Source organism: Miniopterus natalensis, chromosome 2, assembly GCF_054644295.1.
Source record: "Miniopterus natalensis isolate mMinNat1 chromosome 2, mMinNat1.hap1, whole genome shotgun sequence".
Classification (NCBI taxonomy): Eukaryota; Metazoa; Chordata; class Mammalia; order Chiroptera; family Miniopteridae; genus Miniopterus; species Miniopterus natalensis.
Genome location: NC_142082.1, coordinates 140,941,325 through 141,005,836, shown reverse-complemented (window position 1 = coordinate 141,005,836; position 64,512 = coordinate 140,941,325). Strand labels below are relative to the sequence as shown.

Below are 64,512 nucleotides of genomic sequence, written 5' to 3'. Positions count from 1 at the left end.
GCGCCCGCGTGGGTGAGCTCCCCGGTGCTACTGTTTTGCAGGTACTGTCCCCTGAAAACCACACCTCGAAGGAGCTCTCCGTGTCCTCACTCAGAGGCGGCTTGGACCTGCCTGCCTGAATTCCCTGTTCTCAATTCCCTCTTCAAATGGGGTCCCCACCTTGCCTAGAGTATACAGAAAGGGTACCCCAATTCCTTTTACCACGGAGGTCCTCCCCTACTCCCTGCACTCGGCCTCGTGCCTGGAGCATGTGTACGTGGAGCCCAAACAGCAGCGCATGCCTTTGCCAGAACACCTCTCAGACAAGCTTTGGGGAAGTGAGGACATTCCTGGGACCCCACAAAGGCAGCCTTTCTCTTCCCCCTGTGCCTGCCAGATCCTGGTTCTTACATCCCCACTTGATGTCCACACTATGGTTGGAAAGCAGGCAGAAGGGCAGTAGGAAAACTGCAGAAAAGGAGTTACAAGAAGTCTGGCTGGGATCTGGGAAAGGAGAATTGGCTCACTGCCTTCCAGGGTTAGAAGAGTTCTCGGGAGGTCACGCTGTCCAGGGCCCTGTCTCCACATGGAGCTTCACAGAACCTGCCTGCCTCTGAAAGAAAGAAAATGCGTTGATTTCTTTGCAGCTTTGCCCTGCTTTCCCGGGAGTCCCAGGTTCCAATTTTCTCACCTCTACAAAGAGGGAGAGGTTCATCTGTGTGGACACTTGCTAAGGGATGAGTGCTAAGGGATAACATGCCCAAGTGGGGGTGAAGGTGGTCCCCGGGGCGTGAACTTTGATGTTGAAGAACACCCCCCCACCACCCGCCATGGGACCCAGGCCTCAAGGACAGATTTTTGTACCCTCCTAGTCACCATTCTCCCTCCGTCCTGCCTCACCTGCCTCACATCAGCCTTCAAGGAGGATGTTCTGCCTCCATATCCTTACTCGCATCAAGATTAATAGACCACGAGATAGCAAAGTCCTCAAGCCTAAAGGACCCAGCCCTGGGAGTGGAGTGGAGGGGTGCACGTCGACCTGAGTCCAGCCTCCCAGGGCTGGGACTGATGCTAGCTGTGCAGTTGTCACTCCGGGTGGGCGACTCTTGGAACAAGATGCTTCCATCAGGGCCACATTCAGTTTGCTAGAAATAGACATAGGGCTTCTTGACTTTGCATATGATTTGCATAATGTCATAGACACAGTCTATTTTCAGGCAGTTTTCAGGTTAAAGTGTTGTCACTGCTGCCCTGCAGGGTGTCACGTCTGCATGAGTCTCTTCTCAGTTCTTTCTCACCCACCCACTCTTACTGACCTAGATCTCCAGCTGCAGGAGCAAGTGGTGTGGTGTGGGGAGAGTGGGGTTGTCCAGGGAAACAAGGGGACAGGGCAGGAGGCACACTGGAATTTCCTTTATTACCACCACCACCAAAGGCAGAGTGTGGCTGTTCAAAAGCAACTGATAGGCGGAGGGCAAGGAACCAACAGCAAGGTCGCCCATCTTTTGTTCTATACAAACCTTTCCCATCTCTCCTACTAGAACAGTCAGTTCCCATACAAAGACATCCAGATAAACCTGTTCCTCTCAGCCACCCATCAGGCCTTGCTTGGCCCAGACATCCCTCGTGGGCATTTATTTTCAGCACCAAGATTTGATTTTAGCCTCGTGGGAAATCTGACCCCCAGTCTCTCCCTCTCCTGGGAGCCCCATCTGGGAGACCAGTATCCTAATCCGATGATCAGTGTTTTTAAAGAACCTGAAACACAGTAGGAGGTCAATCAGTGCTAGAGTCCCCCTCCTCTCCTTCCTTCAGAAGTCTGTGCCAAGCACCTAATTGTCCCAGGCCTGGATGCCCAGCACAAGCTCCATCCTCTGAGGGCTTAAGGCAAACACACTAGAGGGACAGAGGGGGACTATCACTAAGTTGTCTGGACTCATCATGGCACTTGGCCTGTCGGCTAGAAAGGAGGGGGTTTGGTGGATTTTAGGTGCAAGGGCAATTCTCATTTTATAGCTTGTGCTGTTCGGTGACCTCTCCTTGGTCAAAGAGGGCTAGGCCTGGAGCCCCACCCAGGGCTACCCTCCAGACCCTTCAGCCTCGGGGCCTGTCTGGTGTGCTGTCTTCTTAATGATTCACCAGGTGCCAAAGCAAAAAGCCTGGGAGCCTCACTGGGTCCTGGGAATCAGGAGGCCACTTGGTCAGGCTGGGGCGCAGCAGCACATTACCCAGAATTCCCAGTCCCTGGCGTCCAGTCCCCCTAGACCTGCCTCATCCCCTTAGGCAGGCGTTTCCTGTTGATAAGAAGCTCAGTCACAAACACTGATAAAGAGATGAAAAAAGGAAATTGACGGGCTTGGGTATAATGGGCATTTTGTCTGCCTTTTCTACCCTCTTCCTTCTCCCAGCACCTCTCCCCTACTACTTCCCAGAACCGAGGAGAAAACATGTCCCCCACCTCCACTTGTGCCCTATTTTGTAGTTTCCAGGAATTTAGCCTTACATAGCCCTTAGAAGTAGGGCCTAGCTTGACCCAGGTGGGGGGAGGGGGGAGTTAGGAGCTCAGAGGCAGGAAGCACTGGGTGCTATGAGGCCACCAAGCCCAGAGGAAAGGCCAGTGGCAGGAGGAAAGAGGGATGGTCAGGCACAGGTTTCATCTATGACTTTCTCTCTTCCCTCCCTCTCCTTTCTCCCAGAGACCTGGCTCCAAGTCATGGTTAGGTGGCTGCACAGTCTATAATTAGTGAATTTTCCATAATTTCAGTCTCAGGCTCATTACTGGAAAATCTCATTAATTTTGACTCTACTAATTTGGAATCTATGATTCTTCAGAACAAGAAACTAGACTGATGTTTAGGAAAATAAACAAAGCAAACAAGTTTGCAAAACATGTCCAACTGCCCTTCTTGGGTTTGGATTTCTAAGCTCAGCTCCAAAAGACAGTTCTCAAGCACTCAGCCTGCAGTTAAGATGACCCGCCACCAGATGGGTGTTGAGGCTTCGCCCGACCCTTGTGCTTCAGGTAACAGTCGTCGGCTCACCGAGAGGTGCTTTAAAGGTTTATATCTGAAACTCCTTTTTACCTCTTCCCCAAAGATTAATTCCTTAATAAAACAGCTATGCAAACAGAAAGACGTGGAAAAGATGGTTCTAAGTGGCCATTGTTTAACAAAAAACCAGTAGCCGTATACAACTTAGAGACTTTCTCCTGAATTCTTAACTGTTTCCAGCCCTGGTTACCACCTGACCAGGGCCTTATCCTGGCTTCAGGCCCTCATTCCTGCTGTTGCCCTTCTGACACCTGACGAAGGAGCAGAGTAGTGAAGAGCAAAAGTTTCCATCCTTGTCAAGGTTCCAGTGGAGGGGTTTTGTCTGTTTGTTCGTTTGTAATTCAACAAATGTATTCTAAATTTTATATGGAAGAATATAAATTCATGAAGAGTGAAGTCAATTTTTCCTTATTTTAGGTTACTTTTTGAATAGGTTATATATTCACATGATTCAAAAAGAAATGATTCAAAGATAGATAGTGAAATATCTCCCTCCCATCCTTGTCTCCCATCTGCCCAAGTTCCGTAACCCCCAAAGATACCCCACATCTTAGTTTCTTATGCTTCTGTACCTTCAGACTGTCTTTATGGGTATATAAGTGAATTTGAATATGGAGCCTTGTCCTCCCATCTTCCATATAAAAGGAGCCTATTCTATACACTATTCTACACCTTACTTTTCTCACTTAATAATATATCTTGGAGATCTTTCCATATCAGCAGGTAGAAGTTTTCTTTCTTTCTTTCTTTCTTTCTTTCTTTCTTTCTTTCTTTCTTTCTTTCTTTCTTTCTTTCTTTCTTTCTTTCTTTCTTTTTCTTTCCTTTTAACAACAGCATAGTATTCCACCATTTGAATGTACCGTAATTAAACCAGCCCCCTATTTTTGGAAGTTTCCAATTTTGGGCTGTTACAAATAATGCTACAATGACTAAACTTGTATGTACGTAATTTTGCTTAGTTCAAGTGTATCTGTGGGAGAAATTCTAAAAAAAGTGGCATTGTGGGGTCAAAGAGTGTGTGCATTTGGCCAAGTCCATTTTGAAGAAGCGAGAAGAGTGAAGACTTGCCCTAGCAGATAATGAGACGTGACAGTAATAGAAGTAGAATAATACCAGGCAAGTGGACAAACAAACAGACAGACAAGTGGGACATAATAAAGCACTTAGAAACAGATCTATGTATATCTGGAAATCAAAATGTGGTGAAGGTGGCTAAAGGGCACAGTGGGTTTTTTGGGGGGGAGGGGCGAGGGGAGTGAGGAAAATGTTCTAAATCAATTGTGAAAATGGTTATACAACCCTGAATATACTAAAAGTGAATTGTGTGGTATATGAATTACATCTCAATAAAACTGTATAATTATTAGTTTTTTTTAAAGGGTAGGTTGTTTAGATAGTGTTGCAAACACTGGGTCACTACCTTGAGGAAAAATGCAGTTGGGTCTCTACCTTACATCTTATGCAAGGATGGACTCCCAATGGATTAAGAAGCAAAATGTGAAAGGCTAAACTGTAAGGCTAACAAAAAATATATAAGAGAACACCTTGTGACCTAGGGATGGGAAAAGACTTAAACAAGACCCTTCAAGCAAACTGCAAAACAAAGAAATATATGGATATAATAATATCAGTTCACTCAACTATACATCATAAATAAATTTAACATTAATGAATTAATAAAATGAATAAATAGATGGCAGACCAAAAGGAGATATCTGCAATCCCTAAAACTTTGAAGGCATTAATATCTGCAACATATGAGAAACTCCTGCAAATCAGTGAGACCCCCTATTTATTTATTTATTTATTTATTTATTTATTTATTTATATTTTTAAAATACATCTTTATTGATTTCAGAGAGAGGAAGGGAGAGGGAGAGATAGAAACATCAATGATGAGAGAGTCATTGATCGGCTGCCTCCTGCACGCCCCCGACCGGGGATCAAGCCCGCAACCCAGGCTTGTGCCCTGACCAGGAATTGAACCACCATCTCCTGGATCCTAGGTCGATGCTCAACTGGGAGAGACCCCCAATTTAAAAAATGGGCAAAAGACAGCAGAGGGCCTATAGTTAAAATACTGTATTGTATGTTGCAAAATAGGCTGAGGGTAGGCCCATGTCAAGTGTTCTTACCACGCACACACAAATAATAGAATGCATACATATTCAAAACAATACTACATTCTTGATAAGGATATGCATGTATTTAGGGACACAGGCAAGCTTACGAGAGTGCCTGTGGGGTGAGAGGGGCAAGGATGGAGATTGAAAAGGGGATTGGAGAAAGAGGTAGAAAATAATCTGAGAAGGGCCTCGACTGCTTGCTCTGGCCAGTGATGATAACATTGCTACCACATGATTAACCTGAGGCCCATACAGGGGGAAGAGAAAACAGGACCAACGACTACAGAGTCTGAGTCCCAACTTAGCCACTCACCAGCTCACAATCCTGGGCATGAACCAGCACAGAATACTCAGCTTCCTCATCTCGAAATGCGGGTAAGACACAGGTGGTCGTCAGGAATCATGCTCATGTTGGGCAGAGGACCTGGCCAGAATTGCTGTTCCATTAATAATAATAATAATAATAATAATAATAATAATAGTATTATCAAACTCGTAATGTTCCACTGGTAGTGTTCATGGTTTCCATTGTGCAGAGCTACAGGCCACCTTGGTATCAATATTGTTACTTTGTTCCTCCATCCAGTGAGAGGAGAGAAAGGCCTCTGGCTCTCTAATTTCCCTGGTCTCCTCATTTGGGCAGCAGTTAAAAAGGAGAGATTTGCAGGGCAAGGTGAAAGCTGATGGTTGCATCCAAATATGTACAGGTACACGTGTGTGTTTATTTCCATTAGAAGGAGGCTCCTCATCCTAGACGCACTGGCTGCTCCTTTTGGATCAATACTTTACTTAGGTCTTTTGTGAAATGAAATTTATATTCACACCCCACTGTTCCCTTAGTAACAATCTCCAGCAATCAGATCCGCTCTCTGGTGGAAATGGCCTTTGGAAAGTGCCTGTGCAGTACACAGTTCCACAATCTTACCTTTGCCAGAAACTGTTTTCTGATGTAGCCGGTATCTTTTTCAGAAAAAAATAAAATAAAATAGCTACATTTAAGCAAACTTAACAAGGCCTGAAAATACCTATAATGTAGTTTTCACCTCACAAGGGGAATTCTTAAAATACTAAAGTACTGTTTTTAAGTATAGTCAAGTACTTCAGAAAAACTAATTTACATTCCAAACAATTTTTGTGTTAATTACAAATGATTCTTTATCAGCTACTAGGTAATATTTTGTTTTACTGTATGTACCTGAAACGAATACAATTACTTCTTTCCTTTTTTTTTTAACCAATATTCACTAATTCAAACTGGTCTTTCCACAATTCTTCCAGATTTACACTTGTGTTGCATTTCAGAATTTGAGGATAGGATTCCATAATATTGAGGTAAAAACAGATTGATCACAGATTGGTCTATGTGAGAGGGTTGGGACTCATATCTCCACTGATTTTTGCCTTTCACTTCATCGAGAAATTGGAAGCTCCAGGATGCTCTCAACTGCTGACACCAAACCATATCTATAAACTCATCTGCACCCACATCTCTCCCTCTTCAGGTCCCCCTTTCAGATTCTTCAGTCTTAATGACCCTTCACTCTTCTGAATGAATCCTCAGCTTGCCCTTCTCTATCAGGTCCTTCCCACCAGGGCATGAATTTGCTGCAAACAAAAGCTCCACGCCCCTTTCCAACCACCTTAATCTCTCTCCCTTCCCCTTCATGGTCATATTTATTGGAAAAGTCTCTGCTTCCTTACCTCCCACTCACTCCCCAGCCCACTACTTTCTGGCTCTGCCATGGAAACTGATCTCTTGGAGGTTACCACTGGCCTTCTTGTTGAGGAATCCAGTCCTTCTCAGTCCTCCCTTATCTAAATTAACCTCTGGGCAACATTTAACTGTTGGTCACTCCCACCTATGGCTTCACTGCCACTCACTGCTGGGCTCCCTCCTGCCTCTCCAGGAGGCACCTTCTGAGACTTCCTCTGTAAATGCTGGTGTTCCGAGCATTCTGTCCCAGGTCCTCCTCTCTCCATCTGCATATGCCTCCTGGGTGAGCTCATCACACCTTCGTTGGCTTTAATGTTCACTGATGACTTTCACAGTTGTCTCTCCAGCCCACACCTCCCTCCTGAGCTCCAGACCTCAAGACCCAGCTGCTTCTGGAAGGCTCCTTGGATGTCTCCCAGGCACCCCAAATTCATCATGTCCAAAACAGGACTTATCTGTCACCTCAAACCTGCTCCATCTCTGATGTTCAGTGAATGGTATTCCAATCAAAGCAAACTTGAGATTTGTTCATGATTTATCTCCCTATCACACCCCTCCCATCAATCAATCAATCAATCAATCAATCAATCAATCAACAAAGTCTTGTCTATTCTACCTCCAAATTATTTCTCCAACTTTATCACCTCTCTCCATCCCTACCCAGATGCCAGCATCTCTCAACTTAGGTTAGTGGAAGCTCCTTCTATTTTCCTGAGTCCATCTAGCCTCTCCAGTTCATCCTTCACACTGAAGCTGGAGAAGTTCCTCTAAGATACAAATCAATATTCCATAATGCTCTCCCCTGAATGTCACTGCCCTCAGGTGAAATTCCAAACTCCTTATCAACAGGCCCTTATTGCTTGATCTGACCAGACCTGTAACTGCTCACATCTCTTTCCACAGCTCTCCTTCCTCTTCGTGTTCCAACTGCACTTGACGTCTTCTTTTCAGTTCCTTTGACCCACAGCTCATTTTTGTCTCCGGGCCTTTGTACATACTGTCCTTCTGTCTAGAACACTCTTAGTCCTACCAACTTGATTATTAGTAAATGTGTGTGGTGTGTGACCGAGTGGACTTTGGAGAGAGGCCCACCCGGTTTGAATCCAGTTCTGTTGTTTTCTAGCTGTAGGTATGACCTTCAGCCTGTGGAATAACCTCTCTGAGCCTCAGCAGCCTCCCTCATCTGTAGAAAGAGAAATAATAATACTTGCTATGTCGGGCATATATTGATTTTTCTTTTCGACTACCTGACCCACCTCCACGTATCCACTCTCATGTACTTTTTCTGGGAATTGCTCCTTCTTCTGGGCAGATAATTGTAGGAACAGTGGCGGTTCCTGGCAGCCACGTGCTTACAAATGCGACCCCCTCCCGACAGATAATTGGGTCAGAGGTGGACACCTGATCCAAGCAGGACCCTCGGTCCCTACCTCCTGAATTAGGAGCTGGCATCCAGAGAGTCACACCGGAGTCTTTCCTGTGCAGCTGGACTGAGCAGAGACCCAACGGCTGTCAGGAGCCGAATATTCCTGTGTGGCTGGGAAGCAGCAAAGCTGGTCTGTATCAAGGGAGATGAAACAGATGCACGGATGAAGCGAAGGCCTGGAGAGGAGGAGAGGGTAGAGGGGAGAAACAGAGGAAGAGTCTTGTATGTTGGACACCTGGCTTCCAGTGACTGACTGAGACCAGCTGCCCTGAGCCTGGCAGGAACCTTGTAGCCTTAAAGTAAAAATGATAAAAAAATAATTTTTTTCTTAAATAGCTGGACTAGATTTCTATTACTTGGAATGAACACAGTCCTAAGCACTTTACCTATATTACAGAGTTATTGTGAAAGTTAGGAATGAGGTATGTATGTATACATATGGTAGGTATTCAATACATCATAACAGTAATACATTTATTAACACAGTCAATGGATGAGTGAGGCAAGGACTGATAAAGGGAGTCAGAACTCTCTGCACTAATTTCTCTAGAATAGTTTCTGAAATTGGACCCAGTGCTTATCATCCTGTGAGCATTATTTTTTAATTGAAAAGGCAAAGAATCATATTTTGGTAATTTTGAAAGAAAGGGAAAAACATTACACATAATCTTGCCCTACCAAACTGAAGTAAATATTTTCTTTGCATACATACTTTACATACTTATAATCATGGTGCACATTCCATTTTGTGTCTAGTATTTTTCACTTTACATGTCATAAACATTTTAATATTTCTACACAGACTTCATAATCACTGTAGTGTTTGCATAACATTCAATACACTATATTATATAATTTATTAAGCATATATATTGTGCTTTTTTATATCTTAAATCATGCTGCAACGTATATCTTTGTGGACAAAATTCTTTTAAATTAGTTTATATTGATTGTTTTAATTACAGTAGTAACATATAGTAAGTTTTGAAAGTGTTACTGATATAAATAATCGAGAGGCCCTGGCCTGTGTGGCTCGTTGGTTGGGTGTCTTTCTGTGCCCCGAAAGATTACCAGTTTGATTCCCAGTCAGGGCACATGTTGGTTGGGTGTCTTTCTGTGCCCCGAAAGGTTACCAGTTTGATTCCCAGTCGGGGCACATGCCGGGGTTTCGGGCTCCATCCCTGGTAGAGTATGTGCACGAGGCAGCAGATCATGTTTCAACCTCACATGGATATTTCTCTCTCCCTCTCTTCCTCTCTCTCTAAATATCAATAAAAATAATTTTAAAAACTTTTTTAAAAAAGAGGAAAATAATTGTAATTTCACCAGCCAGAGATAACTCTTGTAAACATTTTGCTAAATATCCTTCCCGCTCTTTTTTATGCATAATTTAAAAATAAACATTAGATTATACTACATATTTTATAACCTGCTTTTTCCCATTTTAACTATATCATCAACCTATTTTTGTGTCATTAAAAACTTTTCTACAACCTTTTATATAGATGTACTTTGCATGAACAAGTTTCTATTTTTGAATATTCATTTGTTGCCCATATTTTGCTATTTCAGCTGAAACTGTGATGACGTTCCCAAGTCAAATCTTTATGCACGTGTCTGATTACAGTGTTTCTTTAGGATGAATTCCTGCAACTGGAATTGTAGGGTCAGGAAGTATATGCTTGGGATAATTTCTAGGAGTGAAATTATGAGGTCCCAGTTTATAAATTCTTTAAGGCTCTTGATGTATTGCTACTTTGCTCTTTAAAAAGGCTGCCTTAATTTTCAAGAGTAGAATTTTAGCAGTGGAGGAGAGGAGAGTGTTTTTTTTTTTTTATCTTCTCAGAATCACCTCCCAGAGAAGAGAGGGATGTTGTGCCCTGGGTTATGGGGACCAGCTGTTGGCCCTCCTGCCTCCCTTCCCTGCACCCTCCAAGGCAAGCTTCCCTGCAGTCCCAAGCATTATGGTGTAATGACAAAGACTGCAAGACTTGGGTTCCAGGCGCTGCTTCCACATTTTACTGGCTAAATGACTTCAGCAAGTTACTTAGGTGTTCTGAGCCTCAGTTTCCCCATCTAAGCGAGGCAAATTATACCTACTCTGGAGTCTCGAACTTTGTCTCAAAGGTAAAGAGGAATAATATATCAGTTATAAATCCCTATTCTAAGCCATGCATTTGTCCAGCACCAGGCTCTGTTTCTGAAATGATGGAGCAGTGGTGGTGGAGAGTGTTGAATCGTAGGATTTCACCCACCTGCGGGCAGCAAGGCAGGGCAGGAGAGACCCCCATAAGCTCCTCCCTCTGGCCACCACTGTCTGCCTCTATTCTGGGAGTTGCATGGTGGCTGGCCCACTGTTGGGATTCCTTGGCTTTAATCCACAACCCCTTCCTCCCCCAAATCCAGGCGGTCCCTGATGGTTCTCATGGCAACAGCACGCCTGGGAAGGACCAGCTTGGGGAAAAACCAGATTTTACTGTTAAAAAAACACACAAGAAGCTGGCCAGAAGCCACAGGCAGGGCAAGCTGGGACAGGGACTCTGCAGAGGGGCTGGTCCTGAGACAAAAGACAGCCGAGGTGTGAGCGCAGGCTCTGTGCTAGGTGATCAGCAGAGCAACACCTGGCATGTTTTGAGTATTTACTATGGCCAGACACCATGAAATGTGTTGTGTTCATATCAACTTGTTTGATCCTCTGACAAACCTATGAGGTAGGATCATTATTATCCCTGTTTTACAGGTGAGGAGGCCGGTATGGTGGGGTTAAAAACTGGTAGTCCAGCCCTGGCCAGTGTGGCTCGGTGGTTAGAGCATCGGCCCGTGCCATGTGCTCACATCAATGTTTCTCTCTTTCTCTCTCTCCCTCCCCCCTTTCCCTCCATCCTTTCCACTCTCTCTAATAATCAATGGGGAAAATATTCTCAGGTGAGGATTAACAAAAAGACAAACACAACCGGCAGTCTGCATGATGGACCTCTAAGAAGTTGTAACTCTCCTGTCTACAGCCTTTGGCAATTGATAAAGGATGGTTTTATTCTCTCTTCACCAAAATTTTGCAAGTTAACAATTATTTTTCTCATATTACAGATGAGGAACTCAAAGGTCAGAGAGGTTAAGTAATGGGCCCCAAATCACACAGCTAGTCGGTAACAGAGCTAGGATTTGAACTTAGGTCTGTCTGAACCCAAAGCCCATGGTCTTTTTTCTACTAACGTGCCTGGAAACAGATCTGGACCTTTCTGTGTTCACATGGGGAGGCAGGTCATGATTGCTTAGTATAGCTTTAGGGATATGACTGTGTGTGGGGGGGGGCGGGGTTCTGTGCCTTTAGAACAGTGCCAACCCTTTCCCTACACATCCACACATGCACGCACACAGGCACCCATGGGCGCACACAGGCACGCAGGCCCTGGCTGGCTGAGGCTGTCCTCCCCCCCCAGGAATGGGCCCACCTCCTCCCCACAGGCTTCCCGGGCAGGCGAGCCTGCCCACACCTGCTTGCTCACCTGGGAGAGGCAGCTGGAAGGCCCATCTTCCCACCCCAACTCATTCTGTGTAACAGGCTCCGGCTTCCCCAGGGAGGAAGAAACTTCCAGGGGTCTGTGAGGCCACTGGAACTTTTGGGATTTTTTTCCTAAAAAGAGTGGGAGCCTAAATCTCAGAGCTTGGAGCCTATGCTGCTTAAGGTAGGGAAGTTTCTGTCGTCCCTAAAGGACACTGACCCTATTGCTCTTCAGTGCCCATTTTTTATTTAATATATTTAATTACCTGTCCCCTGATTTGATTATTTTCTGGATGGTGGCCTTTGATTTTTAAAAGTCCTACAATGCCTGCGGTAAGTGCAGTGGCCTTCTGTCTAACTATCTGTCTTTCTGTCTTGTCACTGACAGATTATTCCATATTTTCAACTGAGAGCTTACCTCTAAGGTCTTGAAGGAAAATCACATTTGCTTAAGATCAATCATGGCACAGATATTGATCCTTCAAAGGCAGGGTATCCATGAGAAATGAAGACACATTTAGACCCACCCCTTCCCACCTCTACAGAGAAAGGGAGGCAACAGAAGCCTCCAGTCCTGCCAAGCTCCCGCTCAGATTATGAGCTAGATAAGGGCAGAGGCCTGACAGGGCCGAGTTAAGGAAGCAGAGCTAAGGTCCTCTCCCCAGCTCCATCTGCCTCTTTGCCTCCATTCAGTTCCCTCTGAAGGACCCGCAGTCTGTCCTTAGGACTAGAAACCATCCTAAGAGGCTTGGACACCCCAGCTTTCTCCAGCAGCCGGCAGACACCACCGTGCCTCAGCATAAACCCCATTTTTGTTCAATGCCCAGCTGCAAAGGATCAGAGATTTAGCGCACTGCGCCCAGCTCCCAGTTTCTCATTTGTGTAGAAACCAGCCATGAAGTCTTTCTTTAGAGGACCCGGACATTCATCTGCAGGACAGCATGGCCTCCAAAGTGGAGTGGGCAAGGGGGGGGAGGGTGCACACACAGGCAGATGGGGAGCCAGAAAGTGAGGAAGTGGGGGCTGGTGGAAGAGAGAGCAGAGGGGGGACTGGTGGCCAAAATATGTCAATACCATGTTTGTCAGTCTTCTGGTGGGGACGGGAGGGGGGTGAGGGAGGGCATCCCTGCAGTCTTGAGTATTGAGCACCTGTGCATGCCCCTCCCCCTCTTACCCCCCCCCGCCCCCCGTCCCCCCCCAGGCATGCGGTGGGTATTTAGTAAGTGCACACTAGAGCTGGTGGTTATGTTGATAAGATGACGGCACTGCACTCAGTCTGCAAAGTCCAGACTTCTGTCTCTCCCACCCCCTGGGAATGTCATAAATAAATCCCTGGACCTGTTCCAAGAAGAATTTCAAGGCTTCTCTGCGTGTATGTGTGTTTCCAGAAACACAACAATTTTACATGCTGCCTCGTGTGCAAACTCCTAAGCAACTCATGGGGGAAATGAGGGCTGGGCCCCACAAAGAGAAGGTAGAGGCCAGATCGGGCCGATCGGGGCCGGCGAGCAGCGAGCAGCGGTTCACAGCCTAGGTTCCAGCCGGCTCTGCAGCTGGCTCCGATAACCCGGCTCCCAGACACCCAGGCGGCCCCAGGCTCAGGTTGCTCAGCCCCCACCCCCACTGGCTTTGGCAGTATTCTCCAGCAGGTTTTCGAAAAGTGCTGGGGTCTTAAAATAGCATAAAGGCACACACACACTCACACGATAGTGTCAATTCCTATACCGCAGAATGATCCGAAAGGAGGGAGAGTGGAGGGTAGAGAGGACGGCGGAGTGCCTTCCTGAGCAGAGGGCCGTATGAGTGGGAGGACAGGTAGGAGATGGGGGGGGCACTTGGTGTGCGAAGGGCATGGGGAACAGGCAGGAGAAACCCCTAGAGGGCAAGAGCTAAGAACTTCGTTTGAACCCTTCCCAAGGCCTAGCCCAGTGCTTGGCACATAGACACTAAATGCCTGTTCCAGGATAAATAAATGGTGGGTGGACATGCGGGTTTGCTAGAACATAAAATGATAGCAATATAGCCCAACTTCAAATAGCAAAATTAAAAACAGGTGCCCCAAAGTTAGAAGATTCTATCAATCAACAACTATTTCTTGAACGTCAGGAGGGAAATGGAAGTGGTGGGGTTTATGATGTGCCTGGAGAAGGAGAGGTGAGCACACCCAAGACATGGGGGCAGCTTCCTGGAGGAATCAGCCCCTGAGCTTGTTCTGAAGGAGGGGAGAGTTCCCTGAGCTGGTGTTCTAGCCAGGGCTCCTAGTCTACAAGACAAACACACCCAAAACAGTGGAAGTGCGAAGAGGATTTCCTGGAAAGACACATGGGAATCTCAAAGAAACCGGCAGTGGAAAATACAGCCAAATCTCATGGGATCTGAAAAGACAAGGGGCTGGGTATATGTTGAGGACAATTTAACTGTTACAGTGAGTGAGGCTGGAGGGCCTGTGTGCACGCACACCTCCCAGCAGGCACACCTGGGTAATCATTCTCTCTCTCTCTCTCTCTCTTCCCTTCCCCCCTCCTTCTCCCAGCCTCTGCCCCCTCTCCTCTCCTGGCTCACCCTGCTGCCACATGTCCCAGTATGGCTCCCAGGCACTACTCTGTAGCACCCACCACCATCTAAGTAACTTGGTTTCTACACCTCGTTAGTTAAAATGCTCAGGAAAGAGCAACTGAATAGCTCGGTCAGTTTATTTATTGCTTTCTCTTGGTTCAGATGCCCAACCCTGGTGCAATCATCTGTGGCCAGAGGGCAGACTGTGCACTCACCTGGGAGAAGTGTGTGTAGGCAGATGAGAGCCATAGACTCTTGTCATCCAGATATGGAAGAGGAAGCAGGGACTCTCCAGGCAGGAGAAGACTATGAATGAGGACTTGGCATGCATGTGTGTGTGTGTATTTGTGTGTGTGTGTGCGTGTGGGGGGGGGGGGAGCCAGCACATAGGGAGCTGTCAGGACTAGAATTTGCTGGTGACCTTTACCAAGTTTTTTCATCTCTCTATGCCTCAGCTCCTCATCTCTACAATGGATGAATAGTAGTACCTCTCCCGTGGACTTGTTGTGAAGATTAAATAAATGACCCATGTAAAGGTCTTAGGAGAGTAAATGGTCAGTCTCTGTGCACTATTTTTATGTGTAGGGGGAAGTAAGTCTGGATGAATATTATGCAGAGGCCTTTTGGGGGGTGAGGGTGTACAGTGAACTTGATTGATGGTGCATGACAAGGTAGGACTCCCTAAACCCCCCCCCCCCTTCTTCAGGGGTCTGAGAAGGAAACTGCGGAGGTCAGGAGATTCTCAGTGTGTTGGGGATTGATTTGGGCCAAGGACTCCTCAGCAGCTGAGGGCCTCTCTTCCTCTCACTGGGGCTTGTGGTCCTTAGAGGCCATAAGGTTCACCACCCTGCTGCTGTAGCCCAATTCATCGTCATACCAGGAAATGAACTTGACAAAGTGGCCATTGAAGGCAATGCCTGACACAGCATTGAAGGTGGAGTGGGTTTCACTGTTAAAGTCACAGGAGACAATCTGGTCTTCAGGATAGCCCAGGATGCCCTTGAGGGGGCCCTCTGATGCCTGCTGCACTAACTTCTTGATGTCATCATATTTGGCAGCTTTCTCCAGGTGGCAGGTCAGATCCAAAACTGACACATTGAGGGTGGGGACATGGGACATGAAAGACGATGCTAGTGAACTTCCCATTCAGCTGAGGGACGACCTTGTCGACAGCCTTAGCAGCACTAGTAGAAGCAGGGATGAGGTTCTGGAGAGCCCCTCGGCCATCACGCCACAGCTTCCCAAAGGGACCATCTACTGTCTTCTGGGTGGCAGTGATGCATGAACTGTGGTCGTGAGTCCCTCCAAGATGCCAAAGTTGTCATGGGTGACATTGGCTGGGGGGCCAATCAGATGGTGGTGAAGGAGGCATTGCTGACAACCTTGAGGGAGTTGTCATACTTGTCATGGTTCACACCCATCACAGACATGGGGGCATCTACAGAAGGGGCAGAGATAATGACCCTCTTGGCTCCAGCCTTCTCCAAGGTAGTGAAGACACTGGTGGACTCCACAACATACTCAGCACCAGCATCACTCCATTTGATGTTGGTGGGATCTCGCTCCTGGAAGATGGAGATGGATTTTCTGTTGATGACAAGCTTCCCATTCTCAGCCTTGACTGTGCCTTTGAAGTTGCCATGAGTAGAGTCATACCGAAACATGTAAGACCATGTAGTTGAGGTTGATGAAGGGGTCATTGGTGGCAATGGTATCCACTTTGCCAGAGTTAAAAGCAGCCCTGGCGGCCAGGAGCCCAATACAGCCAAATCCGCTTACTTCGACCTTCACCATTGTATCTCAGGATTGCAGCTGGTGCTGCACAGGAAGACATGGCTGTCTGTCCACCAGGAGGAGCAGAGAGCCTCATGTAGAGGTCTTGACTGTCAGTTTTGGTTCTGTCCTGGACAAGTCACTTATCTTCTCTGGACTTCAGTTTCTCTATCTGAACAATGGGATCAGACTAAATAATTTCTAAAATCTGCTCCAGATTTATAATGCTATGCGTTTGGCTGGGTGTTATGGGACAATAGGGAGCCTGTGTGTTCTCAAGAAGTCAGGTGATAAAATGAAAGGGACCTTCTCAGAACACAGGCACGCAGGGGTGTGCCTGGTAACTGCAGGGAGGCGTGCCAGGAGGTAGGGCAGCTGTAGCATTAGCAGTACCAGAAATGTGTGGTGTGAGGCTCTGAACTGTGGCCTCACTGAGGACGTGGGGAAGAGGGGGCTAGACAGGCAAAAACTCAGATGTCCACAACTAAGGAGCATAACCAGGAGAGCCATCCTGCTTGGCCACTGGACATGCGTGGAAAGAAACTGATGCATGAATCATAAAGGCTGAAGGCACCAGACCTGTTTACCAAGGAGGCACCGGGGTAGAACAAGGTCAGTGTGGGGGTTAAAGAAAAGAAAGAAGGCTTGCCTCTAAAATCACGCAATGGCCTCTGGGGCAGAAAGTGAGCAAGAAAAACCTAGGGAGGGTTTTCTTCAAGATGAAACAGCTCAGCACCATCCCATGGGGCCACTGAGCACAGACTGCATGCTGCTGACCACATCAGGTCCATGATGCTGACTAGAGCCTTTGGGCTTCTGAGGCCTGTAGCAGCACCTCTAACCAGCCTCCCATCCTCAGCCACCAGGCACGTCAAGTTCAAGTTCCTTCCATTGCCTAAGCGGCCCTCACTTAGCTTCCCTCAACTCCCTGGTCCATCTGGTCTCCCACCAGCCCCTACACCCCACCCCCTACACCTTCAGCCTCCAAACATCTCCTCTACCGGTCCCGCCCTAGGTTGCTGACCATTTCCAGAGGAAATTGTACCATCAAAGAAAGAGGCATGTTATCACCTTTACTTTCTGTTCTGCAACCCTGGCCTACTGCCATTTTGGCAACCCCCTTCTGCTTCTCTGTCTCTGGACACCACTCTATGCTCCACAGGGGCTTTTACAAATTCTCACCACTTTCTTAGCGCACACCCACCATACATGCTGCCTCCTGACCATATAGTACAAAAACAGAAGGCACGACTGAGACCATCCAAGTGACCCTCTCATGCCTATAAACTTCTTTGTTCACCTCCTTCCTCCAGCCTGTAGGGGGTAATATTTCCTCTAGGCCAAGGCTACGCCCTGTACCTCTGGGTCTTGAGCCTGTGCCCTCACCCACCCTGGGTTCTGGTACCATCACTCACTCCTTTTTCCTGTATCTTTGAGCAACTCTTGGCTCCTTTATAATGACCTGAGTTGCAGTCTCTCCTTCTTAGCACATCCGTGATCTTGTGTCCTTCTGGAAATCCCCTTTTCTCTCTCGTGTCCAGTCTGGAAATCTGTATTTTTAAATTGGATTATTTAGCCTATTTATATTTATTATAATGATGAATGTATTTGAATTTATTTTCACCATCTTATGTTGTGCTTTCTATTTATTCCAACTTAATATCATCTTTTTCTTTCCTTTCTTGCCTCCTTTTGGGTTTTCATCCTATTTCCTTCCTTCTCTCGCCCTGGAAGTTATATATTGTTTTTCTTCTATTGGTGAATATCTGACAATTAACAAAGTACATGTGAATTTATACACAACTTATACATTTTAATTAAGCTCTAACTTTTGAAAGATATTTTCTATTGGCATACAATTCTAAATTGATTATTAATTTTTGGTTTTGGGTTTAACTATGTAGATTATATTTCTTGGAATTTTGTCTGCGAGGATTCCTTGTAGCCTGAGTCAAAGATGGGCTCCTCTGGAGAGGATGTGCTCTTCTTCCTTCCAGGTCCTGCCAGGGGGTACCACCAGTCTAGGACCACTTCAATCTAAACAGTGTGTAGTTTTTTGAATCACCAAGGTAGGGTGAATGTGGAATGAAATTCAATCATGCAGGCCAGTTTGGGATTATGAATCCTCAAGAAAGGTTGTCCCCCAGTCCCACTCAGAGCCAAGGTCCAGGTCAGGCAATTTCCCTGGCAGTCTTCCAGAGGAGTGTCCCAGTTCATCGGTGAAATGAGTGTATTATTACCCCTTGTGGGTCATGGATTTGTATGAAGGGTCACTTACTAGACCGCCTGCCTTGGGCAGGCCTAGGTTTTGCATCCTGGCCCCTGTATCCAGCTCATCTTAGAAAATCAAAGTTCGCCTGGTATACAGATCTTCTCAAGGGGAAGGCGGGCTTTGGTGCCCTGCTGGCCTTTCTTTGTTCCTTAGTTTTGACGAGTATTCTTCACTTTCTTACTAGTTTATCAAGCATTTTTAATTGTTTCTTCAGCAGAAGATTTGCTCAGGGAACCTGGTTCATCATTCTCCAAATCTCCCTTTCTCATCACAGCCAAGTTCTTCTAAAGAAGAGGTGATGTTCAGTCTTTCTAAGCCTTCATCTCCCATTCCCTTGTAGCCCCCTGAGGTAGGCTCCACACTGTCTTCCAGGGAGCCTGCTTAGGTAAGCGTGCACTATGGGCTGCTAGTTATTAAATCCTAGACACCCTTTGCTCCTCATCTCACTTGAACCCTTCTTAACATTAGATACTACTGATCTCTTAAAACCCTCTCCTGCCTTGGTTTCCATGTTTCTATTTTTTTCAGGCTCTCTTCTATTTCTCTGGATGTTCCTTCTCTGCCTACTCTTTCCTGTGGTATTGCTGTACTTCTAGAATTCTCTCATGCCCCTGGGCTGTTTGAATAGTTATATATGCTGCTGACTTCCAAATCCAATCTCCATGGCTCCAGGTACCTTCAGGAGGCCCTTCATGCCCAGTGGAGAGCTCACTATGTTCCCCCCAAACCTGCTCTTGCTAATCTGCTGAATGGAGCCACCAAGCAGCAGGTCACCCAAGTCAGGTTACCGTGGAATCATTTGGGGCCATCCCCATTTCCTCCTCACTTCTCATACCCAATCAATCTTGTAGTTCTGCCTCTTTAAAATCTCTTGAATCTATTTTTCTTTCCCATCTCCATTGCTCTGCCTAGGGTCAGGTCCTCCTCCTATCTTGTCTGGGCTACTAGAATTGCCTCTGGTTTTCTTACCACCAGCCTTACCTTCCTCCAACAATCTAGACAAAGTTCAAGTTCATTTGGTTGAGCAAAGTGGTTTTTCTAAAACACAAATACGATCATTTTTCTTCCTTGCTTAGAACTCTTCTACTATTCTGGAGAATAGTATACTTCTGAGTGTATTTCCATGTCTGTCTGTCTCTCCGACACTACCTTTCAGCTCCTCCACCAGCCACCTTCCCCTTGCACTCCCTGGGTGTGCGGCCGTGCTGCTCACGGTTCTCTTAAATGCCAGACAATTTCATAGCAGTATCTGACTCCTACTGCTCCCTGTGTCAGGAACAATCTTCTGCCTTTCCTTGCCCCATACGAGCCTATCTAGGAAACATTCTTTGATCTTCCAAGAGTCAGCTGTACCATGACCTGTTCCTGAAACCCTCCCCGCCTCCTCAGCTTGTCCCTGCGGGGTTGAATTATCCATGCTGAACTGCTCTCACCGACCCCTTACAGGCGTGTGTTATAGCACATATAACACATTGCTGCTTTTTCTTTTAATCCTCACACGAGGATATGGTTTTTGATTTTTATAAAAAAATCAGTTTTATCATTGATTTTTTAGAGCGAGGAAGGGGAGAGAGAGAGAGAGAGAGAAACATGGATTGGTTGCCTTTCGTATGTGCCCCAACCTGTGATGAACCGGAAACCCAGGTATGTGCCCTGACCAGGAATTGACCCAAGACCCTTCAGTGTACTGGACGTTGTTCCAACCAACTGAGTCACACTGGCCAGGGCAACACATTGTTCCTTTTTTCCATGCTTGCTTTATTAGAGTGTAAGTTCCATGAGGGCAAGAACTTAACTGGGCTTATATGTTGTGCCTGGGATACTGTAGGTGCTTAATAAGTGCTTGCAGAATAGATGACTGAAGATGAGCTATTGACTTCTTGGGGTTAATGACTCTGCTCCTTGCTCACCAAGGCGAACTGTGCTGAATCCCCCAGGAGGTGGGGTGTCTTGATGTGCTGCAAGAAAGAGGGCAGCTGTACCACCAGGTGGTCTAGTCAGTGGAGCTTGGGGAGTAAGACTTCTTCCTGGAAAAGGGAATCCTGGCAGCTCTGAGGAATCTCATGACAAAGGGACAGGGCAGGGCTAATGAGGAGTTCATAGTCCAGCCCTAAGATGAAAGAGGCTTACAGAATGGACACTTTGCTGAGCACTTCAGGGATGGTGAGAGAGCCAGGCTGCAGCAGGGAGCACAGGTAGACTGGTCAGTCTGTCCCCATGCAGCCTGGGACCTAAAAGTCAGGGTAGATGCATCACCTAGGAAAGCTCTTTCTTGAGCAGATGCCTCAAACTCTCAGGAACAGGGTATGAAGGATAAACTAACCAACCTCCCTCCCTCACCCCATCAAGTCTAATTTCCCACCTTCAGCTGGCTCTTGAAGATCAGTCCCTGAAAAAGCATGAGATGCTTCAGTGTTGAAGAAGGACAGGACCAGCAGGCTGAGGCTTCAGCACTTAATTATATGTGAGCCTGGGCAAGTCACTTACCTTGCTTAGGTCTCAAGTTGCCTCACCCATAAACTGAACACACCCTGACATGCCTCAACCACGTCACAGGATTGTAGTAAAGGTCAAGTCATCATAATAAGAATAGCTATTCTTTTTATATCACTTCCTATGCATCAGAGACGATGCTAATGATTTGTATACAGTGTCTTGAGCCATCCTCGCATCTCCATGAGATGGGACCATTATCAGCTCCTTTTTACAGACAAGTGAGGGAAAATATCTTGCTAAAGTCAAATGCTAGCAAGTGGGCTGATTGAGGTGGTGTTTGATCTGTGGGTCCAGTGGTTTGGTTCCCTGGTCTGCATATTCGGGTATGTGGCTGACGTTGCAGTTAAGGAGCAAAGCTACCACAGGTGCCTTCTGGGACTCTTGGTCTTGCAGCCACAGTGGCAGCACTTCCTCTGATTTAGGAAAGAATAGTCCCTTCCCCTGGGCCTCAGACATGTGCTCCTGAGGGGTCAGCTTTCCTTTCCCAACTATAGGGGTTGGTGAATGTACTGTGTTGAGTATTGTCCCCCAAAATTCACGTCTACCCAGAACCTGTGAATATCATCTTACTGGGAAGTACTATATTTGGATATGTAATCAAGTTAAAATTACTTGAACTCATGCTAGATTAGGGTGGGCCCTAATTCAGTGAGTGGTGTCATAATAAAAAGAGAAATTTGGACAGATATACACACACAGAGGGAAGATGACCATGTGCAGACAAAGGCAGAGGTTAAAGTTACGCTTCCACAAGCCAAAGGACACCCAGGGTTCTGGGAACCACCAGAAACTAGAAGAGACAAGGAATGATTCTTCCCTAGAGCCTTGAGAGAAAACATGGGCCTGTTGACACCCTGGTTTCAGATTTCTAGTCTCCAGAGCTGTGAGAGAATAAATTTCTGTTATTTTAAGCCACCTAGTTTGTGGTGTTACAGCAGCCTTGGGAAACTAACATAGTCACCTAGTGCTGTGCCCACCACAGCTGGGAGCTCTGCCGCAGGGGGTGGGGCAGAGTTTGGGGGACCAGTTTAATGGACTAGAGAAGGGAGGTACCAATTGCGAGGGGGATGGTGTGAAGGAGAGCAGTATAAAAATAAGGTGTTTACTCATCCAGCTACACTGACCCATTTGTAGACAGCCTCTCTGCATGACTTTGCACGTGTGTGTGTGTGTGTGTGTGTGTGTGTGTGTGTGTCTGGGGAATGCGTCTGCAGTCTTTTTCTTCTTCTGGTGAAGATGAGCCTTCTTCAGGTTGTTGACAACTCACAAGGTGAGGACTCCATTTGAGAAACTCCTTTTACCCTTTGGCCTCTGCAGCTTTAGATCTTCGACAATAAAACTGGGCTTAGAGAGGTCAAAAAACTTGCCCAAGTTTTCAGTCAGTCAGTAAGAAAAGGAGAATTCAGATCCAGAACTCTGCCTTTTTCACAACCTCAAGCTCTTTCTCAAGCTACAGAAAGTGAACCCGTTTTAAAAAGATATCAGTGGTTTTATCTTTTATAAGCGCTTTCCCTGAATTTGAAAGTAACGCTTGTTTATTTGTACAATATTTAGAAAATACTGAAATGTTTAAAGAAAAAGTAAAAAATTATTCTGGCAATAACTACTGATAATATTCTTCAGGTTCTTTTCCATACAGATACATATTATTAATAAAATTAGAATAATACTATAAACAGATTTTTAAAATCATCACCCCAGTATATATAGGGTGCCCCCCAAAAATGTATACACACTTTAACAGCTGATAGCTCACTTAATTTTAAAAATGAACTGTATGTTAATAAACAGTGACTTTATAATCATTCAAATGTGTATACATTTTTTTTTAGGACACCTTGTATTTCCATTTATTTGAGAAAGAGAGAGATAGGTTGCCTCCGGTAGGCACCCTGACCAGGGGTGGAACCTGAAACCTAGGTATGTGCCCTGATCGGAATCAAACCCGCAACCTTTTTGATGTACAGGATGAAGCTCCAACCAACTGAGCCACCCCACAGGGCAACAGCTTTGTATTTTGCTTTTTCATTTAACATGATCTCATTTATCATTATCATCACTCATTTAACATTTTCTCACTTCATTACTTTTTATAAACATACTTTTTAATCACTAAATAATATTCCATCGTATGGATGGGCCATAATTTTTTTCTTCTATTATCGCCTGCTTAAGTCTCTAGCCTTTTACAATGATAAACCTGCAACAGTTAAAACTTTTTGTAAGCATTTGTTCTGTATTATTTTTTGAAGATGGGTTAATACCGGCCCAATGGGTATGAATATTTTAAGGCATTTGATACATAATGCCAAATTGTTTACCAAAAGGGTTCTACCTACGAGCAGAATGTGAGTGCCTCACAGCACCCTTGCCGCGATTGAGCACTATCATTAAAACGCCCTACTACGTTCTGAAAAGGGGCATCCCATCATTGATCATACCAGCTGCTAGGCGTCCAGAGGATTGCAGGGCGGAGACCACTTAGCGGGTGGTTCCGCCGGGACTTGGTGGGGGTAGAGGCTCGGCAGCAGGGAAGAAGGGAGCCAGAAACGCATGGGACCAGCAGAACATTCGCTGTGGGGGGGGCTGGTGCTGATCAGATAACCTGCACTGAGTGAGGTGCAGGGCAGGAAGCTGCGCGTTCCTCTCCGCGTCCACCGAGCCGCAATCTAACCCACCGGCTAGGGGGGCCGAGGGGTGCACCCCTCCCACCCTTTTAACAGGGACACTCCCCTTTAAGGCGGGCGCCCGCGCGCACCCGGCCCCGCCCTTCGGGGGCGCGCGCGGCGGCCGCGGCGCCGGCTCCGCCGGGAGCGCACGTGCCGGCGCCGGGCGGAGGAGCGGGAGGCGGGAGCGGGGCCGCGGGAGGAGGGGAGGCGCCGGGGGCGCGCGCGCGCGCGCTGGGCGCTGCTGGGCTGCGGCGGCGGCGGCGGCGGCGGCGGTGGCGGCGGTTACTATGGCGGAGTCGGCCGGAGCCTCCTCCTTCTTCCCCCTTGTCGTCCTCCTGCTCGCCGGCAGCAGCGGGTCGGGGCCCCGGGGAATCCAGGGTGAGTCCCGGGGCGGGGGGGCGGGGGCCGGGATGGAGAGGGCTGGGCGAGGGCGAGGCCTCGCGCCGCGGCTCCTGGGCTACAGCGCGCCCCTTCCCCACGCGCACAATATGGCCGGGCGGGGGGCGCGGAGGAGTCGGGGTGACCCCCAGTGGCTTCTCCTGACCCCCTAGGCTCGGCCGCCCAGCCGCGACCGAGCTCACGCCGGGCCCCTTGGGACTCAAGCCCTCTTCCAGGCGGAGCTAGATTCGGGGAGCTCTCACGGGTTGCGCTCCCTGCACCCCCATATTTCATAGAGGGGAGCGCGGGCTTCTTTCCAGAAATGTGGAGATCATGTTTTTGCCCCTCTGCTTGTCTAGGGGCGGGGGTGTTCATTCTCTCCCTGCAGATGCTCCTGGGGGATGCCTTTTCTCCCGCCAAGATTGTGGGGCTAGGGCTGTAGGGTCTTTGCTTTCCGAGGTATCCCGATGCTGAGAGACCTTGCGCATCTCAGATGGTAGGGGAAGGGGTCTCTAACCTTTCCTTCAGATCCTGCACTTGGGGCGTCTCTTCGCCTCCCTCTCTATCCTCCCTCTTGTTCTGGGAAGGGAGTCACATTTTCCCTTCACGCAGTCCTTTGAGTTCAGTGGGGCAAACCCCCCACCTCCAATACACATGCCCTCTGGAAGCTCTTTGGAGGAAGTGGGAGGAACAGGCCCCTCAACCGTTTTGGAGTTTGCCTTTGGAATCTCTCTAACCCTAGGAAACCTAGTTCCAGAATGGTTAATCTTCATCTAGGTGTATTTGCTTTCCATCTCGCTCCCCCTCACCTCACCCCAGGGGGCCCATTCAGTTGCTCACTATGTGGATGCCTTTCAGGTGAAATCCTAGAACCCGCCTGCAACCCCCAAGATTATTTAAAGATCCCACCGCTGGACAGGCTCCTTGGTCCTTCGTCAGTACTTATTTACCTTCCCGCACCACCCCTCTTACCTGCCCCTCCCCCCACTCACTCCCCCACCCTCACACCCCCCTCATCTTCCAACCCTCACAGCCTTTTGCTCCCCCTACCACCTCCACTCTTCCCACTATAGAGGTGGGTATCTTTCTGTGGCACCCTTAACTGGGTGTGTTATGAGGCTTTGTGGGGCTGAGAAGAGCAGATGAAACCCTAAAATATTTAATTTAAGAGAGTTCTCTTTACTGTGTTTTGGCATTGGGGTAGCAGATGAAGGTTATATTTGGCAGTTATATTGAAGTGATTATTGACCCACAGATGGACCTGGGGGAGACTGTCAGGATTGTATATGCTCTGATGTACAAACCCTGCTGCTTTGACTTCTCAGCAGCCCCTAGCCTTCCAGCAATGGGAGATCAAATGTGTGTTCTGTGGCTCTTCTCTCCACTAAAAATAATGATTCTCAGGTGGGTTCAGGCTCCTTTAATAAACCAGACAATCAAGAAAAGACATCTTCCCACTTTGGAGTCTCAAAAACAAGTTCATTATCTCCAGCTTTGATATTCGTTCCCAGTGGTGTAGCCTGTGCAGTGGGGTCTTTGTTCACTGGCTAATACTTGTGTTAAGCACCTCGTGTGTGTTCCTGGGTCTCACTGTGCTGTGTACGGTAATATACCATGGTTCTGATCAACACAGTGAAGGTGTATGAACACAGCCTGACATTTGTGGTAAGATCATGCTTTTTGGGAATAATGTTTGCTGGGCCTTATTGTGGGCCATGTTTTTGGAAAGTGTAACATAATGTTATTTCTCTACTGGGGTAGTGAATAGGGAGACTTGGCCTTCAGGTTTGTCATTTGATATGTGTATGAATAAATCTTTAAATTTCTTCCATAGCAATTTTTATCCTGTTTCTACTGTATGCAAGATTTTTAACAGCCGTTTCCCTGTTAACTTGGTGTAGTGTCTGTGGAGCTTTTCTTGTTGTGAGCTTAGTTAAGAATGTTTAATTGATAATCCAACTGGTTCTGAATAGGGCAGAATTCATTTCTTTTTTTTTTTTTTTGTAACCTTCCTAAAATGGATGTTTGTTGGGGTGAGATGGGTGGTCATAATAGGGAATTAGTTTCTTTTTTTGGTAAATTGGAAATTAGGTTGTGTGTCCAGCAAACATTCTCGAAGGCGTTTAAACTTCTTGGCCAGACACTACAGTTTTTTCCGGGACACAGCTAGTTGCCAATAGTGCATGCTACAGAGACCACTGTTGCAAAAGGCTTAAAGTAAAACGTCAATTCTGGGAAAATAGAGGCTGATGATAACAAGAAGTTGATTGCTTTCCTCCCTGCACTTCCTCTGTTGTGCTTCCCTAGGTGGGCTGGAAGAGCTGCAGAGCCAGGCAGTCCTGATGCCTGGTACTTGGACATGACATGAGGGCAGCAAGGGATAAGTGTTTCTATTAACTAGTGAGTTAACGTCAACTTAGTAAAAGGCCAGTGATAAGCAGAATGATTTCCAGGTTATAAACAGCATCCATTTGACAGGTGTACTATGTTTTAAGGCCTAGCTTTGGAGTTTTCACATTAGTATTTAAAAATGTAAAATTACATTAGTTAGTAGCAGAAGACATTCATTTCTTAAGACAAAAGCAACAAGGAGGCATTTGAGGTTCCGTTAGGAACATTCTGAATTTCTTTGAAAAGACTGAAAATTTTATTTCAGGCCAATTCTTGTAATTTTGTTCAGTGGACATGGTTTTGCAGTGCAGGAAAGTGAACTCTTGTAGAGGAGGGGAATCTCTGATTAGTTTTGTTAAACGAGATCCTGGAACAGATGTGGTTGAAACAATAAAATGGCTACTGTGGTTAAAGGTTAGAGCCAGATGGAGGAAGGAGGCTGGTTTTCAGCCCCGGAACTCCGTTGCCTTACAGGTTGTCCTTGAACAAGTCACTTAACCTAACTGTGACTGCCTCAGTTTTCCCTCTGTAAAGTAAGGAAACGATCTCTGTCACTCTTATTGGGACATTTGTGAGACTGACTTACTGATAGCCAGTTGGCTGGGAGGTATTTTTAGACACAGTTTCTGACTTCAGGGAACAAGCAAAGTTGGGTTACTTTTTATCTTATGGAGCAGCACATATCACAGTGTGGTTAATTTTTTCTTTGTGCATTTTTGTAGACATGTCAGGTTTCCTCAAGTTAATTTCTGTCTTTTGACAGGCTCTTACAGCGTAGACCCGGCAGCATACCTGTGATAATCAGACAGTCTGGAGGGAGTGACCTGCTTTAGGCTTTATTGGTTTGGCAACGTTTTAATTCTTACGCAACTCTGGGTATGTTTATGGCACTATGTAAATGTTACATAAGAACATGGAGGCTGAGAGGTGGCCAGGATGGTGCCTGTGAACACAGGAAGGTTAGACTTCATCTGAAAGGACCTTGGGAACCTGCAATCAGTACAGGCAGAAGCAGCACTTCATTTTCCTCCAGAAACCTTTTTAGTTGATTGTGTCTTTCAGGTGGACTGCTGTGTTATAAATAGGTTTATTCTCCACTGGTGAGCTAATTGTAACCTTGCTACCAAAATATGAATCAGAAGACGAGGAGAGGAGACGTGCTGCTTTCAGCATGTCCTGTTGAAGCTGCTTGTTGCATTTTGGAACATGAGTTGAATTGCGTTGCAGTCTGTTCTCATAATAACTCAGGAGTACAGTGTGCTGAGGTGGAATGGAATTCTCAGTTCATGGCGCTTTAGATCTTTATTTTTGAAGGTTAAATTAGAATGCTGAAGTGGCTCTTTTGTTTTAATTTTGAAATCCTTATTGTTTACTGTTCAGTTTTTGCTCAGAGCAGCAGTGAACATTAATTCTGGAATCCCGCCTCTTTGTCTTGAATTCTTGTGTTATTTGTCTGTTACAGTAGGGGTTGATGTAAGGGGGTCTTATATCATTTTCCTCTCTGTATTTATACAATGAAAATCCTAGAGTCCTCTTTCTCACCAACCCCGCTGCTGCTGGAAGTGCTGCAGGCATCCGTAGCCCATCAGTTCCGCCTAGACTGGGGTTGCTGAAACCTTTTAAGGAATCAGCTGCTCAGACCTGACAGTGCCCCACAGTCTAACTTGCATGCTCCCACTCTGCAGGCACTGCCTCCTGGCCAGGTTTGAATACCTGCTCTTGGTTTTTGCTCACTTCACTCCCTCACACATGGCTTAACCTGAGCCTGGGCTCCAGAGGCACCATCTCGGCCCTTGTCTGTTCTCTCTACCTGCTGGCTTCTCCATCATGGATAAATGTAGCACCATGCAAAACTACTATTGCCGAGTGTATCTTTCTGTCCCTTATTCTGTAGAGTAGCCAGAATTTAGTTGTGAAGTTTCTGTCCCAGGTGATCTCACCTGCTTTCTGGGTTTCAGAAGGTGCTACTTCAGGCAGCTTGGGTTCTTTTTGGTTTTCTTCTCTCTCCACTTAGTCTTAAGCCTGCACATGCTAAATATGTTGAATTTAACATAATAAAAGTAACTGCCTTTCTCTTTGTAGTATCAATCACTCCTGATATTTACACAATTATATACAAGATAAGTCTTTATTCATTCAGTTGGGTATGTGCCTGGAGTGGTTCTTGGCATGGGGCAGTAACAGAGGACAAGATGGGACATCCCTAATTGTCATGGAAATTATAGTTGCAGTGGCTTAGACTGAAAGTAAAGAAGTAAACACAATAATCAGTCCTGAGTGCTATGAACAAGATAAACCAGAATGCTGTGCTAGAGTGTGCCGGGAGTGACCCTTTCACATTGCTCTCAACTCTACTCTTTCATCTGTAAAATGGGGCGATTACAGTCATCTCATTATTTGTGGTAGCAATGGTCTATAAAGTCAATTGGAACGCTGAATTAGCGAATACTGAACCATTGCTCCCAGGGGAAATACAGGGTTAGGTTCTTTTGAGCTACTGGTCACATTTCATCAACTGATCAGTATATAACCTTGCCCTCTGTATATTTCTATTTAAAGACACTTTGCTTAGCATGTATTGTTTTTTTGTATTTTTTAAAATATGTTTTTATTGATTTCAGAAGAGAGGGAGGGAGAAGAAGAGAGAGATAGAAACATCAGTGATGAGAAAGAATCATCAATTGGCTGCCTACTGCACACCCCCTACTGGGGATTGAGCCTGCAACCTGGTCTTGTGCCCTGACCAGGAATCGAACCGAACTGTGACCTCCTGGTTCATAGGTTGATGCTCAACCACTGAGCCATGCCAGCCAGGCCTAACATATATTGTTGATGATTTAACATTGAACTCAAGGCCAGTAACACTATAACGCATTCTTGAACAGAGCTTGTCTAACATACATATTTTATCTGTAAGACACATCACTGTTCTTAACCTTTCAGCACTACTCTTGGGGAACATTTTAAACTGAAATCACCAACAAAAACACACAAAGGCAAAAAGCATGGCACTAAATAGACCATGAAAAGGACACATACTTACAGTGTAAGAGCAAAAACAAGAAGGCAGAGCTGTACCTTCTTCCCCCTCAGCTGGAACATGTGCATTGGGTGTTCAAATATGTGCACATGCTCAGATTTCTCACCACTTGGCACGTGTCTACAGATGACCGTGAGAGGACCAAGAGGTTGAGTTTGGGGTTACAAGTAAATTTTAGCAAGTAGGCAGATTCACAAATACAGAATCTGAATGCTCAGGATCAGTTGTATTTTGTTAACTGTTCAAATAATTGTGACTGAGAGAAAATTATGTCATACGGAATCCCAAGGGCTCCTAAATGGTTTCACTGAACCAGAATTTTAATATATATAGTTAGAAGTCCTATTTTCAGCCTGTAAATAAACCAAACATATGTATATGTAGAGAGAGGGAGAGAGAGAGAGAGAACTGTGGTAATCTAAAGATTCCTTTAATAGGTGTTTGTTGAGCATCTACCATATTCCAGACACTGTTTACAGTAAACAAAAGGAGACAAAAATGCCTTTCTTCATGAGGCTCATCTTCCGGCAGGTGGGATAGGCAATAAATAAATTAAATACAAGGTGATTCTGCCAACTACAGCCCACCCTTTACCCCAAGATTCCCTTTGGAACACACCTCTTCCAGTTATTCAGTCAAACATGAATGTAGGTGCTACTGTGAAGGGGTTTTGTAGATGTAATTAAGGTCCCAAATCAGTTGATCTTTGGATAAGGAAACTGTTATGGTAGACAGAACATAATCAAGCTAGCTCTTTGAAAGAAGGGAGTTTTCTCAGCTGATTGCAGAAGAGGAAAGCAGAGATACTTAGCTGGCTTGAAAGAAAGTAGACATCTGTGTGTGAACTGCCCACAGGGCCACGGGGCCAGGAACTGTAGGCCCTAGGAGCTGAGAGTGAGAGGGAAATGGGGACCTCAGCCTTTGGTTCACAAGACCCTGGGGTTTGCCAACAACCAGTGAACCTGAAAGAGGTCCCAACCCTAGGTGAGAAAGCGTCCCTGGCTGACACCATCATGCTGTGCCTGGACTTCTGACCTACAGAAACTGAGATAGTAAATAGGTGCTGTTTTAGAAAATGTGTATGTGGTGAGTCACGTGGTGATGTGTGGAGAAGGAAAGCAGGAGGGGAACGAGAAATATCCCAAGGTAGGCTTGAGGGTACTTGAGACCCGGTACCCCACGCATCCCATTGCTAGACCTTGAGTGTGAAAAGTACTTTGACCAAATATGACGTTTACCTACTGTCTGTTACATTTTCCTAGATATTTGTGAGTATTTGGAGGAGAGAGGAAATTTTGGATGCTTTGGATATAGTTTTTTTTAGACGATTTTGATGTTTAAGTTGAGGAATCTGAATTGAAGCATACACACACACACACAGACATGGTGGGGCGAAAATAGATTTACAGTTGTGAGTACGAGGAACACAATTTATTCTTGTATTATTTATTAAATATTGTATTATTTTTAAGTATTTGTGGTGAAGCCATCTTGCCCCAAATCTTACTTATTATCTTGGTGTATGTTTGTATATTACATTCTACACTTGTAGTAGGTGAGATTGAATCAAATTCAATAGTGTTCATTTCTAATATCCAGGACCAAGCTGAATGAGAGGGATACTGAGGAAAGAGTCTGTCCTTGCCCTTTAGAAGTTTATACACAAATTGACTTTTCGTCTGCTTGTTGGAACAACCACAAAACTATGAAGAGTTCATACCCTTATTGACTGGATGACAGGAGTAATAAAAGCTTCTGATTGACTGAATGTTTACTGTATACTCAAGTGTTGAGCTGAGACACTCTTGTCCCCATTTTACCTAGGAAACAGCTGGGGCATAGAGAGGGTAGGCAGTGGGCTGAGGTCTGTCTTCTGACTCCAAAACATGTGCTCTAAATACTGTGCTCTACTATATACTATGATGCGTACTCAAGTGATTAACCTGTCTCTGCCTCCAGTCTCCCACTTTTCCTCCATCCTAGTGCTGGATTTAACTTTGGAAAATATACCTTCTGCATCTGGTGGTTCCACCACTTTTATGTGGCCTCCAGGATCAATGCCAGGCCCCTTGGCCTGGCATCACAGTCCGTCCAATCTGGCCTAGTCTCTCTTACTGCCCCATCTGTGCCTGGAACCTTGATATTGTTGCATCTGTCCATTTACTATGACCTAACATGTCTTGTGCTTTTCTTGGCCTTGGCCGCCTCTTCCTAGCCAAATCCTGCATCCTCCAGTGTGGGGCCTTCTTTGGCCTCCTGTCTTCCCCCAGTCAGTGAGTCCATCCTCTCAGCTTTTCTCTTTGGTCCTTATTGGTAGCATAGAAGTTCACACTGGTTTTTAGTTGTCTGTTCCTCCCATTCTCCCTCTCTGTCCCCTAAAAATTGATGCTAGGACCTGGCTTATTCTTCTTTATATGGCTTTGTCCTGTCACAGAGCCTTGCATATTTTAAGTACTTAATCAGCTTCTTTAATTCCTTCATTTCTGTCCTCTTGGCAAAATGCTAGGTAAATAATTCCAATTCTGTCCTGCTGTAATTTTATCATCTTCTGTATATATAGTTTTTATCCCAGTTACTCAAAAATACTACAGACATTTGTGAGTTACTTGGAATGTCATAGTCTTTCTTCCTACCTCACCTCTTTCATCTCGGTTTACTCTACCACCTGCCATTTTATTCCAGACAAATTAACTTAATCTCAACCTCATTAGTTTTATTCTCAGCCGTGGTTGAATTTTTTTTTTCCTTTATTGTCCCAGATGCCTGAAACAACCATTCTTAGCCCTCTTCTCACTCAGAACTGTTGTGCACTGTCCCCTCTTTACTCGTCCATAGTATAGTAAATAGGTCAGGAAGCAAATACAAAATATCACCGATAAATATCCTCCCGTCCTAATGAGCCACAAATGTCTGTTTATATACAACGAAGAAAGGAAACAGTGTTTTTGCATGTTCATTGTAAACTGTTAGTAAAGGAGGAATACCAAGTTACTAGTAGATAGTCTAGATAGTTTAAATATGGTGGCTGAGTCTGTACACTTAGGTCTTAGGAACATTGGACATTGTCCTTCATAATGATGCCACTCAGTCAAGTTTGGCATTCTTCTGGACAGCAGGTGGGCCCTTGCTGGATGTTCAGGTATTTACAGTCAGCCATAAATTAAGTTGCATTGACAGGTCTTTTTGCATAAACATCAAACATCTCTTTTGAGTGAGAACAAAGCTTTCATTCTCTAGACCTGAGGCTTAACGGTGAACTTGTTTAAACAGCTCTCCAAGTAGAATGTCAGAAAGGCAGTTTGTAGAATAGATATAGTGTGAAGCTGGCTTTTCAAACACCTTTCTCTCATGCAAACTCCACTCCGAGACCTTTTCCCAGATTGGAATTAAATACCAAACTCATCCAGTGTCTTATTGTTAAATCTGTCGGTTTTTTCCCTTCTCATACAAATAGCTTCCTTTATTAAGTCAGTTACATTTTTTAATAAGAGCTTTTAAAAGTACATTTTTTTGTGTTTTTTTTTTTAGGTACCACCAACTACACATGTGAAATTTGACTTTATTATGGCTCTTGGAAACTTGAGAGGTTTTGTTTTGTATTAATGTATTTTTACAATCTAATTTTGAGGATTGTGAAAGATAAAGGTGTAACTTGGGTCTTTTTTACCAATAACATCTGATTGCTTTACTGTAATGCTGCAAGATATTTCTACTTTGGTTAGTTAGAACTTTGGCTGCTGTTACAGTGTCAGTGTCCCGTTACTGCCCCCCTATACTTCCCTTTCCCAGGAGAACCAAACATTACCTCTATTTTGTGACAGTTTAATGCCAGATACCTCCTTTTTTTAAAAAAATAACATTAAAAATTTTTTTTACTGATTTGAGAGAGAGAGAGACCGATGTGAGAGAGAAACATCGATCAGTTGCCTCCTGCACTTGTCCTGGCGGGATTGAGCACACAACCTGGGTATGTGCCCTGACGGGGAATTGAACCTGCCACCTTGTTGTGTCAACTGAGCCACACCGGCCAGGGCGACAGCTCTTTTTTTTAATTCAGGATTTTCATAAACACATTGGTCTAGAAACATATATAAAGCAGATAAAAGCTGAGCCAGTCTTCCAGAGCCCCTTTCCCTCTCCAGTTAGGCTGAGACTTACTGAATGAGATTTATTAAGCGCAGTGCTATTTGCTAGGTGCTGTGCTGGATGCCAGTGAGGAAATGGTGCAGAGAAGGACACTGGCTTCCTCATCGTGGAGTTCAGAGGTTCTGGAACATCTCTGCCAGCCTAGGGGTTGAGGAAGAACACAGTCTGAAGAACACTGTATCTCCAGTTTTTCATGCATGTGTTAGGTTTTTGATGTTTTTGTTTTAGAACTGAGATTATATTATAATACCTTTTTACAAAGATTTATGGTATATTAAAAATTCTGGTAAAATGCATATAACAGAAAATTTACTGTTTTTTACCATCTTAAAGTGTACAGTTCAGTGGCATTAAGTACTTTCATAATGTTGTGCAAACCAGCAGACTCTCTAGTTCTAGAACTTTTTTCTTAACCCAAAGGAAACCCAGAAGCCCAGTTAAGCAGTCACTCCCCTCCCTCCACCCCCCTTCACAACCACTAATTTGCTTTCTTTCTGGATATTTAATGTAAATGGAATCATACAATGTGCTGCTATTTTCACTTAACATAATGTTTTGTACTTAAGTTTATCCCTCTTATAGTATATATTAGTAATTTATTCACTTTTTATGGCTGAATAATACTCCATTGTATGAATATACCACATTTTGTTCACCCATTCATTATTTGATGGACATTTGGGTTGTTTCCACCTTTTGATTATTGTGAATAGTGCTGTTATGAACATTCACATACAAGTTTTTGTGTGAACACTTGTTTTTAATCTTTTGGATATACTATCCATAGGAGTAGAATTACTGGGTTATATGGCAGTTCAGTGTTTAACTTATTGAGAAACCATCGAATGGTTTTCCACAGCAATGCTTGAGTATTCACCAACACTTGCTTTTTTTTTTTTTCATTTTCTCACGGCCTTCCTAGTGGGTGTGAAGTGGTATCTAATTGTTGTTTTTATTTGCATGTGAATTTGAAATTCATTTGCATTTGAGATCATGTTGAACGATCTTTTCATGTGCTATTTGTATATTTTCTTTGGAGAAATGCCTATTCAGATCCTTTGCCCATTTTTTGTTTTTTTGTTGTTGAGTTGTGAGAGTTCTTTATATAGTCTGTATACTAGACCATTATTAGATATATGATTTGCAAATGTTTTCTTATTCTGTAGGTTCTTTTCATCCTCTTAGTATTCTCCTTTGGCACACAAAAGTTTTTAATTTTGATAAAGGCCAGTGTATCTGTTCTTGTTTTTTTGCTTGTGCTTTTGGTGTGATATCTAAGAGACAATTACCAAATTCAAGATCATGAAATTTATCCCTGTTGTGTTTTTTTTTAAGTTTTAGAATATAAGTTTTAGCTCTTATATATAGATTTTTGATTAATTTTGAGTTAGTTTTTGTATGTGGTGGAATGTAAGGGTTTGATTTTATTCTTTTGCATGTGGATATCCAGTTGTCCAGCACCATTTGTTGAAAACTAGTCTTCCTCCCTTGAAGGTTCTAGACATTCTTCTCAAAAATCAGTTGATTGTAGATGTGTAGGTTTGTTTTTGGAGTTTCAAGTCTGTGCCATTGATTTATACGCCTATACTTATGCCTGTGGTAAGTTTTGAAATCAGGAAGTGTGAGTCCTCCAACTTTGTTTTTGTTTCTTTTCAAGATCACTTTGGCTGTTCAGGATCACGGAGTTGTGTAGAGTTGTGGTCTTTGTTCTATCCTAAGGACAGCTGTAGGGGTTTGCATAAGGCCCAGGGAAGAATAATTTAAAAGATCGTGGGTTGTAGTAGGCTATTCTTATCAGTTTCCTCTGTGTCTGATAGATGCTGTCCTCTGGAAGGATGAGGGCTGAGAAGGAGTTTATGATCAACTTGTAAAATCATGAAGAGTAAGGGCAGCACAGGCTGATTTGGGCACCAAACCTTGGATCTCTAGAACTAGGAGGTTGCCTGGTGAAGTTTGAAGTGGCAAGTTTAGTGTGCTTAAATAGGATAGTGCTTCACATAAGAACTAAATTGATGAAACTTGTATCTCCAAGGAGCACTTAATAAAAGCTAAAACTCATAAACACTATGCATGTTTTGCGGTATGCCTCTCACCTTTCGAGGTTGATGCCACCACCCTGCGCTCTCCCACACCTTGTCTCCTGGCAATGTGGTCTCAGGCCTAATATTGGGCTGAGTGGCATGAGTCTAGCCCTGTATGGTGGTTCTTAGGAATTCCCAGTGAGCCACAGCCTCACTGAGTATCCTCCCAGTGTCTGCCAGTGGGTAAGAAAGGGTTCCCAACCAGTGTCCGTCTGTGGTGAGGTTGTCTTGCTGGGACCTGGCTGTGTTAGTGCCTCCACAACATGCAGCTAGACTGAGTCTGCCCAAGTTGGGACTTGTCAGCCTTACTCAAAACACTGCCTCTGTCACGAATCAAATTTGCATTTACTTCCTACCACAGACCACCTTCTAATCATACTTTGGAACCATGTTCAAATCTTGCCAAAGCGGCTTTGTCTTTAGTTCAGGTTTTACTACCTTGTTAATAACAGAATGCTGTGCTAGTGGGAATTTCATTCTGACCACTTTTTAACTTGTTTGTGTATAGAATGATTTTGTTACTCCTCTGTGATTGGTTTTCCTAATTGTGTTATTTCAGCTACGTAACTGTTAGGTATGTGGTGTTTATATACACGTATGTAGACTGATTTAACTTAATGAGTCAATAGGAAACCTTATAAAGGCTGTTATCATTAATCCAGATTTAGCTTTTCAAAGACATTGAAATTAGGTAAGTGATTTAGTGTACTAGCAGATTTGTAGTAAATTCAGATGTTTGTATAATTTTATTATCACTTATTTTGTTGCAGTGAAAAATGAATATTTACAGAAGACTAACCATAATATCTGTATTTAAAGTTCAGGGTAAAGTATATAAAATTTAAAGCTGAACTTCCCAGTGGTGGACCAGTGAGGCAAACACTGTGAATTTAGAAATAAACTAGATTCAGATTTCAGCTGGAGGATTTTAGAGGTCATCTGGTTCAGTCCTTTCTTTCTGGTTAATCATGAGGAAATGAGGTTCAGGAAAGCTAAATGACTTGCCCAATGCCACGCGACTCAGTTACTGGCAGAGCTGAGGCTCCAACAGCAGTTTCTTGCTGTGGTCTTGCTGTGACTTGCCACTTGCTAATTAATTAGTGGATGAAGAGACACATGTTAAGTGTGTGTGTTTGAGTTTTACATTGAGAGTAGGGATTAAAATTTATTGAGCATCTATTTGCTACGCACTTTATTTCATTTAATTCTTATGTAGTCCTGTGACATAATTATTAACAGTTCCATTTTACAGTTGCATGAAGGTTCCTAAGTTGCTCAAGGTCATGTGATTAATATTAGAGCTGGTATTTGAGCATTAGGTCTTTCTGACCTGTTTCCTGCCATGATACCCTGCCATGGCTCCAGTGATGGTAACTGAAACCTTTTCAGGGGTGTGGGCAGTAGTGATGGTTATCTTAAAAATAGATCTTTTTCAGCCCTGACCAGTGTGCTTAGTGCTTAGAGTGTCAGCCTGTGCACCCAAGGGCCGCAGGTTCAATTCCTAGTCAAGGGCACGTACCTCAGTTGCAGGTTTGTTCCACTGGCCCCCCCACCCCACCCTTGGTCCAGGAGAGTGCAGGAGGCAACCAGTTGATGTGTCTCTCTCACATCAATGTTTCTGTCTCTCTCTCTCTCTCTCTCTCTCCCTCTCCCTCTCCCTCTCCCTCTCTCTCTGCTCCTCCCTTCCTCCCTTCCAGTCTCTGGAAAGGAATGGAAAAAATATCCTCAGGTGAGGATTAACCAAAAAAAATAGGATTTTTTCAGACTTCTCACTCATTGTAAAATATAAAGACATACACAGATGGGTGAAGAGAGAGTCTTTCTCAGGGTACCCATAGCACTTAGTGCACGTTTGACTAACCTTTATACCATTTCTGTAAGATAAATAGTATTTTTTGGTTGGGCGGCCAAGGCCCAGATAGATTCAGGGACTTGCTCAATTCCTTATCACAAACCCACATGGCCCTGCTCCCAGTTCTGATTCTTCGTCCAGTCTAGCATAGATTTCATCACTTTTGTTCTTTCCTGTCTTACACCAAGATTGTTTAAGTACTTCCCAAAAGTAATGAGCCGCATGTGGGTGTGTTCGTTCTCTAGGATGAATCACTGTGAAAGGGGCCCTGCACCAATGAAAGGAGAATAAGTATCTGGAATCAGACTCCTGGCTCTCTTTCCTACTAATTGACAACTCTGAAGTGAGCTTTTTTCAAAAGGCGGCTGTGGGTCTGGCCTGTGTGTCCCACTGTGCTCAGAATAGCCCTCTCCGAGTTGTTCGCTTTCCCTTCTCGCTTCCCAAAATAGACCCAATGCTGTTCTCTTTGCTGGACATTCTGGCTCACGTATTGAGAGGTGTGCGCTCCATGGGGAACCCCTTTTGTGCTTGAATGTCCCCACTGACACACAGGGGAGGGGGCATCAGCTTTCCTGAAGTAACAGTCAGGATTCCAGCCTGAGTAAAAGAGACGTGGGTTGAGTATCCAGAAGGTCACAGAAGTAAATTTGTTAACAAGAGGAATAAAAGAGGGAGCAAATAAAGGTATTTGGGAGGAAAAATTGAGGAGGTTTCTTAGTCTGTTTTGTGTCTAAAGGGTTGGAATTGAAATTTAGGAGGCATTTACTTTTAAAATTCCTTCCAGATTTGGAATGTAGTCTAAAGAGTACCTGCTTTAAACTTCCTGCCTTTAAAATGTAACACTACCCAAGCCTTTCAGCAGGTAGCTACATGTTTTGGAATTTCTCCCAGAAGAAAGGGATCTGATCAAATGCTGTGAAAAAAATAACCACAGGCCATGCAGTGAAGATGCACACCACTCGTTTACCTGTCAGTGCTGTCTCCTTTGTTTCCTTGGCTGGGGATGGCAAGGGATTGTGTCCTTTATAGAAAGCCTGAGAAAGGAGGGGTCAGATGCTGAGATATTTAGAATCTGTCTTTGGATTTGAAAAGCCAAGAGATGCCTTTCAGAGTACTGGAGGAAGAGACAAAGATAGACTGTTTACAGCCTACGGGGTGAGTTACAACAGGCTGTTTTTTCATGGGACTAGTCATACATGTCTCTTCTCTAGGGGCCGTAGTTTGACTACCTTCCCAATCTGTATCCAGGTAGTACTCACTCGGTGTCCAGGCTGGGACCTGGGTGAGCCCTACCACCTCAATCCCCTGATGGGCGAGTGCTTCATTCAGCACTGAGTCCCAACCTAAGTATCGTAGTGGCTAAAGCCATGCTCCTGCCCATCCTAAGAGGTCAGGGCTAGGTTAGGCTCATGGAAGACAGTGTTGGGGAGAACCAACTGCTGCCGTCTGTGCTATTCTTGTTAGATGGATAAATAAAGGATTTCAGACTCCAGGGCTGCTAAACTAGCTTTTAGAGGCACCAAATTCACTTACAGTAATTTCCTATCAATAGTCTACACTTAATGTATACTACACTCCCAGCAAAACCCACTAGTCCCAGAAATGATTGCATACATTACCTATTTGAAAAAATAAAAAAATTTGTGTGTGTGTGTGTGTGTGTGTATATATATATAGTCTATATAGGGTGTCTCAAAAATATATCATACACTTTGAATAATTAATTTTAAAGGCAGTGTTTATTAAAGTACATTTCATTTTCAAAATTGAGCTATCAGCTGTTAAAGTGTGTATACATTTTCGGGGGACACCATGTGTATGTATATATATATATATGTAAAAAATACTCTTTAAAGGGACCTTTCAGAATGAGTTAAACTTATTGAGCCCTTCTTATGCATTAGCTCATTTAATGTTCACAATAACTTTATGAGGTAGCTACTAATATTATCCTCTTTGGAGGATATTGTTTTTGCCCCTCATGAGAGGGGCACCTGCCATGGACTAAAGGGAGAGGATGTTGGACAGTCAGGGGAAGCTTTTCCTTCTTCTTTTTTTTTTAATCCTCACCCAAGGATATGTTTATTGATTTTTAGAGAGAGAGGAAGGGAGAGAGAGAAACATCGATGTGAGAGAGAAACATTGATAGGTTGCCTCCCGCACCTGCCCCAACCAGGCATTGAACCTGCAACCTGCTATGTGCCCTGACTGAGAATCAAACCCACCACCTTTTTTATACGGACGATGCTCCAACCATATGAGCTGGGGCATTGGGAACGTTTTCAAAGGAAGTGACATTTAAGCTGAATTTTAAAGGATTTGTAAGAATTATCCAGGAAGAAGAGCATTGCTGCCATAGAATGTGTGAGAGCATGGGTACTGACTGCAGTCAGGAAACTGGGCTTGCCTTGTGCTGGAGAAAGGAGATGGGGGTGATGACGGCTCCAAGGAACCAGAGGTGGTTTTGGGTCCAGTGTGTGTGCGCACGCGCATGCATGCGTGTGCGTGTGTTGGGGGTGGGGACCTGTATTCTCCAAAGGTGCCTTCGTCTCATGCTCAGGCATCTAAATTTAAAGAAAAACATCTTCCCTGGCCACCAAATAATTTGTAATAAGCCTAAGGCACAGTTCCAAAGGTTTCTCTGTGTCTCAGGCATAAAAGAGAGCATTTAGAGTAAAACGGCACGGCCTAGAAAGTCTTGTTTGTGAGCTGAATAAACAGGTGAAAGGTTGTGCCTCCACTGGTTGTGCCTCGTCTTTCTGAACCGTCTCCATAAATGCTCCTCATCTTGGATGCCAGGTATCCTAAGGAATGATATTCTAAGTCTGGAAAAGGACCTTGGGTAAGATCTGATCATTGATGTCAGTGTCTACTCCCAAATTTCCTGCAGCTCTGCTGTGTACGTGCACCAGCTGCCTGCAGGCCAACTATACATGTGAAACAGATGGGGCCTGCATGGTTTCCATTTTCAACCTGGGTGGGATGGAGCACCATGTGCGCACCTGCATCCCCAAAGCGGAGCTGGTCCCTGCTGGGAAGCCCTTCTACTGCCTGAGCTCCGAGGATCTACGTAACACCCACTGCTGCTACACTGACTTCTGCAACAAGATTGACCTGAGGGTGCCCAGTGGTGAGTGGACACCCTTGTTGGACTATTGGCTCATCTTGGAGGTAGGGCACCCCTGTCTTTCCTCCTCCTCTACACTTCCCCCATTCCTTTGCTCAATGATAAGTAAAGGTACCTTTTTGAAGTTCCCTAAGGTGACAGGGGATGGGATTGCTCCTAGTCACAATTGTAGATTAGAGGATGAGGGAGACAGATTGTTGTCAAGTTGGTCCCGGAGGGGAAAGCTGCATTTTGGGTGGTGGCCAAGTGGCCATAGGCAGCTGTTGAGGAGTGGGAGAACCAGGCGTGGACCCCAGGGCTGGACATAGGACTGATCCTGAGGAAGGCAGCCCCAGAGCCTCGTGAAGGGAGCTGTTGGTGTGGGGGTAGGGGCAAAACTGGAAAGAGGGGCTGCAGTTGGGCAGAAAGGACAGGGGTCAAGACTAGGAAGTGTTAGATCTCACCCCTCTGTAGGTCTGCCGTCTGGAAGGTATTGCTGCGGAGCTAGAGAAGTAGGAGAGAGACTGGAGCAAAGCTTAAAGGCACTGTTATAAGTTGAAGAGTAGATCCTGGCATCTGCCTGGGGCACTGAGATGGAAGAAGTACCATGAAATTACAAAGTGGGTTATGGATTTGACTGCTGCAAAGGGCTCCTTAACTAGAGAGGTTTGTATTTGAGAGCATCAGGCAGACAAACTAGCCCAGTGAGACTGGAGAGGTCAAGAACACCTTGAACACGCGGAGAGGGAAAGGGCATCTCACTTGGAGGGTGGTGTCGGGGATAAATAAGGCCAGTGCATTCCCTTGTTTTTACTCTTTGTTCTTTCCTTCTCCTCTCTCACTTGACCTAGGTCACCTCAAGGAGCCTGAGCACCCTTCCATGTGGGGCCCTGTGGAGCTGGTGGGCATTATTGCCGGCCCAGTGTTTCTCCTGTTTCTCATCATCATCATTGTTTTCCTTGTCATTAACTATCATCAGCGTGTCTATCACAACCGCCAGAGGCTGGACATGGAAGATCCCTCATGTGAGATGTGCCTCTCCAAAGACAAGACGCTCCAGGATCTTGTCTACGATCTCTCCACATCGGGGTCTGGCTCAGGTACTGACTTCTTTGGGCCTTATGTCTGTTATTGGCCTTCATCACTGCTTCCCAGCAGGGTACAGCATTTATGAAAAAGTCTGGGCCTTACACTTGTTTCTAGCAGCATTAAGTCATTTGGTTTAATACTTCCCCTTGTGGAATCTGACATATAATAAGATAAGATAAGGGGGTCACAGAAAATCTTTCATTCCCTGGGATTCCAAAGGTCAGGTGCAGAACTCTCCCTTCCAGAAACTGCCTCTCTCCAGGTTCTGTAACTATCCATCTATTAAAATTCATCTGGTTCCACCTGAGCAGTGGAGTGCTCAATTTAAGGGCCCCTTTTGAGAAACAGGAGTGTGCCGCGTTCCTGTGAGGTGGTGACCGCTAATCATTGATCTCTGGGCAACCACAAGGGGAGTTTAAGGACATTGAATAAAGCTGAAAGCTAGGGTTTGGTGAATCATTGACTTGTTCCAGTGGACCAGGGCTTTTTTGTGCAGGTTAAATGAAGGCAGCTTGGGCTTCCAGCATGGCATCAGCCCCATTTCTTGTGCTGCCTATTGGTAACTGAGCCTTCCTTAGATGGAAATTGAACCAAACACTGGACCTTGTCATGAAACCAAAATAGGATAAAGGTAATTGGGTTGTTCAGGTCTCAGGGTATACAGCTCAGCTAGCTATTAGATATGAATGACTGTAAAACAGCCTTTTTATGAATATAAACAATTATTTTAGCGAAGGTAGTATTCTGTTCTTGTAAAAAAAATCATCCACAAAGGTTGTTGCCATTGTAGCTAAAACATATAGAATCATATTTGTGAGAATTTTGTGTTTATGGTTTTGTTTTTTATGGGGGTTTTTTGCTACGTGACAAGACTATTCTTTAGGGAAATTATGCTATCAGTCATGGCCAGACATTTCTCCTTGAACACAAGGAATACTTTGAGCTGTGACATCTCTTGAATTTTAGTGGTTTTGCCTTTATTAAGCTCTGCCGTAGAGAGTACCAAAATGATAGATGTATTTAAAAGCTGTATACATTTAGGAAGAGAGAAAGTATATGGCTTGTTCTTTGATGAAAGAGGTAGGGGAGTTAGAACTGCCTGACTGTGACTTGATTTGCTGCTAGAGGAGGGGAGGAGGGTAACTTGGCGTCCGGGGTCTAGCTGAGACTCAGGAAGGTGCATGGCAGTTACTTAGTCAGCTGGAGTGAAATAATAACCATTTCTCTCTGGATGGTTTAGTCCATTCTTAATTCAGAATATGCAGACCTTCCAAGATGCTGGAGTTTTAATACTGTGGATTTAAAAGTAGCTAAGTCCTTGCTATTTACATGACTTTCAATTCACACGAACAAATATATGTTGAGTACCTTCTGGGTGAGACAGTATGAACAAAGATGAGAAAGAAGCTGAGCCAAAGTTGGGTGGAAGAGACGGGGAGTTTTGGGAAGGGTCTCACGGAGGATGCATTCAAAGGAGTCTTGAAGACTGAATTAGAAGTGTTAAGAGACATGAGAGGGCGAGGAACATTCCAGGCCAAGGATTTCCCTGGAGCAAAAGGACAAAAAGGCATGAAAGTTCACCGATGTTTAGGGAACAGTAAAGAGGCCCGCATGGCATGGCCACACTGGGGGTGGGGAGTGGCAGACTGACCCAGGAGCAAAGGACCTTGGGTGCTGTGCTTTTTCTGGCAAGATGAGAGGCATCTACTGAAAGTTTTCATGTAGGGAAAAAAATGTTCATATTTTCCTGTGGAAGGAGCTCTGGCAGTTGTGTGGACGATGAATTCATTCATTTACCAACCTCCTGTTAGGGCGGGGTGAGGCGGGCCATGTGTGGGTTGCAGGGCAGGAACAGGGTGAGATGGGAGGCAGAAAAACCAGTTGGAAGTGTTTTAAAGAAGGGCCTGAACTAGGACTGGCACAGAAAAGATAGGGAGAAGGGGTCTAATTTGAGAAACATTTTGGTGGTTCTATACTGTATATAGTTAAAAGCATAAACTTTGGAGTCAGTCAGTCCTGGATTTTAATCCCTGCATTGCCACTTATTGCTTGTATGCATTTGAGTGAATTACTTAACCTTCCTCCTTTGGGTCTTAGTTTTCTCAAATATAAAATGGGGATAACAAAATACCCATCTTATAGTTATTTGTGAGGAAATGAGATAATTAATGTAAAGCCCTTAGCATAGTGCCTAAAGCATACAGTAAATGGTAGTTCACATCCACAAGAATTAGGGATTAATAACTTTTTTTATTTGGTCAGGGAGAGGAAGTGACAGAGTTAAGAGTCCGTCATGATAGTAAGGGTGATTGGTTAGATAGGGAGACATTGAACGAGTCAAATGAGGCAATAAACGAGTCCTATAAAGACAATAAAATTAATCTTAGAGTAAGCATGGGTAGTCTCCCGTTCTGCATCTGGTGCTCCACCTGTGAGCAGAACTTTGATCTCCGGATCCTTATATACCCTCATTAAAATTTTGGGTTTCATGGGCCACACAGCACTGCCCTCTAGTGGCAGAAGAGCAGAGCAGCCAGAAGGCACTGCCTGTGCTCAAGCCCTCACTTTCATCTTTTCTGCCTTCTTTCCTCTTCATCAGCATAAGACAGATGTGGGTGGGTTGGCCCACCGGAGGCTGGTTACAGAGTTAATAAACATGGTCAGACATTTATATTCAAATCTGTCGTCCATGCTGAGGGGATAAATTGCTTAGGTCAGGAACAGCGAATCCTATGCTTCTCCCTTCCCGTGTCCCCGCTCCGTCGCTGCCTGGCGTAGCCCTCTGGTGGATTACCTGGACGTGGCACAGGGGCAGCCGCACTGCACGGTCAGTGGACCAGTGTAGTGTGGGGCATGGTGGTAAGGGCTTTTCCCGTGTGGCAATGAGGGTAGGCGTTACAAAGTTTACCTGAATTACAGTGTCGGCTTTCTTTCCATTCTTTGGTCCGTAGGGTTGCCACTTTTTGTCCAGCGCACGGTGGCTCGAACCATCGTTTTACAGGAGATTATTGGCAAGGGCCGGTTCGGAGAAGTGTGGCGCGGCCGCTGGAGGGGTGGTGATGTGGCTGTGAAAATTTTCTCTTCTCGTGAAGAACGCTCTTGGTTCCGGGAAGCAGAGATATACCAGACAGTCATGCTGCGCCATGAAAACATCCTTGGATTTATTGCTGCTGACAATAAAGGTAAAGGGCTGGGTTTGGATGCCCGGTATCCTAAAGCCAACCATAGTCCCAGATGGGGGGGGGGTGGATAAATAAGGTAATAATATTCAAACTTTTCTACAAAAAGCTTATACAGAAACCCAGGTTACTAAGCAAGTAAATAAGCAGTGGTTAAGCAGATAAACAAGATAAAGCTCTTGCCCTACCTGCTCACTTTCCCTTCCATTGCACTCTCAAACCCATCCCCAGGCTAGTCCTTGAGGGGCCCCAGTAAGTTTACATTGAATACAGCTGGAGTGGAGAACTGTGCCCTTAGCTCCTGCCAGGAAAGGATGGCCCCAGAAGAGCATGTCTGCATTCTGTGACATACCTCTCCTCTTTTGCAGTGGAGAGGGCACAGCAAAACAGTGACCTTCCTGCCCCCAAAGTGCTACCTCATGGCTTTCAGACTCAGCTTTGGGTCCACTTGTACCTGAGGTCCCTTATTTCTTCCTTCTCAATTCTGTTTTGCTTTTGTTTTTTAGTCTCTCCCGTGGCCAGGCATGTTCTCATTTTTGAGGACTTCACTCATTAGCAAAGAGATAAAGTAATGATTAACGTGCTGTTCTAGTGAGCACAATTGGGGGTGAGATGAGGGTCACGGAAGTCACTCCTGAGCTTGACTGAGGTGAGGGTAGCAGGAGCTGCTCAGGAAAAAAAAACAGTGGAAGGTTCACCCCAGACACATGAGCAGAGGTGAAGTATGTTTGGAGACCTGCAGATAACTTGAGGTGGTTGTGTTACAGCAAAAGACGGTGGCCCAATCACAGAGGCCAGATTGTGAGGATTTTTTGAGAGAATTGTATTTTTTATGAGGTAGTGGGTGGTAACTGAAATATCATTTATTAATTCAATAACATCTATTAACAACTATGGGCCAGGATCTCTGCCAGCTGCTTGGATCATCACACATAAGAACAAGACACAGTTCCTGCCCTCACAGCCCCCAGGAAGAGGGGACAGCAGACACATGAGCACGTAGTCCACTTGAAGTCAAGGACCATAAGGTGATAGGCTTTACATTTTTAGGCAATTGTGACACAGTTTGCTCCCGATGCACAGCAATTTTTAGAAGTTAGTGTCTACAAAGCCTACAGAAGATGCTAAGTATTTGTCCTTCCTGAAGTGACAGCAGGCTGCTCATTCCTCACAGTGCCTTGGGGGTTTGTAGTGACCTCAGCCTCCCCCGAGATGGAGTCTTGGACTTGTACACAAGCGAAGAAGAGGAAGAGAGAATTCGTTACTCCTTCTGATAAAACAATATCACGTTTTGATAAAATTTAAATCTTACATATGTTTTAAAGGATCAAAAGATGTCTTCCCTTTTAACTTATTGGCAGGGTCCTCAAGACTTTGGGGCTAGTTGGAGTGCAAGGGGTATATTGGGTGGACCCCTTGTTCATAACCAGAGAAGCCAGGATTGGTGCTTTTCCAGAAGCCACTCCCTTTATTGGTTCTGGCAGCTGTGAGAGTCAGAATCTGGCTGTTGAAACCCACATCAGGGCCAGGGAAGGAGAAAAATGGGACTCCTTCGGTCTTGCCCTCTTTACACAATATATAGTATATAGCATAGTGTCCTAGAACCAGCACTGGCCTGTAATTTAGATCTCAACTCAATTTCCAATTTTCCTATTGACTGCAGCGTAACCCAGTTAGATTACCAGATTTTGGTTTTACTTTTTCTCCCTCTGTACCTCCCCCTCCTCCTTCCCACTGTGCATGTGTACACATACACAATGTATGAAAGTGTATGCTATCCACCTTCCATTGCTCTCTGAGGGTAAGATGACCTCTCTGGAATACTTGGACATGTGCTTGTCATTCATTGAAAAGTGTTTTTTGGCCTGGATTACAATAATGCACAAAGGCGCTCTTTCCTACTCATAGTGAACTCATAGCTTGGTAAGAGCAATGGATTTAGGAAATAAATGCTGCAAATAAGACGGGGGCTGGGCTGGGCTGGGCTGGAAGAATGGGGGTGGGAGAAGGTAGATGAGGATATGGGGGGGATAAATGGTGATTTAAGGAGACTTCACTTGGGGTAGTCAACACACGATACAATATACAGATGATGTGCTATAGAATTGTACACCTGAAACCTGTATAATTTTATTAACCAGTGTCACCCCAATAAGTCCAATTTAAAAAGGGGTCTCGGAACACAGAGGACCCACGAAGCCTCCCTCTTTGGCAGCAGTGGGCGCAGTCAGTTGTGGTTGCTAACACGGGTCTCGTCAGGATCAAAAGCAGTGTTGGGGATGTTATCTGTTACTTTCTGTACCTGTATGCTTCGGCTTCCGGATGCCTCACACTTCAGATTTGGTGTTATAATGGAATCCTGTAGCCACCTACAGGAAATGTGGAAGCAGGTCTGAGAAAGAAATGCCGTTCTTCCTGGAGTCCGTGTGGTACTCATGCTCTTCCTTTCTCTTCTCTGGTTCTCTGCAGATAACGGCACCTGGACCCAGCTGTGGCTTGTCTCGGACTATCATGAGCATGGCTCCTTGTTCGATTATCTTAACCGGTACACAGTAACGATTGAGGGGATGATTAAGCTGGCCTTGTCTGCTGCCAGTGGGCTGGCACACCTGCACATGGAGATCGTAGGCACCCAAGGTGAGTGGACCCAGCCGAGGGGCAGTGACGCTGAGTAGGCTTTAAAGGCTTGTACCATCCTGATATAATTCCCAGACTCCTTTTTATTGAGAAAGTTGGAGCTGGACCTCAAGAACTGTAGTCTAATCTAAAGGAGAGGGGTTTGAACTTGACTTGAATGAGAACAAGAGGATCTCCAGGGGCTTCTTTCCACCTGCCTTCAAAACTCCCTCAGGGCCCCTAGTGGAAACTTTTGGTTATTTGCTATTCCACAGCCTGGCACAGTTGTTGGTGAGCTAGTGTTCAGTGAGTAATCATCTCAGAAGTCCACAGTGCACAGGAGCTAAGACAATTCAGCAGACTCGGGCGGCAGGAGCATCAGTTTAGTAATTTTACACACTCATTGTTGGGGACAGCTGGCTTAAAGACTGCCTGGTGGACCAGACCCTGCGCTTCGCTAATCTAGGGTTTTCCTGGACGAAAAAGACCTTGAGCATCCCTGCTTGTTGGCAGTAATGTCAGCTCTTCGGGAAATCCTCGGTCTTGTCATGGTGGTGGGGTGTGTTCCCGTGATGCCTGGCTCACCAGGGCAGCAGCACTTGCTGGCCATGACAGAAAACCAGCCATTAAAGTTTGGTCCTGTTCTTAGCCGAGGTGGGGATATTGGCTGTCCTTGTTAATTGGTTGGTGATTTTGTTTGATTCTAAGAACCTAGCCAACACAGCAGTTTTTCTTTGAATTCCTCAGCACTTCAGTACTGGAACATTTTCGTTCAGGGAAGGCAGTAGTAGTGGTACTCACAGTAATATTAGTTAACATTCGTGCCCTTCCAAGCGCATTACTTCCCTACACTAATGTGCTGAATCCTCACAACATTTTATTCCCATGAAGTAAGTACTGGTGTTAGTCTTTACAGATAGGGTAAGTCGCTTTTCCAGGGTTACTGGGTTAGTGGGAGGCAAAGCCAGGACTGGAACTCACACAACCTTCCTAACTTTCACTCTGGCTGCAGACTCTTGCTTGTAACATTTTTACTACCTTACTTTAAAGATTCCTGTTTTTTCCTCTGCCAGGGAAGCCTGGAATTGCTCATCGAGACTTAAAGTCAAAGAACATCCTAGTGAAGAAAAATGGCATGTGTGCCATCGCAGACCTGGGTCTGGCCGTCCGTCATGACGCGGTCACCGACACCATTGACATTGCCCCAAATCAGAGGGTGGGAACCAAACGGTAGGAAGGCCCTGGGCCTCTGCCCTTGCCCTGTACCTGTACTGAGTAGCCTATGTATGCCCTTCCCCACTGTGCAAGGGGAGGTGTTGAAAAAGGAGGTGTGGTCCTTGCTCTCAGACAACTGAAAGTTGAACACCCACTCCCCACACTGGAAAGCTAGATATATCTGACAGTTACAAGTGCCAAGAGCACAGCTCCATAGAACTATACACATGTAGGTGCTGGTGTTGGTGTTGGGCAGGAGAGGCAGTGGAGAAGAGAATCTGGAGCAAGATTTGGGAGGGGAATGAGCACCAGGCTTGGCTGGGAGAAGAGGGAAGTGTTGCTGTCTGGAGTGGTTTATGCAGAGACCCCTGCAGAGGCAGGGAGTGTGTTTTGCTCCGGGTTTAGAGAGCAGGGTTGCCAAGGTGGAGCAGAGGTAATCTGGGGTGGAGATTGGGGAACCCTAAGGATTATGGGCCTGCCTCACCCTTCATGTGGAAGTGAAGTGAGGAACTGTGATTGCAGATCAATTTCACGAGTTGGAAATGGAACTGCCTTTTAATAGGAAGGAAGAGGAGGTCTATTGACATACCGAATCCCAGTGAATTTCACTGAATTGTTCTGCTGCCTTTTGCCTTCCTTTTGACCTGAATGAATGCATGACCCAGGACCCAAATTGTGAGGCCTGAGGTGATCCCCTGATTTGCCTTACTGTGTGTGTAGAGGGGTATGGATCGAGTAGTACTAATTAGCTGAGAAGGATTTTGATGACTGTCTAGGATTAATTTTCACATATGTGCAATCAGGTAAGATAACAAAAAAAACTGCAGAATGAAACATAAGCTCAACCCATCCCTGTGGCTACATTTAATAAAGTCCAAGACCCCAGCAGCAACTAGATATTATATATTACTACTGCCCTGTGACCCACGGTACAAACACTTCTGCCAAGAAATCAAAACATGCTAAAAATAAATCTTGATGGTTAAAAAGTAGAGGCACACATAAAAGTAGCCTATGCTATTTACTAAACCTATGCTGAGGAATTTAGATTCAAATCCAGCACGTGGGAGTTGGCAATAAAAGAATTGCTCAGTTCCTCCCCAAGGGACTTTTTTGGGGTGATGTTTGCCCACATTCAGAGGACCCCAGACTTAGTACTTTGATTTAAGGAGAGAAATCATGTTTTTCTATGCATGATCATGTTTCCTTTGCTGTTACAGATACATGGCCCCTGAAGTACTTGATGAAACCATTAACATGAAGCACTTTGACTCCTTTAAATGTGCTGATATCTATGCCCTTGGGCTTGTGTATTGGGAGATTGCTCGAAGATGCAATTCTGGAGGTACTTTTCTCTTCTGCCCTCTCTTGCTCCTGCCTCCCAGTGTAGGATGCTGGGTCACCTGAGGATGCTGGTGCTCTACAGCCTCCTTTCTTTTTACAACCTCTCAGATGCCTAGTGCCAGAGTCCATCAGTCACTGAGAGTTCTCATCAGATATCACGGAACCTGGGAGGTAGCTGTGCTAAGTGAGGGTGTGTTTATTCTTTGGACCAGCTTCTAAAATAGTGGTTTCATTGTGGTAACCATTCTGGAGGCTTGTTTGGCTTTTTAAAAATTTTAAGCAGGTTATTCTTACTGGTCTTTGCAGGTTGGGAAAATACTGGGCAAGAATAGCGTGGGACTAATGCAGGGGTCTCCTTTATACAGGAGGCATTAAGTGCTTACACCCTGGCTCTCAAGCTGTGTTCCTGGGGAACATGGTTTGCATTGGTAAATTAACAGTGGTAATTTCTCAATTTGTAGGAGAAAGATTACCAATGTGTAGAATTTTTCAAAATGAGTTTTTTCTCTTGTATTTTTTTCTTAAATCTTTGAAATTTGCAACTGCTCACTCATGTCAGAATTCAGTAAAAGGTGGTATCAGATTTAGCCAAGAACATTTTTATCATCAGCTGAGTATGTCAGTATTTTACAATGACTTTCAAGTATGCTGCCACGAGATCAAGTTCAAGAACCACTAGAACCCTGCCCTCAGCCATTTATCTCTAATGTAAGAAATTCCAGGTCAGTGAAAGTGAATGAAATGAATTAAAAAGAACTAGTGAGTCTCCAGCTGAACCCCTTTCTGTATTACTGTCTTTGTCATCTGTGATTTGTTTGGTAAGATCCAAATTATGGAGGAGGCACCCAGCTATTCACAGAATTGTATATCTAAAAATTTGATCCTTATATACGAAAGACAGATGAAGAAAAATCTGGCCACATGGGTCTTAAACTGAGTAAATTAATTTGTTCTTCCTCATTCCATCCAGAAATTGAGGCTAAGTGTATAATAATCATGCTAACATTAACCCGTTCTTATGTATAAACTCACTTAGTCTTTACTACAAACCTAGAAGGTGGGCACTGATATTGTCACCATTTTGCAGATGAAGAAAATGAGTCACAGAGAGATTAGGTAATTTGTCCAGAGTCACACAGCTAATAAACTGGGATTCAGACTGTGGCAGACGGAGGCCAGAGCTCAAGCTCTTAATTACCCCTTAGATCACTACCAAGTCAGACTCTATTTCAAAATCTCTCCTATTAGCTCAGGATAGCAGAATTTTTCCTGGAAAAAGGCATGAGAAAGTTACAGTGGATTTTTTAAATTAAATTTTTATTATGGAAAATATTTCCATTTGTAGCTCTGACTTCCAAAAATAATACTCATATCATACTTTTAAAAAATGAACATTAATTCTTAATATCATTTAACAGTCAGTGTTGAGATTTCTCCAGTTTTCTCCTAATTTTTATTTTAAACAGCTTGTTCAAAATTAGGGTTGAAATAATGTTCATTCATTGCAATTGATTGATGCATCTCTTAAGTCTCTTAAAATCTATATGTTTTACCTCCATTTCCCCCCACAGTTTTTAAATTTTTTAATTGATTTTAGAGAAGGAGAGAGAGAGAGAGAGAAACATCGATTGGTTGCCTCCTGCACACCCCCCCACTGGGAACCAAACCAGCAACCTGGGCATGTACACTGACCAGGAATTGAACTGGTAACCTTTTGGGATAACTCTTCAACCAACTGAGCCACACTGGCCAGGGCTTTTTCACAGTTTTTTAAATTGGAGCATCCAGTCATTTGTCCTCTAAATTTTCCTGTTTGTCTCTTCATGGAATTCACATTTGAAGTTCACAAATTCACTGTTCCTGTGAATTTTCTATGATAGCTACATTTAACTACTAGAGTCATATATATATGTGTGTGTGTGTGTGTGTGTATTTGTGTTTTATTTCAAAAGTCCTTCTGTTACAAGGCATATAATGCCAGTTATCTCTCTTTTTGTGATGTTAACAGCCACTGATGATCATTATCCAAATCCAAATTCATTAGAGGTTGAAAAATGCCAATATTCTGATTCTGATAATCTTCATGTATTAGCTAGATTTCTTCTTGAAAGAGAAAATTCCCCTAATTGTCTCTTTGGTTACCAAGATATATAGTTTGAATAGGAAAGGCAGGAAAAATACTTGCTTTCCATTTATTTACCATTTTTCAAAATAATGAGTTTGTGCCCTGGCTGGTGTGGCTCAGTGGTTTGAGTGTTGGCCTGCACACCGCAGTCTCTCAGGTTTGATTCCCAGTCAAGGGCACATACTTGGGTTGCAGGTTTGATTCCCGGCCCTGGTCAGGGCCTGTGAGGAAGCAACCAATGTGTGTCTCTCACATTGATGTCTGTCTGTCTATGTCTATCTGTCTGTCTGTCTCCCCCCGCTCTCCCCCCCTTCCCTCCCACTCTCTAAAAAAAAATCAGTGGAAGATACTATCCTCAGATGAGGACTAACAACAAGGAGAGTTTGTTACCTGTCATCTTACAAAGGTGACAGTGGTTTTGGTGTTTTGGTGCTTTGGTGCTGGCATTTAGTATCATCATGAACTGGTGGACTTTTTTTTTTTTTAAATGGTGGATTTTAAATATTTGTTTCCATTGGAGTTATTAGTCTTACTGTGGCATAAATGTTCTCATCTTTGCCTAGTTGGGAGCTTTTCAAGTTGGTGCCCTTTGACTTGACCTCAGTAGTCTTTGATAGTTTTCTTGCTTTTTGGTGTGAAAAAGATGTTCCTGGCTAATGTCTGTATCTCTTGTCCCATACCTAGATCACCAAGCCTCCAGGGAGCCCTATTCCCTCTTAGTGGGATGTGGTATCGACAGACTACAGTGTGGTTGTTCTCTTTGGATTCTGAGTGATCTCTTCCTTCTGTTGGTAACTCGGGTGGATATTTTCTTTTCTTCCAGGAGTCCATGAAGAATATCAGCTGCCATATTACGACTTAGTGCCCTCTGACCCTTCCATTGAGGAAATGAGAAAGGTCGTATGTGACCAGAAGCTGCGCCCCAATATCCCCAACTGGTGGCAGAGTTATGAGGTAGGAAGCTCCCCTACTTCCTGCTGCTTTTCCGTCTGTATGATTTTTCTACCTTATCTGACAATGGGTCCAACCCCCAGGGGCACCCCCTGAGTGTGTCAGTTATGATATATCACTGTGCTATTATATTATATATTAAGCCCTGAGGGGCCACAGTCCCTTGTCCTGGGCACTGTAGGGTCTCCTCTGGAATCCACAGCCTAATAGAAGAAAAAGGCTTGGCTCCCAGGACACAAATAAGATAGGTGGTCGACAAGAGACAGAAACAAAAACCTCGTGGGAACTGTCAGACCTGTCTAACTAGAAAAATGACTCTGGAGCCACAGGGTAAGCCAGGTTCTGGGGCCCAGTGAAGAAGAGGCCTCCATGAAGGGCGAGGAAGGAGGAGGGAGGGACTTGGGCAGTACATGCCTTCGAGGGACGTGGCCTTTCTGACAGCTCAGAAGGGAGAAGGACCTGGAGAGTTTGAATTTGGGGGAGATGGCAGATGAAGGGAAGAAGGGACAGCATTTGGTGGAAAGAGTTGAAGTGAGGACAGATTTGTGATATAGATTCCTAATAAACACGGAGTTCTTTGGTCTTAGAGTCTTCGGAGGAGTGGCTTGCCTTGCTAAGTGCACTTGGCCTCTTTCCCTCACGGCTCTGCTTTTGAGGAGTATGACCACTAGAGGGCGCCTCCGCACTGGCGAACAAAATCGGTTCACATTTTAGGTGATGTCCTCTCCTTGCATAATAGAGCAGCATTTTCCAAAACGTTCCTTGGAACTCCCGATTGGGTTTACTTCAGAGGATGAGTGTGAGGCTGGAAGAGCTGCTTTTACTGCCCTGCCCCACCCTCTGTTCAGGCAGCGCTGTTTACATGTTGGGACTCTGCTTAGGAAAGTGGGTTCCGCTGCCAAAAGGAATTTTGAAAACCACAGGCCTAGGGCAGCAGTCGGGGAACTCGGCAGCCCTCAGTAACCAGTAGCAGTCCATAGGCGACCTTCCATATCACCTCTTGACCTGACTGTAGTGGTCACCTGTGTCATCAGGCAAGGGCAGTATAGCTTTCGGCCTCTGCCAGGATTGCTTTCAGAGGGTAGTTTCCTGCTTCTTCCCCACCCTCCATCTCTGCATATGAACCGTGAGATTACAGCCAGGTGTGTGCATGGACCAAGGTGTGTTTCTGGTTCATATGCTACTTTTTTTTTTTAGTTGATTTTAGAGGGGAAGGGGGTGGAGCAGAGAGAGAAAGAAAGAGAGGGAGAGATTTTGTTTCACTTATTTATGTGTTCATTGGTTGATTCTTGCATGTGCCCTGACCGGAGATCAAACCCACAGCCTTAGTGTAACAGGACTGTGCTCTAACCAACTGAGCTACCCGGCCAGGGCCTTACTAATTCTTTTAAAAAGTAGTATATTGGCCTTGGCCAGGTAACTCAGTTGGTTAGATCGTCATCCCAATATGCCAGGGTTGTAGGTTCCCTCTCCGGTCAAGACACAAGAAAGCAACCAATGAATGCATAAATAAGTGGAATAACAAATTGATCTCCATCTCTTTCTCTCTTTCTCCTCCCTTCCTGCCTTCATCTCTCTAAAATCAATTAAAAAAAATTTTTAAAATAAAAATAGAAGAACAACAAGTATACAATCATGAAAATGGACTCTCAAACCCGAGATAAATGATTTCCCGATCACAGGCTGTTGTGGGCATTTCTTTCCAGATCACCCAGATGATGGGGAACGGCTGGCTGTGCTTGCTGAGAAGACCTCCCTCTCCTGGCTGAAGCTTTCTCCTTTTGCCTGCAGTTTGTCCCCTAAGGAAGGGCGAGCCAGGGGGAGAGGAAAGCTTGCACAGTGTTTCCCTGGGGTCAGAGCGAGAGAGGAGTGCTGACAGACTTGCACTGAGAAATGAGGAGGGGCTTAGGGACCAGAAAGGCTTCCACTGGGCAGGGTCAAATTGATGCCCTCTGGGTCTCTGTGCAGGCGTTGCGCGTGATGGGGAAGATGATGCGAGAGTGCTGGTATGCCAATGGCGCGGCCCGCCTGACTGCTCTGCGCATTAAGAAGACTCTCTCCCAGCTCAGTGTGCAGGAAGATGTGAAGATCTAACCCTGCTTCCCTCCCCCTACGTGCAACCCTGCGCAGCGAGGACTACAGAGCTGCCATGTTGAGCGTACGATGGAGGTCTACCTCTCGTTTCTGCCCAGCCCTCTGTGGCCAGAAGCCCTGGTCCGAAAGAGGGTCAGAGCCCGGGAGACCCGCTCACTCCCATGTTGGATTTGAGACACAGACACCTTTTATACTTACCTCCTAGTGGCATGGAGACTCTGAGAGTGAATGGTATGGAGAACTCAGTGCCACAACTCAAACTGGTTGTAGTGGGAAGTCCCGCCAAATCCGGTGCATCTGGCATATAGCCAGCCAGCAGTGGTGATGCGCGGCCTGGGAGGGCCCAGGCGAAGCAGAGTGTTGCCAGTGCTCAGCAGCACTGAAGGTTTTCCTCCAGAGACCAACCCCAGCACACCGAGGTGGCCCAGAGGAATCAGCGCGGCCCCTCTCGCAGGCAGTTCTGGGCTCCGTGCTCCATCTTTGCACGGACATCTGGAGGGACTGCCAGTGGAGATGGAATCTGCTGCCTGTCTGTCTAGTTGTGTGTGCATGTGCCGAGGTGCGTTTCCCCTTGTGCCTGGTCCGTGCCACGCCCGTGTGTGTGTGTGTGTGTGTGTGTGTCTGTAGGTGCATACTTCCCTGCTTGAGCTTTCTGCGCATGTGCAGGTCGGGTGTGTTTGTCATGCTGTCTCTGCGTGCCGGTGCCTCTCTCTGTTCAGTAGTGAGCAGTGTCTCGTTTCCTGGTGCCCTGCCTAGAGGTCTCCCTCCCTGCCTCCTGCCCCCAGAACTCTGAGCCACGGTGGTCCTCCTTTCCCAGCAGGCTGCTCTGCCCACCCTTTGTCAGCACCGCTCTCCTCCATTTCAGACTGTGGAACCAAAGCTGGTCCAGTTGTCCATGGCAGGCGAGGCTTTTGGGTCCAAATGTGAAGGAGGGGTGGGTGGACAGGGAAAGCATCTTGGTGTAAGTCTTGGGTTTGTGGTCAGCTGCGACCGTGGGAAATGAGCCAGCCCAGGGCATCGTCCTCAGCAGCATCAAGGAAGGGCCAGGAATTTGAAGCCCAGATCTTGGGACTCAGATTGGAATGTCACATCTGTTTTTCATGTCCCAGATTCTGGAAACAGCAGTGTATATTTTTGGTGGTGGTGGGTTTAGGGTGGGGAAGGGAAAGGGGGGGCAAGGAGTGGGGAGGGAGTTAAGGGTGGGAGGGAGGCATCTGCATGGGTCTTTTACTGGGTTATCTGATCATGGTGGAGGGGAGATAGGCTTGCACCCACTTCAGGGGCCCAACTAACGGGAGCAGCCTGAGCCGAATCATTTAACCTGAGTGTAGTATTTAACGTCTAGAAGCACGGTTGTGGGTGGTGGTTTGGTCAGCATATCTTAAGTATATAATAACTTTGAAGCCATAACTTTTAACTGGAGTGGGTTTTTTGTTGTTTGTTTTTTAATTTTATTGGGAAGGTCTGGATTTTAACTTTTTTTAATATTAAGTTTTTATAAAAGGAAAACCATCTCTATTTGATGATTACCTCTCAATTTATTTGTTTTTAAAGAAATCCCTACAAAAACAACCACAAAAAAAATGTTTCAATCAAGCGCACATAGCTCAATCACACTGGAAATGTCTGTTTTTGTACCTGAGCCTGTTCCCACTCTGCAGTGAGAGTTCCTCCCTGCCCTGGGAGTCTCTCTTGCACTCTGCCCCACTCCCACCCCCAGTTCCATGAGTGGTTTTGGGACTAGGGCCCTCGCCTTTTGTGCATTGTACAGCTGGTTGCACCTTCTCCTCCAGGCATTTACTCAGCAAATGTTGAGTGCCTGTTGGGTGCCAGGCACTGTGCCGGGTGCTGGGAATACAGCTGTGAACAAGACAGGCTTGGGTCCTACTCTTGGAGCACTGAAGAAGGACCTGTCCAAGTTAGTGGATGCCTGTTTTGAGACCAGAAGTTTCATACAATAGGTTCTGAGAGCCTTTTGAGCCTGGAATGATTGCTCTCATAGAAGACCACTGAGGAGCAAGGATGCCCCCACGCCAAAGAGACCGGTGGTGGGCGTGAGAGCCCAATCACTGCATTCATTCTGAGCCTCCCTCCTGCCCCCAGGGGAGCATATTATGGATGCAGCTTCACAGCACCCCTGCCTCCAGCTCAGCTATTCTCTGCCAAAGCTTGTGGAGGAGGGGGAGAGCCCTCTCCCTGCTTAGGTCACCCTGATGCCCCTGACCTTTCTATTTATTTTCCTGATGTATTGCCTCTTTCCTTGCATTAAAGGAGATTTCCCCTAACTGTTTGGGCCAATTTACTGGCTACTGACTAATTTCCCTTGAATACCAATTGTGTCATCAGGGGATCTTCTCTCCCTACCCCTGCTGGCCCCTCACCTCTCCGTCCTGCAGCAGAACCTGGCAGGTTCTAAGTGGTAATGGGGCTTAGACTCCTGTGCCCATCACAACCAGCCTCTGGGATCTGCCAACACTCCTCAACCCAGGGACTCCCAAGCCACTAGCCTACTCCCTAGGTGGCCCTTCTGTCCTCACCACACATGCGGTCCAGCTCCTCCACCCCTGGGGAAGACTGAGCAGTTTTTTGGGAAGCTCCCACCCTCACCCTCGCCACTCTTAACACCAAGAGTTAGGAGTCAGAGAGTTGGGGAGAAACTACAGCCCGAAGCCGTGGTGTTTGGCCCTCTGAAGCTAACCCTGATCCTGAGGGCGCTGTACACCGTTGGATTCTGGAGTCACTGACCAAGTCCAAGCCCGTTCTTTTGTCGCCATCAAGGCCCCTGAACGGCATTCTCGGTACTTCTGTTTGTTTTTGTACATTTTATTAGAAAGGACTGTAAAATAGCCACTTAGACACTTTACCTCTTCAGTATGCAAATGTAAATAAGTTGTAATATAGGAAATCTTTTGTTTTAATATAAGAATGAGCCTGTCCAATTTCTGCTGTACATTATTAAAGTTTTATTCACAGAGCTGTCTGGTGCCATCTGTTTTCCATCTGAGGACTGTGCCCAGCTGTTGTCAGGGGAGTTGCGCACAGGCAGATGTTCTCAGGTAGTGTTTCTACCCTCCCTCTGGGCTGGGGCAGCAGGTCACAGCGAGGAAGAGAAGCTGATCTGCTCATATCGGGCCTCCCTGAGACTGTCCTCTGTTTCCTAGAGGGAGGCGGGCCTGGCACGTAAAGAGACGCGGAAGACGACGAACACCTTTTCCTGGGCTCTGTTTTTGTCTTGTAGCATTTTCCTCTTTAGACAAAAGAGGGTCTTGATCCTACTTAGTCACAAACCACCTAGTCTCTAAGACTAGGAGCTCTCCTTAGTTTTTGCTTCCTCCTCCTAAATTGGAGTATAAATGTGAATTTGGGGCTTTGAGATGGGAGTCTCCAGTGGTCCTCTGGTATTTTCAGTTGTGGGTGGTTGTGAATGTCTGGTTCTAGGCTGAGGGAACCTGGGGTAAAAGTCCTAGAATCATAGAATTTCGTGTTTAGGTGGGACCTTAGAGATCACCCATTCTGCCGCCCGCCAGGCACTTGACTTCCCACAGCATCTCTGCCACGTGGTGTGGGCCCCGTGCTGTCAGGCCTCCTGCTGTAACACTCAGGACCACAACTTCCACCTGCGGCATCTGCTGTGCAGAAAGCTCTTCCTCCTGTAGAACCAGGAGACCTCCATGTGACTTCTATCCACAGGCTGTTCAGAGCAGCTTTCTCTCTTCCATATAAGGTCCTTTAAAACACTTGAAGGCAGCTGTCATGTTATCATGAATCTGGCAAAGCTTAGTTTCTTCAGTTAATATTAGCAGATACTGAAAACTTACTGTGTGCTAAGCAATGTGCCAGAATTTGCTCTTCTATGTATATTAATTGCTTTAATCCAAAAACTGTGAGGTGGGCATTATTGTCCTCAATGGGTTAGGAAACAGGGTTAGAGAACTCAAGGAAATTGCCAATAAATCAAATAAGCGTAGCTCACGGGTGCAAAAGACCTTGGGTTTAGGACGTTTAACCACAGACTGACTGCAGCCCTTCAGCTTTTGCACTGTCCAGCCTCCTTGGCTCACTGTTCTTTCCCAGACCAGCTGCTCTCTACTGAACTTAGCAACAGCCCCAGGGCCAGGGAGGTCACGTAGCATTTCACCTCAGCATTAACTGGCAGCACAGACGTGAACAAGAATTCCAGACTCTGCTTGACCCCTGCAGGTCACACCCCATGGGTGCATCTCATGTCTTGGGTTGAGTAAAATCCAGCCACCTTCTCCTTGCTCCATCCTGTATAAGGGAGGTTGAACTCAAATCCACGACTTCATATGTTTGCCATGTTAAATTTTACCATACAACCTGCCCATTGCTCCAGCCTGTCGATATTTTAAAATTGATTGTTTACCTAGACTTTTTCATTGTTCTCCCATCTGAGACTGTTAGGCCGGAGAAAATCAAGTAACTTACCTTTAGAAGTTGTCTTTAAGTTTGGCATGTATCCCCATAACCCGGATTAGCTGCTAATTAAATTGTCCCTGGCCATAATGCACGAAGATAACAGCAGGAGCCCAGGTAGCTTGCTGAAGTGGCAGGGTATTATGGCTGTTGGAAGGAAAGGTGAAGCCGCTTGTGACTAATCTCAGCCCAGTTCAAAAGATAGTCTCTTGCAGCCATGGACCTACAATTCACTAGGCTATGGATTACAGGTTCAACTTCATTCTGGAAATTAGAATGCCAACCATTCTGGTACCTCTTTGTGTGCCCTTGAAGGTTACTAACTGTTTCACCTTTATAAGGCCCAATACAGGAGACCTGAATTCATTTGAATGGAGTATCACTTGGGTTTTTGTTACACACATTTTAAATTTCTGTCTCCCCAGGCCGTGTCTTCTGATTCTTGGAGTCTGGAAAACATGCTAAATACAACCAAAACAAAATTGGGAGAGAGGAGCAGCATTCAAGAAACACTCAGGAACATGAGGGATGCAGAATGAAGGTGGAGGGAGGGAAGGGAGCTTAGGATCCAGCCAGGAATGGTGTATTAAAGTTCTCAGGAGAGAACCAGAAAAATGGATATATAGATCGATATTTTACGGAATTGACTCATGATTGTGGGGGCTGGCAAGTCTGAAATGAGGCCGACAAGCTAGGGAGCCAGGAAAGAATTGATGATGCAGTCTTGTGTCCGAAGGCAGTCTGGAGGCAGAATTCCTTTTTCCTTAGGGACCTCAGTGTTTTAAGGCTTTCAAGTGATTGGATGAGGCCCATCCATATTTGGAAGGTGATCTACTTTACTGAAACTCTACTGATTTAAATGTTAATCATATCTAAAACATACATTTACAGCAATGTCTAGACTGGTGTTTGACCAAACTGGCATCATACCCAACTGCAAGTTGGTGGGCATCCCATGGTTAGAGAGGATGGCATTTAAGGAATGTGCCAGGTAGCCCTGGGTCTGTCTGGGAATGCTCCTTGGAAGCCAAGGGTGGAAGCTAATGGGGTAGGGGCTAATGGAGTAGGAAGTTTTAAGGAACAATTGATTAATATTAATAGATTATTATTAAATAAGCATTTGTTGAGCAACCGCAGTGTGTGTAAAGCAGTAGGCAGAATGAATAATCTGGCCCTTTCTCTTCAGGACAGAGAGAGGATTTGTATGGAGGGAACAGTAAGGCAGATTTTGGCAAATTCCACTGCAGAGCCATACATAACAAGTGATGGAAGCACAGGCAAGGTGCCTAGGGAACTAAGAGACAGGTCCCTGCCCTCCAGGGGCTCCCTACCTGGTGGAACAGACTAGTAAGTAGTTAACTACAACGAACTGAACTAACTGCTATGATACGGGTAGACACAGAATGCTCTGGTGACACAGAGGTAACATCTACAGGGTGTCCCCAAAAATGTATATACACTTAGCAGCTGATAGCTCAATTGATGTTTCTTTCTTTTCAGATTTAACCCATTGGAATTAATAATTATTCAAAGTGTGTATACATTTTTTGGGGGATATCCTGTATTTTGGAGTAGACATTGGCCTGCTGATTGAGGAGAGGAGGGGATTTTAGTCAGAACGAGTATCACCATTCAAGAACTGCAGATGTTCCATGTAGCTAAAGCAAGGGAGTCAGGGTTGCAATGAGGGAGTCTGTTGGAATTGTCATGTGCTGAGAATTCAAGACTTCATCCTGGGGGCCACCACTGCCATCACTTCCCCTGTGACTGGTACCCCAGAAGGTGCTAATCTAGTTGTAATTTTTCCTCTTAAGTCTAGACTTGGTCTCCAAATTTTTCTCAACAGCATATATGGAGTTGTCCCATAAAACATCTTTGTCATTCCTGATGTAGGGAATAGGTTATTTAAAGCAAGGTTTTAAGCAAGGGAGTGATGTGATCCTATATGTATTTGGGGACAGTCACAGCAGTGGTGGTAGCAGGACCAGCTGGAGGAAAGGGGGAGACTGTTGGTAGAGTGCACAGGTTTGAGGTGTGAACAAATGCAAACAGTGAAGGAAAGAGGCAAGCTGGCCAGTGTAAGCACGAGAATCTTTTTATTTAAATTAAAAACTTTATTGTTGAAAATATTACAGATGTCCCCTTTTTACCCCCATTGATTCCCTCCACCCCATATCCATCCCACCCCCAGGCCTTCCCCATACCAATGTCTGTGTAAACAGGAGAATCTTAGCCTGGTGCACAATGCTCTCCCCCAGGAGAGGGAACCAGGGATGAACCACCAGAGCAGCTGTGTTTTCCAAAAGGGTGGAGATCTGGGGAATCTGGGTCCCTAAGAGCTGCTTTCTGTCCTAGCTGTACCTGTTCTGAAATGAAGCAGGGTAAAATAATACATACCCTCTGTCGTAGGGGCGGTGCTGTAAGGAAAGCTGCAGAGGTAACCCTCCCTTCCTTCTGCTGTCTAACTGGTTCAAGCTGGAGACACCTTGCCACCCCCAATGCAAGATGGTCCCTGGCCTCTGGGTGGGGCTAGACTGAGGCCACACATATTCAACACAAAGAAACTGCCATATCTGGAGTCTCAGAATCAAGTCTGGGCTGTGATGGACCCCCTGCTGCTGGGCTCCCCTGGCCACAATACCACACACAGACACTATTCCATGGAAACTGTTGAGCAATAGGAGTCATTCAGAAAAACAACCACTCCCTGCCCCATCAGCTGCCCACCGGCTGTCCATGCCTCCCTCAGTGTCATGCAACTGAGGGCCCAGCCCTCATTCCTGACCAGAGAGCCAGCTGAGTCCCAGGCCCTCTCCCTCCCACCTCCCCTGATTAGGGGCAGTGGCAACACCCAGAAAGGAGCCCCAGTGGCAGGCTGGTCCTCCCAGTTCTGGGATGAAATGACTATTAGAACTCTGCCATCGAGCGAGACTCCACAGGGGCCTGAGCTTCTGGAGTTCCTGCCTCCAGTGCCCCAACTTCCCTAGAGTTTGAGCAGGTCGCTGGGGGCAAGATCCAGCTCTCCCTGTTCCCTGCATGGGGACTGTTGACTGTTGAGTATCTGGGCAAAGGCTTGTGCCAAAGAGAAGGGGGTTTTATCTTGGCCTTGTCCATCAGCTAAGCCCCTGCTGTCTGTTCCCCCAGCACAAGCCAAGCCCTATCTTGAGAGCTGGGAGTCAGGGCAGCTGGGGCAAAAGGAAATAAAACTTGGGGAGCTCATTCTGAAAGGCAGGGACTTGCTCTTGGGAATAAACTTCAGATTGAGTGCAAATGTCTGAGGAGCCAGAGTAATGGGGCTTTTGCTAGGACGCTTCCTGGAGAGGAGAAAGGGGGAAGATGTGTCCTGGTATGAGGTTGCTGGCAGCGTGCAGCGTGCTCCCTCTAAGCTTTAAGGAACAGCAGAAGATAGGATGGGGAGAACAGATGCTAGACAAGAGACCTGGGCTTAGGAGGAAGTTGTGAAGGGTTGGAAAAGGTAAAGCTTTAGGGGCCTCGTGTACTGTCTGGCGTGCAGAAGTTACAGCAAGGAGGTTAAGCTGTCTGCCCTCCTGATGGATTTCACCTGCAGCAGGACAGCGCCGGTTGAGATCAAAACACAACTTTCTCACTGTGAGAAGTATTAGATTCCAAACTCAGTGCCTAAAGTGGAGCTTGGCATCTCAAGGGAACATAGACCCTCCGGGGTGGGAGAGGAGTTGTGGGGGATCCACAAAACCAGCTGGGACTCCAGGTGGAGTCCTGGCACCAGCCCTTCAGACTGATTTAAAGATTTTCCACCAAGAGACTCATGACCACCAGAGGGCATCACCACCCCATGGTGTGGTATCTTGGGCTCCTTCCCTGGAGAAACTGGAGAGATGGGGAGGAGGAAATGGGCACAGGTCTCTGAGCTCTCCGGGGAGCTACCAGCAGCTGAATTAAACAGCCTCTGGGGTCAAGAGACCTGGGATCTAGTTAAATGAGGGCTTAAACAACAAGGTATCCCTTCCAGACCATAAGGCCCGTTCCAGCTCTGAAATTCCAGGGTTTGGGGAAATCATGCAGTGAGCCTGAAACTGTATCTCTCTGGCCCACCTTTACTCTGGGGTTCTCTAGGGCTCTGCCTGGCAGGAGGAGGAAACTTCTGTGACCTTCTCTGCTGGTGGTCTCTAACTTGGAGGCAGGGAGGCAGACTGACCTGCATACTGAAGGGAAGTCTCTGCCCCCACCTCAGCCAGAAGGAGAAAGGTCTCAACAAGGCTGTCCCACACAGGTGCTGTGATACCCATGGCGTCCACTTCTCCAGGTTTCAGGCAGGGAGGTGTTGGTTAGGTAGCCCTCTGGGATAGGTAGGGTGGTGGTCCTTCCCAGAAGAGCTTGTACGAGATGCCCTTTTGTGGGTCCCTTCAGGGAGAAGCCCAGGAGTGCAGAGACTAGAAACCATTGCCTCTCCTGCCTTTGCTCGCCTCCCCACCCCCACCCCACCCCCAGCACAGATGCCGTCTGTCAGGAGCAGGCAGCAGACGGTCCAGGGGTCCATCTGTGCTAATGCTTCACAATAGAGTCCCATGTTTCCCCACCGACACCCCCTCAGCCCTTCAGCTGATGGCCACTTGGTGGTGCCAAGGGGAGAAGTGGGAGGAGGGAGAGGAAGGCACTAAGGGAGTTAGCTCTTGGCTCCTGGCAGTCCTCAATCCACACCTGCCCCCCACCGAACAGGCATCCTGCCATCTGGACTTGTATAATCACTGAGGGGTGGAGAAGCACCCCCTCTCACCCACACCTCCTGCAAGGTGGGGGCCCCAGGGGCCCGGGGGTGGGGAAGAGACAGTCTCAGAAAGTAAAGGAGACAAGGAAGCAAGGAGACTGAGAGACATGTGAATGAGACAGACAGGAGGCAGCCTGTCCTGGCTGCCCCAGGTGGATGTG

General features: G+C 45.7%; 1 protein-coding gene and 1 pseudogene across 3 annotated transcripts; one reads left to right on the top strand and one right to left on the bottom strand.

Moving 5' to 3' along the window:
• Nucleotides 1-15,157: 15,157 nt before the first annotated feature.
• LOC107528121 (glyceraldehyde-3-phosphate dehydrogenase pseudogene) lies at nucleotides 15,158-16,147 on the bottom strand (annotated as a pseudogene).
• Nucleotides 16,148-23,850: 7,703 nt separating this feature from the next.
• ACVR1B (activin A receptor type 1B) lies at nucleotides 23,851-58,144 on the top strand. Of its 3 annotated transcripts, none has more exons than XM_087814660.1 (9): nucleotides 23,851-23,941; nucleotides 40,342-40,581; nucleotides 41,409-41,657; nucleotides 44,598-44,828; nucleotides 47,295-47,462; nucleotides 48,515-48,671; nucleotides 49,877-50,001; nucleotides 52,949-53,079; nucleotides 55,045-58,144. In XM_087814660.1, the coding sequence occupies exons 1-9, from the start codon at nucleotides 23,851-23,853 to the stop codon at nucleotides 55,168-55,170; spliced, it is 1,518 nt and encodes a 505-aa protein (XP_087670786.1). In that variant the 3' UTR covers nucleotides 55,171-58,144. The 3 variants fall into 3 exon arrangements, with proteins under 3 accessions (XP_087670786.1, XP_087670787.1, XP_016056797.1); XM_087814661.1 differs by lacking the exon at nucleotides 55,045-58,144 and adding an exon at nucleotides 54,783-54,988; XM_016201311.2 differs by lacking the exon at nucleotides 23,851-23,941 and having other exon boundaries at nucleotides 40,075-40,622; nucleotides 41,537-41,657.
• The last annotated feature ends 6,368 nt before the right edge of the window (nucleotides 58,145-64,512 follow it).

What these genes read in the sequence shown, in the direction of transcription:
- ACVR1B (XM_087814660.1), top strand. Translation starts at nt 23,851, where the DNA reads ATGGCGGAGTCGGCCGGAGCCTCCTCCTTCTTCCCCCTTGTCGTCCTC. An exon ending in GGGGCCCCGGGGAATCCAGG is followed by an intron (nt 23,942 to 40,341) that starts GTGAGTCCCGGG and finishes AATTTCCTGCAG; the next exon opens with CTCTGCTGTGTACGTGCACC. An exon ending in TCGAAGATGCAATTCTGGAG is followed by an intron (nt 50,002 to 52,948) that starts GTACTTTTCTCT and finishes CTTTTCTTCCAG; the next exon opens with GAGTCCATGAAGAATATCAG.